The 72,089-nt window shown below is 35.8% G+C and overlaps 3 protein-coding genes and 2 non-coding genes across 7 annotated transcripts; 2 read left to right on the top strand and 3 right to left on the bottom strand.

The window, feature by feature from the left end:
* Positions 1 to 18,521: 18,521 nt before the first annotated feature.
* On the top strand, positions 18,522 to 26,399 carry LOC107939630 (uncharacterized). Of its 3 annotated transcripts, none has more exons than XM_041111824.1 (8): positions 18,537 to 18,678; positions 19,357 to 19,592; positions 19,705 to 19,757; positions 19,853 to 19,931; positions 20,012 to 20,150; positions 20,442 to 20,555; positions 25,727 to 25,917; positions 26,149 to 26,399. In XM_041111824.1, coding segments are annotated over exons 2-8 (741 nt in total). In that variant the 5' UTR covers positions 18,537 to 18,678; positions 19,357 to 19,428; the 3' UTR covers positions 26,150 to 26,399. The 3 variants fall into 3 exon arrangements, with proteins under 3 accessions (XP_040967757.1, XP_040967758.1, XP_016728471.2); XM_016872982.2 differs by lacking the exon at positions 26,149 to 26,399 and adding an exon at positions 19,189 to 19,268 and having other exon boundaries at positions 18,583 to 18,678; positions 25,727 to 26,059; XM_041111823.1 differs by lacking the exon at positions 26,149 to 26,399 and having other exon boundaries at positions 18,522 to 18,678; positions 25,727 to 26,059.
* Positions 26,400 to 32,330: 5,931 nt separating this feature from the next.
* On the top strand, positions 32,331 to 35,274 carry LOC107939629 (WUSCHEL-related homeobox 3). Its single transcript, XM_016872981.2, has 5 exons — positions 32,331 to 32,679; positions 32,790 to 33,113; positions 33,188 to 33,267; positions 33,557 to 34,334; positions 34,917 to 35,274. Exons 1-4 carry the CDS (start codon positions 32,556 to 32,558, stop codon positions 33,902 to 33,904), a joined length of 876 nt encoding a protein of 291 aa, XP_016728470.1. The 5' UTR covers positions 32,331 to 32,555; the 3' UTR covers positions 33,905 to 34,334; positions 34,917 to 35,274.
* A 2,256-nt stretch (positions 35,275 to 37,530) lies between these two features.
* Positions 37,531 to 41,796, bottom strand: LOC107939631 (phytanoyl-CoA dioxygenase). Its single transcript, XM_016872983.2, has 9 exons — positions 41,560 to 41,796; positions 41,314 to 41,438; positions 41,150 to 41,210; positions 40,825 to 40,893; positions 40,584 to 40,702; positions 39,505 to 39,652; positions 39,272 to 39,416; positions 39,092 to 39,178; positions 37,531 to 37,891 (listed from the first exon to the last, which is right to left on the bottom strand). The coding sequence occupies exons 1-9, from the start codon at positions 41,750 to 41,752 to the stop codon at positions 37,840 to 37,842; spliced, it is 999 nt and encodes a 332-aa protein (XP_016728472.2). The 5' UTR covers positions 41,753 to 41,796; the 3' UTR covers positions 37,531 to 37,839.
* A 13,014-nt stretch (positions 41,797 to 54,810) lies between these two features.
* Positions 54,811 to 54,917, bottom strand: LOC121206386 (small nucleolar RNA R71). The gene has a single exon (XR_005901449.1). It is a non-coding gene; the product is annotated as a small nucleolar RNA R71 (small nucleolar RNA).
* A 6,746-nt stretch (positions 54,918 to 61,663) lies between these two features.
* Positions 61,664 to 61,770, bottom strand: LOC121206452 (small nucleolar RNA R71). The gene has a single exon (XR_005901494.1). It is a non-coding gene; the product is annotated as a small nucleolar RNA R71 (small nucleolar RNA).
* Positions 61,771 to 72,089: the final 10,319 nt, after the last annotated feature.

Raw genomic sequence — 72,089 nt, 5'->3', positions numbered from 1 at the left:
CATTAGCAAAACTCAACACAAGGCACACACCATCCTTGCACATTCGGCTCAATAGCCACTCATAGAGCATGATTTTAATTTGCTTAAAACATGATTTAATCACATCGTAATTAAGCTCTCTTACTCAAGAACTTACCTCGGGTGTTGTCGAACGATTCCGCTAACTATTCGACCACTTTTTCCTTCCCTTTATCGGATTTATTTCCCCTTTGCTCTTGAGCTTAATTAAACAAATAAATTGATTTCATCATTTAGGCATCAAAAAGATGAACACAAGGCACTTAGCCCATATTTATACATTAGACATTAAAGTCTCATACATGCAAAAATCATGCATCAACACAACATATTAGCTAATTTCTTTCCCCTTGGCCGAATATGCATGTCTATTTTTGGGGTCGATTTCAACACTTAATACACACATACACACTAGTAAAGCATCCTCCCCCTTTTCATCAATTTAACACATGCATTGCTTATTAACATGCAAAGTTACATTCGGCCTTAGCACACATCTTGCTAGCCGATTCTTCTCCATTTAGCAACCAATGCACATATGTGCTCACACAAAAATGCTAAAAAGGAGGTTCAAGAACCATCAAGCCATCATCACATGCATCATTAACAAGCTTCATATTTTGCATGCAATGGCATTAACACAACCTCCACCTAGGCCGAATCTTAACTCATCCTCATGCCTCATCACCACAACATCAAACATCAACCAAGAATGATGCATCCATGGTCAAGTGCCATTTCCATCACATAGCAAGATTTAGACCATGGCTAGGTAGAACTCAAGCTAACAACTAAAACATGCATGCATCTCATGGAACATCATCAAACATACCTTAGCCTAGCTACATGCATGGCCGAATCTCTTCACCTTTCTTCTTCTTTCCTCCTTAAAATTTTTGGCCAAGGATGAACCAAAGGATGAGAAATTTTTTTCTTTGTTTTTCTTTCTAATTTAGGCTAAATGAAGGTGAGAAAGGATGAACACAAATTTTTCTCCTTTCTTCTCTTTAGCTCACGGCAATGGAGGGGCAACCACACTTTTTTTTTCTTTTGTTTCCATTTCTTTATTACCCATACTCCTTATTTTATTCTTCCATTAACAAAACATGTTTCATGACATGTTTTGCCCATCATTCCTTGTCATGGCCGGCCACTACTCATTAGGGGGGGAAATTTGACATGCAAGTCCCCCCTTTTGTCCACATGCACTAATAGGTCCTCACACATTGACCTATCACATTTTAAAATTTTCTCACATAAGTCCTATTGACTAAATTCACATGCAATCGACTAAATCGAAGCTTGAAATTTTCACACATTCATAATTACATATTCTAGACAATAAATATCACATTCAACATTTCGGTGACTCGGTTTAGCGGTCCCGAAACCACTTCCCGACTAGGGTCAACTTTGGGCTGTCACAACTCTCCCCCACTTAAGAAATTTTCGTCCCCGAAAATCTTACCGGTAAATAGGTTTGGGTATCGTTCTTTCATCGAGCTCTCGGTCTCCCAAGTAGCTTCCTCGATCCCGTGTTTGAGCCATAACACCTTTACTAGCGGAACTCTTTTGTTTCGCAACTCCTTCACTTCACGAGCTAGGATACGCATCGGTTCTTCTTCATAGCTCATGTCGACTTGAATTTCAACCTCTGATGGGCTAATTATGTGCGATGGATCAGATCGATAGCGTCGAAGCATCGAAACATGAAAGACGTCATGAATCTTTTCAAGCTCCGGGGGCAAAATCAATCTATACGCAACCGGACCAACTCGTTCGGAGATTTCGTACGGCCCAATGAATCTCGGGCTCAACTTGCCCTTACGGCCAAACCTGAGTATCTTTTTCCAAGGTGAAACCTTAAGAAACACTTTGTCTCCCACCTGATACTCGATGTCTTTTCGTTTCAAATCCACGTACGACTTCTGACGATCTGTGGCTACCTTCAGACTTTCACGATTACCTTTACTTTCCGTTCAGCATCTTTAATCAAATCAACTCCGAAAATTTTACTTTCACTGAGCTCGGTCCAAAACAATGGTGTACGACATTTACGACCGTACAAAGCCTCGTAAGGTGCCATCTTAATACTTGATTGAAAACTATTGTTGTAAGCGAATTCAATCAAAGGTAAATACCGTTCCCATGAACCACTGAACTCGAGGATGCAACATCTCAACATATCCTCAAGTATCTGAATTATCCGCTCAGATTGACCATCGGTTTGGGGATGAAAAGCAGTGCTTAAATGCAGCTTGGTACCCAAAGCTTCTTGCAATTTCCTCCAAAATCGCGAGGTGAATCTCGGATCTCTATCCGACATGATAGAAATAGGTACCCCGTGTAATCTCACAATCTGAGAAACATACAATTCGGCTAGTTTATCCAATGAAAAATTCGTACGCACGGGGATAAAGTGAGCCGACTTAGTCAGTCTATCAACAACAACTCAAATCGCATCCTTCTTACTTGTTGACAATGGCAGTCCGGACACAAAGTCCATTGTGACTCGATCCCATTTCCACTCGGGTATCATGATCGGCTGAAGTAATCCTGAAGGCACTTGATGTTCCGCTTTCACTTGTTGACATATTAAACATCTCGAAACAAAGTCGGAGATGTCTCGTTTCATACCATGCCACCAAAATTGACGTTTCAAATCGTTGTACATTTTCGTACTCCCCGGGTGAATTGACATTCAGCTACAATGGGCTTCGTTCAGAATCATCGAAATGAGTTCCGAATTCCTTGGAACACACAAACGATTTCTGAACCTCAAACAATCATCATCATCAATTTGAAACTCCGATTCCTCGTTCGGAAAACACTTAGCCCGTTTTGCAACCAATTCATCATCGACTTTCGGAGCTTCACGAATTTGGTGAGTCAATAATGGTTTAGCTTTTAATTCAGCTACTAACACACTGTCTGGTAGAACAGACAAATGCACGTTCATCGCTCGTAAAGCAAACAATGACTTCCGGCTTAAGGCGTCCGCAACCACGTTAGCCTTTCCCGGGTGGTAATCAATGACAAGCTCGTAATCTTTCAACAACTCAAGCCAACGTCTTTGTCGCAGATTCAAGTCTCGTTGAGTCATCAAATATTTGAGACTTTTGTGATCCGAAAATACATGACACTTCTCACCAAACAGATAATGTCGCCATATTTTTAAAGCAAACACGATGGCAGCTAGTTCGAGATCATGGGTTGGATAATTCCTCTCGTGTGGCTTCAATTGTCTCGACGCATAGGCCACGGCTCGACCTTCTTGCATCAATACGCAACCCAACCCAAGTAGGGATGCGTCACTATAAATGACAAACTCTTTACCTGATTCGGGTTGCACCAAAATTGGAGCTTCAGTCAAATGAGTTTTCAGTTGGTCGAAACTTTTCTGACATTTCTCCGTCCACTCGAACTTAACGTCCTTTTGAAGTAGCTTCGTCATTGGTGTGGCTATCATCGAGAAACCTTTCACAAATCGTCGGTAATAACCGGCGAGCCCCAAAAAGCTCCGAACCTCAGTAATATTTCTCGGAGGTTTCCAGTCAAGTATGGCTGAAATTTTGTTCGGGTCAACTCGAATACCCGACGCGGATACCACATGACCCAAGAAGCTAACCTCTCTTAACCAGAACTCACATTTACTGAACTTAGCATATAACTGCTTCTCCCGCAAAATTTACAGCACTAGCCTCAGATGCTCAGCATGTTCGGTCTCATCTCTTGAATAGACCAAAATGTCATCAATGAACACAACTACGAACCGATCCAAATATGGTCTGAAGATCCGATTCATCAAATCCATAAATACCGCAGGGGCATTAGTGAGCCCAAACGGCATCACTAAGAATTCATAGTGACCATATCTCGTTCTGAAGGCAGTTTTTGGTATGTCCGATTCTCGAATTCGCAACTGATAATAGCCCGATCTCAAATCTATTTTTTAGAACACTGTGGCTCCCTTCAGTTGGTCGAACAAATCATCGATGCGCGGCAACGAATATTTATTCTTTATCGTCACTTTATTCAGCTGACGATAGTCAATACACAACCTCATGGTTCCGTCCTTCTTTTTCACGAACAATACTGGTGCACCCCAAGGTGAGAAGCTTGGTCGCGCAAAACCTCTATCCGTCAATTCTTGCAACTGAGCTTTTAACTCTTTTAACTCGGTTGGTGCCATACGATATGGGGCTATCGAAATCGGCGTAGTCCTAGGTGCAAGCTCAATACCAAACTCTATCTCCCGAACAGGTGGTAAACCCGGCAATTCTTCCGGAAAAACATCCGGGTATTCACAAACCACCGGCACAGATTCGGGTTTCTTTTCTAATTCTTTGTCATCAAGTACATACGCAAGGTATGCTTCGCACCCTCTTCTTACATATTTCTGTGCCAACATTGCTGATATTACAGCTGGCATCCCCTCCAAGTCCGCAGATTCAACTCGGATTACTTCGTTATTTGCGCACCTTAAATCAATAGTCTTGCTCTTGCAGTTCACAACCGCATCATGCGCGGTCAACCAATCCAAACCAAGGATAACATCAAATTCATCAAACGGCAAAAGCATCAAGTTCGCCGGGAAACAGGAACCTCGAATTTCCAGGGGACATTTCTTACACACTTTGTCGACAAGCACGTAACGACCCAAGGGATTTGACACCCGAATTACGAACTCAGTAGACTCAATAGGTAAAGTCTTACTGGAGGCTAAGGTTTCACATATGTAAGAATGAGTAGAACCGGGGTCAATCAAAGCAATTACTTTAGTATCAAAGAGAGTGAATGTACTGGTAATAACATCAGGCGAAGAAGTATCCTCGCGGGCACGTATAGCATAAGCTCTAGCAGGCGCACGAGCTTCGGATCTGGTTATATCATCTCTAGATCCTCTCTGACCACCACCAGCATTGCCCGCATTTCCAGATGGTCTACCCCGAGTAGTGGTAGCACCCGGTCTCCCATTCTGATTTACATTATGTTCCGACAACCTCGGGCAATCTTTAATGAAGTGGTCAACTGATCCGCATTTGTAACAGGAGCGGTCAGGGAATCTACAACTCCCCGAATGCCATTTACCGCAATACCGGCATTTCGTTCTGTCTCGACGTTCATTCCCAACACTGGTGATTGAAGTGCCTCGTGTACCCACAAGGGGTCGATCACGATCTCGTCTAAAAAGGCCCGAAGTGCCTCTAAACTGGCCCGCATCATCTCGAAATCTCTTCGATGCTTATTGAAGAGACCTTCCCGAGGATCTTTTACGAAACTCTCCAGTTCCCTCATCAACTCTTTGCTTTTCTTTTCTAAGCTCTTCGGCTTTACAAGCTCGTTCAACAAGTACCACGAACTCTCGTATTTCAAGAACGCCAATGAACATTTTTATATCTTCATTCAGCCCATCCTCGAAACGTTTACACATAATAGCTTCGGACGAAACACATTCCCGAGCGTATTTGCTAAGTCTAACAAATTTTCGCTCGTAATCAGTAACCGACATGGAGCCTTGCATAAGCTCAAGGAATTCCTTCCGTTTTTGATCAACAAATCTCTGACTGATATACTTTTTCCGAAACTCAGTTTGGAAAAACTCCCAAGTTACTTGCTCTCGGGGCACAACGGAAGTCAGAGTACTCCACCAATAGTAGGTAGAATCACGTAGCAAGGAGATAGCACACTTTAGGCATTCATCGGGTGTACAAGATAGCTCATCGAGTACCCGGATAGCGTTGTCCAGCCAAAGTTCAGCTTGCTCGGCATCATCGCTATCCGTAGCCTTAAATTCAGTAGCCCCATGTTTTCGGATTCTGTCAACTGGGGGCTTATTTGACCTTAATTGGTCAGTTACCGGTGGTATTGTAGGTGCGGGGGTAGTATTTGTCGGGAATGGAGGTTGTGGAACAGCCATATTAGTTCGAATGTATTGGTTGAACCAATCATTCATCACGCTATAGAATGCTTGTCTAGCTTCATCATTCGGATTACTAGCATTAGGTTGAGAGTCCGCCAGCACTGTCCCTTGTGCGGGAGCAGGCGCTACACCCTCAAGATCATCAGCTACCTCTCGGTCACGATCGGGATCCATTACTATAACTAAACACATTTACAATTGTCAGAAATCACCACACTATCAAGTAATCACATAAAATGGCATGTATAGCTAGACCCATCACATTACGGTAGTCCTAGAATCGACTAAACCGTAGCTCTGATACCAATAAAATGTAACACCCCGAACCCGAGACCGACACCGGAGTCGGACACGAGATGTTAACAAACTTTGAAAAATTTTTCCAGACACTGCCCAGTCTGAGTACTAGTCGCTTCAAAAATCATATCTTGAGTTTCACAACTCGAAAATCAGTTTTATGATTTTTCCCTGAAACTAGACTCATGTCCCCATCTATGTATTTTTTTCTAGAATTTTTGGTCGGGCCAATTAGTATAGTTTATTAGTCAAAATCTCCCATGTTACAGGGGTCGACTACACTGACCTTTTCCCATTACGACTTGGATATCTCTCTGCACAGAGCTTCAATACTGATGCCGTTTGTTTCTATGGAAACTAGACTCAGATAGGAATCCATACATATATGGTATGACCCCTAATTATCTCTGGTCAATTTATAGTGAATTTCCAAAGGCGGAACAGGGAATCCAGAAACTGTTCTGGCCCTGTTCCACAAGAACCCGAATATCTCTTACTGTACTATTCCTATGATTGTTTCGTTACTTCCATATGAAAGTAGATTCATCAAGGTTCGATTACATAATTTATTCACTATTTAATTCCACTCCTACGAATTCTTGTGATTTTTCCAATCCACACCACTGCTGCTATCAGCTTCTGTTTTCAAAGTAAACCTTACCTAATTTGGGGTTTCATGGACCAACTAGGGCCTTGTCATACATAAGCCCACTTATGATCATACTTAGCCATTCCAGTGGCTGATCATTTGCTCAACACTTCCATTCCAACTATAGTTACATCATGAAACCATCTATACATTCATAAACACGAATGGTCTAAAGCCATACTCCACTTCTACAAGCCATTTTCGCATGGCTGTACACTTATACATTTCATAAAGTACTCGAAAGACAACAATGGGTAGTCCTATACATGCCATATCAAAATTCAACCAAAATAGTACCCAAAAGAGCCTTTGATAGTGTGGGCGACTTCGACTTCAAGATCCCGAGTCCGATAGCTGGAGAACCAAAAATCTATAAAACAGAGGAGCAATGTAACGAGTAAGCAATTTATGCTTAGTAAGTTTTGAGCAAGGAATTCCAGCATACACAAAGAATAGCACACATTTAGCTAAACGGAATATTTCATAATACGCAATTTACCGATATCAAACTTGCTTCACAACATTAACAACCCTTATGTACATACACAATAAACTAACTTAGCCGAAGGCCGGTAGCTCGTTTATCAACTGAGCGAACATTTATTTGTAAGGGCTCGATTAAATTCAACACATACGTAACATATCCCCATATTGGGATGTTTTTCGAGTATTCGCTGGAATTTTACAGCAAGCTCATTCATTACCAAATCACGTACCTTCGGGATTTAACCGGATATAGCTCCTCGTTCAAATGCCTTCGGGACATAGCCCGGTTTTAGTAACTCACACAATGCCTTCGGGACATAACCCGGATTTAACAACTCGCACGAATGCCTTCGGGACTTAACCCGGATTTAACAACTCGCACGAATGCCTTCGGGACTTAACCCGGATTTAGTATCTCGCACAAAGGCCTTCGGGGCTTAACCCGGAATTTGTATTTCGCACAAATGCCTTCGGGGCTTAACCCGGAATTTGTATCTCGCACAAATGCCTTCGGATCTTAGTCCGGATATATTCACTTAGCACAAAGCCTTCGGGACTTAGCCCGGACAGCATTCAATTAATCATGCACCTCTAACAATAATTCATGGCACATTCGTATTTCTTTTTCATTAGCAAAACTCAACACAAGGCACACACCATCCTTGCACATTCGGCTCAATAGCCACTCATAGAGCATGATTTTAATTTGCTTAAAACATGATTTAATCACATCGTAATTTAAGCTCTCTTACTCAAGAACTTACCTCGGGTGTTGTCGAACGATTCCGCTAACTATTCGACCACTTTTTCCTTCCCTTTATCGGATTTATTTCCCCTTTGCTCTTGAGCTTAATTAAACAAATAAATTGATTTCATCATTTAGGCATCAAAAAGATGAACACAAGGCACTTAGCCCATATTTATACATTAGACATTAAAGTCTCATACATGCAAAAATCATGCATCAACACAACATATTAGCTAATTTCTTTCCCCTTGGCCGAATATGCATGTCTATTTTTGGGGTCGATTTCAACACTTAATACACACATACACACTAGTAAAGCATCCTCCCCCTTTTCATCAATTTAACACATGCATTGCTTATTAACATGCAAAGTTACATTCGGCCTTAGCACACATCTTGCTAGCCGATTTCTTCTCCATTTAGCAACCAATGCACATATGTGCTCACACAAAAATGCTAAAAAGGAGGTTCAAGAACCATCAAGCCATCATCACATGCATCATTAACAAGCTTCATATTTTGCATGCAATGGCATTAACACAACCTCCACCTAGGCCGAATCTTAACTCATCCTCATGCCTCATCACCACAACATCAAACATCAACCAAGAATGATGCATCCATGGTCAAGTGCCATTTCCATCACATAGCAAGATTTAGACCATGGGCTAGGTAGAACTCAAGCTAACAACTAAAACATGCATGCATCTCATGGAACATCATCAAACATACCTTAGCCTAGCTACATGCATGGCCGAATCTCTTCACCTTTCTTCTTCTTTCCTCCTTAAAATTTTTGGCCAAGGATGAACCAAAGGATGAGAAATTTTTTTCTTTGTTTTTCTTTCTAATTTAGGCTAAATGAAGGTGAGAAAGGATGAACACAAATTTTTCTCCTTTCTTCTCTTTAGCTCACGGCAATGGGGGGGCAACCACACATTTTTTTTTCTTTTGTTTCCATTTCTTTATTACCCATACTCCTTATTTTATTCTTCCATTAACAAAACATGTTTCATGACATGTTTTGCCCATCATTCCTTGTCATGGCCGGCCACTACTCATTAGGGGGGGGGGAAATTTGACATGCAAGTCCCCCCCTTTGTCCACATGCACTAATAGGTCCTCACACATTGACCTATCACATTTTAAAATTTTCTCACATAAGTCCTATTGACTAAATTCACATGCAATCGACTAAATCGAAGCTTGAAATTTTCACACATTCATAATTACATATTCTAGACAATAAATATCACATTCAACATTTCGGTGACTCGGTTTAGCGGTCCCGAAACCACTTCCCGACTAGGGTCAACTTTGGGCTGTCACACTTACCTTTTCCGCTGTCCAAAATCGACTCGGTAAAGTCGCACCCTTAATGTAAATAATTTATAGAAAATATATAGTGGGTTCGCACACATAGTGCTTAATAATCAACCGCGCACACTTAGTGCCATGTACTTTAAACTCGCACACTTAGTGCCATGCATTTCAAGTTCGCACACCTAGTGCCAATCTCACAACCGTGAACACTTATTGCCCGCACACTTAGTGCCGAAAACCAGCCACTCTATATGCTTCACTTCCTTTTTACATTCGACAATTTCATCTCTACATACATATACATTTGTATACATTTCATCTCATTAAACACAATTGCATAGGTATTACGATCATTTAAATCAATACCAAAGATATGCTTAATGACTTACCTTGTGTTAGGTAAAATAGTTCCAAGTCGGCTACTCGATGACCTTCGATTTTCCCTTGTTGGACGCCTCTCCTTTAGGATCTTGAGCTTAAACAAATAAATTAACTCATTTAACTGCTTTGCTACATATATTGGTATCCACATTTTAATGATTTTATGACATACGAAACGACATGGTAAAATTTTCATCTTGCTACCTTATGTTCTTAGCTATTCGGCTAATAACCTTATGCAATTACCATACTATCAATAATCTAATCACACATGCATATGCATACTTGGACATTCAGTAATCACCTTTGCTAATTTTAAACTCAACATCACATAAGCTCCCAAGTGATGGCCGAATATGTATATCTATACTATCACCTATAATTCATCTAATCACAAAATTTCATCTCGTGAACACTTGACCCATTTTTTTTACCCCATATGGCCGAATGCTTCATTTGTTACCCAACTAATCATTCAACAACTTCAACCTCATTACCACCCTTTTATGCCTAATTATCTAAGTCAAGATAAAATCATCAACATGCCTAACTATAGCCGAATGTGCAACATTAATCTATCATTTCCATTTCATTTAACACTTAACATTTACCACATATCGATTCACCAAATTCTTCATCTATTCATGCTCTCATATTCGGTCACCCATACCTATACTAACCATATAACTAATTAATCCTAGGGTTAAACACAAGTACAATATTTAAGCACCATGGCCGAACCTTCATGAAGTTGCTAAGACCCATCATTTCTACTCCTCGCACACTCTCACATCCAATCTTTTTATTAAACACTCAAGCTCAATCATCTTCATGCCTCATCACCACAACATCAAAACACCAACCAAGAAAGACAACACACATGGCCGAATATCATCTCCATCAATAGCAAAAATTTAAACCCTGGGCTAGGTAAAACTTAAACTAACAACTAAAAACATGCATGAATTTCAAAAAAAAATAACATCAAACATACCTCAACCTAGGTACAAGCATGGCCGAACTTCTTCACCTTTCTTTCCCTCACTCACGGCAATTGTAACAAGGAAAAGGATAAACACTCCTTCTTCCTCCCTTATTTTATTCATCTTTTTCCTTTTTAATTCCTTTCTTTAATTTATTTTATCTCCAATAACCCAATTTCTTATTATAATATCTAATTCAAACAAATATATTGCCCATCATCAATCTATCTTGGCCGGCCACTATAAGGGAATTGGGCAATTTGACATGCAAGTCCACCCTTGTGTTGACATGCACTAATAAGCCCTTTAAAATTAGCCTATCATATTTCACCATGTCTCATGTTGATCCCTATTTAATAATTCCTCATGCAATTGGCAAAATTAGGGAATGAAACTTCTACATATGCATGTACACACATAATAAGCATAGAATATAACAATTAATTATTTTTATGACTCGGTTTTGTGGTCCCGAAACCACTTTCCGACTAGGGTCACATTAGGGCTGTCACAAATAGTTTCCAAACAAGTTTGAAAATGGCACCTTATGAGGCCTTGTATGGTAGGAAATGTTAAACTCCATTGTACTGGGCAGAACTCAAAGAAAATCAGATTCATGGAGTTGATCTAATTAAGGAAACTGAAGAAAAATTTAAAGTGATACGGGATTGTTTAAAAGCGGTAGCAGATAGGCAAAAGTCTTATGCTGATCTGAAAAGAAAGGAAATTGAGTTTCAAGTTGGGGATAGAGTATTTTTTAAAGTATCTCCATAGAAAAAGGTATTGAGATTTAGTCAAAAAGGTAAACTGAGCCCACGATTTATCGGACCATACGAGATCACTGAAAGGGTTGGATTGTTAGCCTATCGTTTGGTGTTGCCACCCGAACTGAAAAAGATTCATGATGTGTTTCATGTATCCATGTTAAGAAGATATCGATCAGACCCCTCTTATGTAATGTCACTAACTGAGATTTAAATTCGACCGGACATGACCTATGGAGAGGAACTGGTTATGATATTGGCTCGCGAAGTTAAACAGTTGAGAAATAAAGATGTGGCTCTTGTAAAACTTCTATGGCATCGACATGGTGTAGTAGAGGCTACATGGGAGCTGAAAGAAACTATGAGAATTCAATATCCGAATCTGTTTTCTGGCAAGACTTTCGAGGACGAAAGTCCCTAAGGGGGAGAAATGTAACATCCCGAAATAGGGCCTAGTCAGAATACTAATTTTGGGACCACAAATCCGACACCAAAATATTTATTTTATGATTATTATGAGGCCTAGAATATGAGTATATGCATGTGTTAAAGTTTCATGAAGAAATTCTACGCATAAGGTGTCCAATTGGAAATTAGGGACTAAATTAAATAAATTACAAAACTTGGATTCTAGAAGCAATTTGTATGAAATTGCTTTAGATTATGAATTAGTAGGTATTGGATAGTAATTTTCCCAAATTCTAAATTTTTGGACAAAAATGGGCTTGCATGGATGAAATTTTAAGGAAATGGCATAAGGGCATTTTGGTCATTAGGCTTTTTAATGAAATAAAATGGGAAAGATGAACCAAAATCAGCTCATTTTCTCCTTCATCCAGCTTAATTTCAAGGGTCACCATAGCTAGGGTTTTCAAGCTTTTCAAGCTAAATAGTAAGTGCTCCCAAGCCCCGTTTTTCATGTTCTTTGTATTTTTGAAATCCCGGTAGCTTACTCTTCCTATTTCGACCCATATTTCATGCTAGAGTTTATGTTCAAAAATTTACCCATGCATGAGTTATTGGTATTTTGATGGATTATGGAGGAATATGAAAGATTAATGTGTGTTAAACATTTTTTCCAAGTTAGTTTTCATGAAAACCCCTTATAGGGACTATTTTGTAAAAGATGTAAATGTGTGATAAAAATGGGGAAGATAATAAAAAATGTAGGTTGTCATAAGAGAGAAAAATGTTCAGATAGGCTTGGGTAAGATAGAAATTGCATGTGTTTCATTATACGAGCTTAGGGACTAAATCGTAAAAATGTCAAAGGTTAGAGGCAAAACGGTCAATTGGACCGGGGTGGACATTAAACTTGAAATGTATTATGTAGGATATTAATGAGTTAATTTTGCTGTTATAAACCCCGAGGAACAAGTTCCGGAGGTCGATCGTGGTAAACGCAAGGTTTCGGAATAACCGAAACACAATCCCAAAAAGAATACTAGGTAAGTTCGGATAACTTAAAGTAAACCCCTAATATGCATAATTGTATGATTTGTGAATGCATGAAATTTTCATTTATTGGTGGTATGAAGATGCATGAAATGAATCTTTGGTAATGACTTGTTTATAATCATCTCGGTTGAGGTTGATAAAGGGGATTCGATGGATAAACCCTGATTGATATGTGTAACGAGATCCTGCATGTGTTACAGTAAGGATTTAGCCTGGACGGGTAATCCGTTAATCTCAATTATAAAAAGAATCTAGCCCAGACGGGTGTTCCTTGAATGATCGAGCCTCCCGAAGAATATATATGCATTACAGATTTAGCCCGGACGGGTAATTTGATTAGGGTTTGAATTTAGCTTGGACTGGTAATTCAGATCCGAGCTCATTAAGGGTGTTGTCGCTATAAGAGATTTAGCCTGGACTAGTAATCTCGACATCACCTTATGAGTTCATGATATGTGGGATTTAGCCTGGACTGGTAATCCTGTTATATGATGTGAGGTTCGCGGGAGTGCATATATGGAATGATCATTCTTATGAATTGACGGATAATGGGTATTCCATCGAGATTTCTTAGAAACTCAACGAGATTGACATAGGATATACATATATGAATGAAATGTTGAATGATGAGCTCATCTAGTTAGATTATATGATACATGATTATGCGGCTAACTCATTGATTGAGTGCATGTGATAGGAAATCATTTCATAATGGATGATTTCATGAATTAAGTATGGATGTATGCTAATTACTCGGTAAGTTTACTTTCCAGTTATTTGAGCTTACTAAGCATGAAAATGCTTACCCCCTCTCTTTTCCCTGTTTTACAAAGCTCGAGGACTCATAAAGATTGGAAGACGATTGGAGAGTCAACACACTATCAACTAGTCAAGCTTTGGTATAAAGACACTTCTATTTTGTTAATGGCATGTATAGAGCTTTGAGTATTTTGTCATATGAGTCATTTGAATTGCCAAATGAAGGCATGTAAAGATGCATTCATCTTTTTGTACAAGGCCATGGAAATTGGCATATTTGAAAGTAGGCTATGACCTGCCTTTATATGCATGTTTATGCTCCATTATGATGGGTTGCTTCAAGTGGCAAAGAGTTCAAAAACGAGCCAAGTTTTGAATGTGTTACAATAAAATAAGAACCCATAAATACTAGATGGGAAATAACCTTTTTGAATGAAACCAATGATATGAGGTTTTCATACAACTAATTTCATCAAGATCATTTACAAGTGTATAATCATGTTTTACTTTGAATTTGGTATCTTTTAAGAAAAAGAAGTAAAAAGGGGTGATTAAAGGCTTGGTAAATAGCCTATTAAAGTTCACATGGTTAGACGCACGGGCGTGTTTCTATGTCGTGTGTGACACACGGCCTATCCCCATGGGCGTGTGGTATGGCCGTGTGTCCCCTTCACCTAAAACTTTAAGTCAAATTAGTACATGGGTAGGACACACAGGCATGTGTCTGGGCCGTGTTAATTTAATAAAATGTTCAAGTTTTAGACACGGGGTGAGCCCACGGGTGTGTGCCTTGGCCGTGTCTAAAAGTCAGTGTTGCCCACAGGTTAAACGCATGGACGTGCCTTAGACCACACGGGCGTGGGTGATCACACGGTCCCTCATGCACGGGCATGTGACACTTCTAAATAAGAATTTTTTTCTAAAGTTATCGAATATTCCCGGTCCTAACCCGAATCATCTCTATGTATATTTAAGGCCTCGGAGGCCAATTTAAAGGACGAAATGTGAATGCTTGTAAGTTCCAGTTCAGAGCTAAACCTGGTGAGTCGAGTCAGCATGTTTTAAATGAAAAGTTCAGGTAATGTCTCAAACCCTATCCCAGCATCGGATACGGGTGAGGAGTGTTACAATACCAATGCTATCACCTTACCCTTTGGAACCTATCTCTCATATATATCTCTCTCATATATATTCAAACATCTAAAAATTCCCACCCAAGTTGATCCTTCATTGGCAAAACCTCTACGTTTTGGCATTGGAATGCTTCGTCACATTGGCTACAAGAAGGACCCTAGCACAGGCGCATGGTTGAAGGCTACTCAAACCAAACCCCATGATAATGATGATGAGGATGTTGAAGGAGGTGATCCTATTCCACCTCCCGCGCAAGCTCCAGCTTAAGACGCTCAATTTTTGGTCAAGACTTCAGCCATCCTTGAAGCTATTAGCTCATTACGAGATGTTGTTAGTGGCATAGATGCTACGATATCTACAATAGAGGAACACATAGCTAATCTTATGTCTCTATTTCCTCCACTACAACCTCCTCAAGATAGCTAGGACTCATCTTGCATATCATGCATTTTCATGGTTTAATTGGATATTTTACAGTGTTTTCTTTTCCTACTTTTATGCTTGTTGCACTAAATGTTAACTTTGTATTTTGAGATACTTTAGAGTTTTATGTTAGTTTCTTGTTCTTTTTTTTTTCTATTTATCATTGGACTAACAATTTTCTTTATGTTAACTTAGTATTTTGAGATACTTTGGAGTTTTATGTTAGTTTCTTGTTCTTTATTTTTTTTTTCTATTTATCATTGGACTAACAATTTTCTTTATATCTTAAGCTTTATTTGTTTATTTTGCTATAGAAAAAAATGGGAGAAATGTGGTAAATTGGTTGGTATATTAATCTCTATAAGTTTGTGACCATTTTCAAAAACAAAATCGAGCTTTTAATTGAAATTGGGGGAGTACTTTACTCAAAAACAAAATTTATAAAAGTGTTTATATATATATAAAGGGGAGATTGCTAAACTAAGCTTCATTTTATAATTTTTTTGATATAACAAAGATAATGTTTTTGAATAAAATTTGATGAATTTCAAGTGACAATTTATTTCAAAATATTTCTAAGAGATAAAATTTAAATATACTCATCAACCACTTAGAAAATATTTTGAACAAATTCAAATTGAGTAACAAATATGTCAAACATTTTTTTAACAAGTGAAAATTGCTCCCTATCCAAAAGTATCGATACTTATACCAAGTATCGATATCAATTTGAGCTTCAAAGTTCAGGAAAATCGAGCAAAAATCAAAAGTATCGATACTCTTAACAAAGTATTGATACCCTCCCCAAGGTATTGACACCTTATAGCAAGTATCAATGTTTCCTCTATTGTATTGATACTATAAGTTTTAACGATCACTAAATTTAGGCATTAAATGCCCAAACTATCGATACCCCTTTGAAGGTATCGACACATGTTGTTGCAAGACACATTAATGCATTGGTTTTTACGTCTTCAATGACTTTATTCAAATTCCCACCAACCCAAACTGTTGGAAATCTATTAGGAGCTATAAATACAAGTTTCTAAATCTTCTGCAATAAGAAGAGAGATTACAAAATATCAAAAGCTATCAAGAAAGATCAACAATTTTTTATCAACCTTTTGTGCGTCAATTTCTTCATATTTTTCTTACAAACACTTGTGAGCAATTCTTTGTATTTTTAGTGTTTTTATTATGTGAGTGTTTAACTAGCAAACATCCTAATCGTGCAAGGATTGTCTCTTTGTTTTCTCATTTGTTTACTCTTTTGAAAGGGGTTAAGTCTTAAATTTTGAGTAAAAATCTTAAAGGAATTGTAAGGTTAAACCTTATTCTCAAAGCTTGCTCAAATTAATGAATTTGAGAAAATCCTTAGTTGTGGAAAGCTAAGTTAGTGGGGTAGGCAATTAAGGTTGAACAGCTCTAAATTTTTATGTTCATTGTCTCATCTCTTCCTTCTTGGTTCCACAAAACTTTAAAAGGCCAGTTCACCCCCTCTTGTCTATTTCAGTTGATTGATCTAGTTAAGAAAATCATAAGAACCAACTTGAGATAATGTCTCAAGCATAGGAGGGGGCTAAATTATAAGGATAAGCTATCAAAATAATAAGAACCAACGGTCATATTTAAACTAATTATGCCTTTTGTTGTTCCATTAAAAAGAGCCTAGAGGAACTTGAGATAATGTGTCAAGTTCGAGAGGGAAGGCTCAATCAATCAACTGTTGCAATATGATTGTTGAAGGAATTGATCTACCACATGAAAATCGAGGAAGCAACGGTCATATTCTAATGGTCATATTGCAACGGTCACATTCCAACAATTATATTATAACAGTTGGATTCCAATGACTTTATTGTAACAGACAATTTTTTGCATTACCAATAACCTATGTATAATATAAAAGAGTTAATGTTATTTTCGGACTCCAGTTTCATTTTAGAATTGGAATATCAACATAGGCCAGCTAGCTACCCACTTTTTCTGTTTTTGGATATAAAGTCTCTTTCCCTCTCAAAGTTTAGGGACAAGATTTAATAAAAATTTTGATTTTTAAATGTGACTGAGTAAATGAAGTGTTGGAAATTAATATTACTAAATGAGACCCAATGTGAGTAAAAGATAGCCACATAACCAATATTGTCCTGCGGAGGCTTTTTTAATGGAACAACACTAGACATAACCGCAATCTTAAAAGTCAAAATTCATTCTAGGTTTCTCTTTCAAAATTTCCGTAATATAAATATTTTTTTTTAAACATTAAGAATAAGAAAAAAATATTTAATGCCAAGCAGAATTAAAGAATTAACAAGAGTTTTGTAATGGTCAATTTTTTAAAATTATTTATAAAATAAAAAATAAATTATCAATTTATCAAATATTTACTCTAAGAATAAAAATTTTAAAATAACTTATTTTTAAACACTTGGGTTGATTTTATTTACATTAATACAAGTTTTGGAGTACTGAAGGAGACTATTAAGAAATAGGTTTGTACTTTATGTTGCGTTAAATAGTGAGGTTAGGTCAAGTGATGTCAACTACAATTTAATTTAAAAAAAAACATAATTCTAAGCTTGTTTTCGAGTCAAAACAGAGTCAGCTTTACGTGTTTATCCTTTTCATAGTTAAAAATTAATAAAATATTAAAATTATATTTTATATTTTTATTTATATATTTTATAATTAAATTTAAATTTAAAAATATTTTTATTTAAATTAAATTTCATTCGTGCGTAGCCAATTCGAAAAATAAAAATTTTATCCGAATTTAACTCAAGTTGGATTAAGTCTATAGGGTTGAGGGATTGCTCGACAAATCTATTGCATATACTCCACTATTTTAGTTTCAAATAAATTTTACCGAATTCTTTAGTGCATTCATTTTTCTATCTTATTATTGTAATTCGTGATAGTGTAACCATTGATACCTTAAGTAGTTTTAAAAAAGAATATTATAAGCTTTTTCCAAAAACAATGAACTCAAATTCTTTTAATAAGTTAATTTTTATTTTTATTTTTTAGAATGTCTTGAGAAAAAAAATACAATTTGCAGAATAAACGTAAGTAAATCGTATACGAATAGCATAGGTGGCGAGGGTTGATTAGGCAACAGAACTAAAAGCGAATATGCGGACCGTTATATGAAGAAGATTCGTGAGTCATCCGCATCTCCCCTTCCTGATGCTGTTTTAGTCTTTAAAAGTAAACAACTACCCACCCGACTCTCCTGCCTTTCTTTAATTCTCTATAACCGTAATTCACACTACATTAATCTCTCTTTTCCTTTCTTCCTTCCTTCTTTCATTTAAATTCTCACATCTTTCCAGGTATCACTTTCTCTCTTTCTTAAACAAAACTTACAGTATATTTCTGTTTTGTTCTCCATAATCTTCATTTCTTGCTTTCTCTTTTTTTATGTAGAGTTGCCTCTTTCGCTTGTATTTTGAGAACCCATTTTTGTGTTTCCTTCCTTCTTTTTGAATGTCGATGCTTGGGGATATCTGGAAAATTAAGTGAATGATACTATATGATTATTTGATTTTAGAATTTTGGTTGAATGCTTTGGACAAAAACTTCATTTGGGTTATCTCAAGCTTTAAACTTTGAACTCAAATTTCTCCTTTAATGGGATCTTAAAAAATCCGATGAGGCTCTATTGAGTTTGTACATTTTTGGATTAATGAACGATGATATGTTCATTGCCATGACCTTATATATGAGTTTAATCGTATTTAAGTAGGATTAATCTACTATTTTTATGCTTTATTTGTTTAACAAAATATTGAGTGTTGTTTTAGCCAAAGAGAGACATTATCATTCTTTTCTCAATATGAAAGGGAAAAACCTCATGGGGGAAGGTGAACTCGTTGAGCTTAATAGAAGCGTGATACAAACCTCTAGCTGGTCAATCCTTGAAGTTAGTGTTTTTTGTAGAAGCCTTATCTATGCTTTTAATTTATTGAATGTGATTTCAATATATATTTCTGCTTCTTTTAATCGTACAGAGATTGGTCATATAAGTTGCTTCTTGCATTCGTCTTCCCTCTGTTGCCAGCAAGTTCTTGCTGGCAGGTAAAATGTTTTGCACAGCGTTGAGGCCTAGTAAAGCCTTAGACGGTGTAAATGGAGTGCAAGTGGTTCCTCGTTCACCTTTTGCATTGGAGGAGATAAACCAACAAAGGGAATTCCAATCCACTCATGATAAATCATTTTTTACAGCAAATCAACCACTATTGATGCAGTAAGTTATGCATCAAACAATCTGTTTGAATCCGTACTCCGGCAATTTCTTTGTAGATAGTCACATGTACTAGTGACACAGCATAACGTACTTGCTTATACTTACTTTTCAGAGTATGGCAGCAGAGGCCATCTTGTTTAAGGCCAGTAAGATGTTGTATGAAAGGTATGATACTGTTTGTGCTTGTTTTTGTGTGTCTCAGCTCGGCCATTCTGTCATATAAAATTTGTACTTTGCTTACCCTCGAAAGCTTTTGTCAGGGGATCAGAATTTTCAAGAAACAGTGGCTAATGTGTTAACCTCACTTCCTTTTATAGTTCTTGGGATCCAAGCCCCGAGGTAATAGTCTCCTTAATTTGCTTCATGAACAAGATATCATATTACCTTTTCTTATTAATACTTTGTTTACTTGGATACAGGAAAAATTTGAACTCTAAGCTGTATGCTAATTCACTAATCGGAGTTGGAGTTGCCTCTACTTTGTATCATTCTTCCAGAGGAAAGCTGAGAATGTATTTAAGGTGGGCTGACTACACAATGATTGCCACTGCTACTGTGGTAAGTTCAGACTAAATTCATATCTTTTTGAAGATTAAAACTCGGGAAAGATTATAAATGTGAATGAATTTTGGAAATAGTGAATTTGAATAATCCTCATACATGTTGTAGACTGAAGTTATGCTTCTGAATAGTAACATGTTTACTCGTTATCAACTTTATCAATTCCAAACATAAAAATGAATGTTTATTAGGGCATTGTGGGTATGCTGCTTTTTTAGACTTGAATGCTACCTGCTGAAACTTGTGCAGTTCTGTTTTCACATTTCTCATTCCAATCCTTTTTTGCAGTGTCTATCAAGAGCTCTTAGAAATGAGAATCCGAAGTTATTGATGGCAGCTTCTGCTTTACTTCTACCTGTTCAACCTCTGATGGTTTCAGCTGTTCACACTGGAATGATGAAGGTATAACTATCTAGTTTATATCTCACTTGGTTTTTTATTTAATAAAAAACAGTCTGGGATCCTATTATTTTTCCATTACAACAATAAGTTCGATCTCATTATTTTCCAAGTCTTCAACTGCCTAATCTTTGCTCCAACTTAGCATTATAATTTAATGGAGTTACCTTCAAGGCTGAAGCTGTTCCGTGGTACTGAAAACTGTTGGTGCTGTAACTGAAACTAACAGATTCAGTGCAAACTTGTCAAGCAAGTCTCGAGACTTGCTGAGCAAACAAGAGAATTCGAGCAAGACAAAGAAAGAAAAGCTAAGAAAAATGAAGAGAAAAATTGATGAACAAACTGAACTTCATTCATAAATTGCATAATGGCACAATGCCAATACATAAACCAAGCACTAAGCTTGTCAAAAACAGCAAATAATTACCTAAACATCACCTACCTCCACTAATGACATGGAAACTTGAAATTTTGGCTTGTAAACTTATACAAAGTTGTGTTTACAGCTCATACATAAGCTAATTACATCAGTCAACAACCTAACTTAGTTAGAAATGAATTAAGATTACATTTCATTGACTAGGAATTACAAAATAAACAAAATAAGCTTGCATCAGCAGCTCCTGCATGACTTGGTCTTCTTGGCCTGCATGCTGTCGAGTTTGCTGCATGCTGAACCAACTTCATCACTCCTCCTTGGTTTGCATGGAGCAAACACCTAACTTCTTTCTTAGACATTCGAACCTTGTGACACTAAGGGCTTTGGTTAAAATGTCTGCAAGTTGATCCTCTGAATTACAGTGGATCAGCTTTACTTCCTGAGCTTGCTCCATTTCTCGAACAACATGCAGCTTGATGCTGAAATGTTTTGTTCTTCCATGGAACACTAGATTTTTAGCAATTGCTACTGCAGATTGGTTGTCACAGAAAATCTCAGTAGCTTCCTCTTGATGCACATTCAAGTCAGCCAACATTTTCCTTAGCCATATGGCTTGGTTGACAGCACTTGCTGTTGCCACATACTCTGCTTCAGCAGTAGATTGAGCTACAAGACTTTGCTTCTTTGAGCTCCAACAAAACATGGCTGAACCAAGGTTAAAAGCATACCCTGAGGTGCTATTCATCTCATCTATCGAGCCAGCCCATTCACTATTAGTGTAGCCAACCAGCTTCAGATTTCCTTCTTTGCTGTACTTCAAACCATAGTTTAAAGTGCCTTTAACATATCTCAGGACTCTCTTTGCAGCTTGGAAATGCTTCTATTGCAGCAATGCAAGAACCTTGAGAGCAATCCTACAGCAACCAACTAGACTCCTGTAGTATAGCAAGCAACCAACTAGACTCCTGTAGGTTGTTTCACAAACTTTCTTAAAATCACCTTGGCTCGATAGTTTTTCTCCAACAGCAACAGGTGTTTTAGTTGCCTTGCTGTTTTGCATGGAGAACCTGGTCAGAATCTTTGTGGCAAAGCTTCTCTGGCTTAAAAATATCTCATTCTGTACTTGAGACACCTCCATTCCAAGAAAATATGACATCTCCCCAAGATCAGACATTTCAAACACTTCCTGCATCTTGGTCTTAAAGTCAGCCAGTACTACTCGATCTCCTCCTGTCACTAGAAGATCATCAACATACAGGGACACAATGAGTTGTATTTGTGTCCCTTGTTTCTTGACATACAGTGTTGGCTCACTCTTGCTTCGATCGAATCCCAGATCAGTCAAGTAGCCATCGATTCTGCTATACCAAGCCCTTGGAGCCTGTTTTAATCCATATAGGGCCTTCTTCAGTTTGTAGACCATATACTCTCTGCCAGCTATTTCAAACCCTTGTGGTTGTTCAACATAGATGTCTTCATCTAAGAAGCCATTTAGAAAGGCTGATTTCACATCAAGTTGATGGATCTTCCATTCGAGCTGTGCTGCTAAGGCAATCAGCAGTCTGATGGTGTCGAGCCTGGCCACTGGTGCAAAGGTCTCCAGGTAGTCCAAGCCATACCTCTGACTGAACCCCTTGACAACTAGCCTTGCTTTCAGCTTGTTCAAGGTACCATCAGCATTCTGCTTGGCTTTGTACACCCATTTCACCCCAATCACCTTCCTTTTGACTGGCCTTTCAACCAATTCCCAGATCTGGTTCTTCTCAATCATGCTGATTTCCTCAGCCATTGCCTGCTTCCACCCTTGCTGAGCCTCAGCCTCTTCAAAGTTGCTTGGTTCAGCTATGGCTACATGAGCCCTTTCATAAATCTTAGCCAATGACCTTGTTCCTCTGACTGGTTCATCATCAATATCCATTTCAGGGACATTTTGGTCTGGCTCAGCTTGGTCTGCTGCAAGTTCTTCAGAAACTTCTTCAGGTTCATGTCTTTCCCAGTTCCAACATGACCTCTCATCAAATACCACATCCCTGCTTACTGACACTTTGTTTGTTGAAGGATCTAAAATCCTATAGCCCTTCTTAACAGTGCTATACCCCACCAAAACACCAGGTCGAGCCCTTTCAGACAATTTGTCCCTTTTAACAACAGGTGCATGTGCATAACAGATGCATCCAAAGACCTTCAGATGAGCCAGTGATGGATTGAAGCTAAACCAGGCCTCGAATGGGGTCTTTTGATCCAAAGCCTTGGTTGGAAGTCTATTTTGAATGTATGTTGCAGTGTTAACTGCTTCTGCCCATAGTGCTTTAGGCAGATTCTTCTGAATCATCAAGCACCTGGCCATATCCATCAAACTCCTATTCTTCCTTTCACTTACCCCATTCTGCTGAGGTGTATATGTGTTAGTAAGTTGATGTTTGATGCCTGCCTTATCACAGAAGGCTTGGAACTGAGCTGAGGTGTACTCAGTCCCATTATCAGACCTTATGGTCTTCAGCTTGCAGCCTGTTTCAGTCTCAGAAGCAGTCTTGAACTTCCAAAACACAATGGCCACCTCTGATTTCTGTTTTAAGAAGTAAATCCAGCAATATCTCGAGAAATCATCAATGAACAGTATGAAATACCTGTTTCCACTTAATGACTCAGTCTTCATAGGGCCACACACATCAGTATGCACCAGTTGGAGTTTTTCAGAGGCTCTCCAGGCTTGATTCGAGGGAAATGGGAGTCTGGCCTGCTTTCCTAGCTGACATACTTCACATACATCATCATGGTCCACTGAGTTGATGAAATTTTCAGCCAGGTCCTCTCTGACCATTCGGGCCATCGATTTGAAGTTGGCATGTCCCAGTCTTTAATGCCACAACTTAGATTCATCTGAAGTGGCTGTGTAGGCAATGTCTGACTTTTTTGTCCAGTCAACCACAAAGCTCTTATCAGCCATAGGGACTGCCATCAGTTTGGATCCACTTGGATCACTGATTTGGCACTGGTGGTCTTTAAACACAACTGAATAACCTTTTTCCAGCAACTGAGCTATGCTGAGCAGGTTTCTGTCAATTTCAGGCACCAACAGCACATTTGAAATCACTTTGGTACCTGTAAGGGTGTATATCAACACATCACCCTTGCCTTCAGCTTGAATAAAATGACCATTTCCTATCTTGACTTTAGTTCTGCAACTTCTGTCTAAAGACTTGAAGATTGCAGCATCAGGTGTCATATGGTTGGTGCATCCACTGTCTAGGAGCCAACCAGATGAGGACCTTTCCTGAGCAGCTGAGCATGACACAGCAAAGACTTGCTCCTCTTGATCACTGTCCTCCTTAGCTACTCGAGCCTCAGCTTTCATCTGTTGAAACTGATTCTGCCTCGATTTGGTCTTACTCTTGTAGGCTCTCTCAACATGACCCTTCTTCTTACAATGCTGACACACAGCATCTGGATTGAACCAGCATTTTTCTTCTGAATGACCAGCTTTTCTGCAGTGCTTGCAAGTCTGACCTTCTCTCCTTGCAGCATCATTCTTTGGCTTGTCTCTCCAGGCCTTCTTGCCTTTGTAGGCAGTATTTGTTCTTGCCTGAAAGGCACCTTCTTGGTGCTCCTCCAGTCTGCTTGCTCTCCTCTGCTCTTGAGCATATAGAGCATTGATCAACTCTGTCAGGGAGATGGTGGACAGATCCCTTGAGTCCTCGAGAGATGAGATTTTTGCCTCATACCTCTCAGGCAGAGTTGCTATAACCTTCTCCACTATCCTAGCTTCATTGAACTGCTCTCCAAGGAGCCTGATGCTGTTAACCACAGCCATAATCCTGTCAGAATATTGCTTGACAGTTTCTTCTTCCTTCATCTTCAAATTCTCGAAATCTCTCCTCAAGTTTAACAACTGTTGCTGCCTTGTCCTCTCTGTCCCTTGAAACTCTTCCTGCAACTTGTCCCAGGCCTGTTTTGGTGATTCACAGGCCATAATCCTTGTGAAAATCACATCAGACACTGAGTTTTGGATGCAAGACATAGCCTTGTGCCTCTTGGTCCTTTCATCAGCATGTTGCCTGATCTGAGCCACTGTTGGATTAGCTCTAAGTGGCTCTGGTTCAACATCAGAGTTGACCACCTCCCACAGATCGAAAGCCTGCAGGTAGGTCTTCATTTTGACCACCCATATGTGATAGCCTTCTCCATTGAAGACTTGAGGTGCAGCTGGTGAAAAGCTTGATGAAGCCATGGATTTGTGTAACAGATCCCTTAAGAAATAGGCTCTAGATACCAATTGTTGGTGCTGTAACTGAAACTAACAGATTCAGTGCAAACTTGTCAAGCAAGTCTCGAGACTTGCTGAGCAAACAAGAGAATTCGAGCAAGACAAAGAAAGAAAAGCTAAGAAAAATGAAGAGAAAAATTGATGAACAAACTGAACTTCATTCATAAATTGCATAATGGCACAATGCCAATACATAAACCAAGCACTAAGCTTGTCAAAAACAGCAAATAATTACCTAAACATCACCTACCTCCACTAATGACATGGAAACTTGAAATTTTGGCTTGTAAACTTATACAAAGTTGTGTTTACAGCTCATACATAAGCTAATTACATCAGTCAACAACCTAACTTAGTTAGAAATGAACTAAGATTACATTTCATTGACTAGGAATTACAAAATAAACAAAATAAGCTTGCATCAGCAGCTCCTGCATGACTTGGTCTTCTTGGCCTGCATGCTGTCGAGTTTGCTGCATGCTGAACCAACTTCATCAAAAACATGTCCAATGTCGTGTTCCTGCATTTCAGGTGGCATTTACAAAAAGAGCATTGAAATACCCAGAATTAAGGATGGCTCACAATGTTCATAAGATGTCATCACTGTTGGGAGGTGTTCTTTTCATTGCAGACGATGTCTTTCCTAGGACTCCTTTCATTCATGCTGCATGGCATCTTGCAGCAGCTGTCGGTGTTGGCACGTGTAACAAGCTTCTTGAGTAGTATGTTATATATAAATTATAGTAGGACAATCTTTATATCTATAACTATTATTTGTTTATCCCGATTCCTAAGAGCTCTGGAATATCTCTTTACAAAATCTCGTAAAGATTCATCTTCACGTTGCCTGATTGGCATTAAATACGTTGGCAATTGTTGTAGTGTCTTGTTCCCAATAATTTGCTCATGAATAAGTCCGCCAATTGCTTGAAACTAATGATGAAATTTTACAGAAGCTACATATACCAAGCCTGAGCTGAATCTTTCAATGTCACCGAGAATGCCATGCACTCCACCTAATCTGAAGCAACTAAAATGTTCATATGATTCACATAATGCGCCAAATGATCTTGGGGTCAACTCGACCATCATACGATAATTTAGGGAATTTAAGAGTTGGAAGAACATTACGACGTAGTATTTCACTAGCCAAGGGTTCATTTGTATATTTCTTAACTAAACTCAATGACTAATACTTTTGATATTTCCGCATGTGTTTTTTCTAACTGTTCTATCTTTTCTTCTAGTGCGCTTCTACTAAAATTCCAACTTTGACTATCGTTAATAGCCTCGTCAACATCATTATCATCTACATTATCATCAAGATCATCATTACTTTTGTTATCATGTTGATGCTTGTGAGTGGGATGGATAGTCTCCTCTTCTCTATGCAATGGATCTTGCCTTCGAGCAGCTCTAGTCGCTTTTAACTCTTTTATGAGCTTTTCATTCCTTTCATCTACTTGGCTTGTCTTTCATGCAGCCCCTGAATAAATTTTTATTGCTCTTCATATCTTCTTTGTTGTGAAGATATTTGTTGCTCCATCACCTTCATTCTTTCTTGCATGTCAATGTATCGTTGGGATATTGAGTGGGTGTTTTGTGATCCTTGGTCAACTAGAGAAGCACTGGTATAGGTGTGGATAACTGTAACACCATGGTGGTGGATATTGATAATACTGCTAAAATTGGTTAAATTGGTAAGGAGTTTTTTGAGTTTGTGCATTAGGATTGAATCGGGTTTGTTGATGAATGTTTCGATTGACATGCATGGAATCTTGTACTCAATTTGTTTGGTTTTGAGATGGTAAATCCTAGAGTGGTACCTCTTTCAAAGGGTCTTGGGTTTGCTGATTACTAGTGGGATCAAGCTCATTGGTGGGGGATGTTGGTATCAAGCTCACGGTTGTCCACGTTCACTGCACCAACTGTTAACCTGTTGGATTAATAAGGGAAGAAAGTAGTGGTTTTATTGGTGGTTCACTTGGGATGAGGTGGAAAGCCACTAAGAACGGGGTTTTCCCGTGAGAGAGTTAAAGGGAAGAAGAAGGTTTTTTGGTCTGGGAGTGGATCTAACCTCATGAGCTGTTGCATGGGACTTTTATACTAGGAGACAAGGTTGCCTACGTGTTTACAGACTATTGATAGTGAGATCTTATTTGGTTTCCTTACAGTGACAGTGATGCGTCCTAAGATATGATGTATAACGATTAGAAAGTTAGTGGTGTCAGAAAATACGATTTCGAAATTTTATTTTTATAAACCGAATTTGTAAATATTTAATATAAATATTTATGGAGTTATTTAGTAGATGAATCGAACTTTAGATAGGTAATTTTATTGAATTAATGATTAATTAAGGTGCAATGACTAAATTGTAAAAGTGGTAAAAGTTCAATTGCTAAAAAATCCTTAATTAAAACATGAACAAGGGACTTAAGTGTAAATTAAACCACCATGCAAATAATAGTGGACGGTGGTGGCATGATTTCTCTGAATTTTGTATGAAAAATTTAATTAAATTAAAATGAACTAAAACATAAAACGTTGAACAAAACATGAAAGTGGGGAGAAAGAGAAGACATTGTGTTTTTATCTTTTTTGGCCGAATTTAGAGAAAGAGAAGAAGGGGATGTGGGCATTAAGGGTTTTTATATTTTTGAAATCTTGGGACCTTAATTTAGTTGATCCGTGTGTTATTTTTCAAAACTGTTAAAGTTTTGGCAAAATGTTATTGATGAATCTTTAAAGTTTTAGGTACTAAATTGATAGATTTTAAGCTTAGAAGTGAAAAAGAACTAAATTATGAAGTTAATTTATAGTTTTGTACAATAGAGACTAAAATGCATAAATTTCAAAATTTTTGGTAGAAATGAGAAATAGGATGTCCAAATTGGACTGTTGTGAAATTGGGTTGAAATTTTGAGTTCTAGATTGAAAGTTAGGTTAGCCTCAGCTTTAGGGACTAAATTGAAAATATATATAAAATTTGTGTAAATTCGCAATTGAGTAAATTTGAAAATATTGTATACTATAAATTGAAATTTTGATTTGATTGGGATTGATTGTTTGTGATCAGGTCTAAATTGAATAAATTTGAAAATATTGTATATTGTTATGAGTGTGAAATTGAATCAATATGGTGATATGTGAATTGATGATTGGGTGATGAGATTATGATATGGAATTGAGGAATTCACTTATAAATGAAACTGAGAAATGGTTACCTTATAAATTGTTTGAGCAGAGTCGAATATAGTTGGCATGTTATAAGATGGGAAGAGTACAGGGTTATTACAACTACAAGTCAAGGAGTTTTGGGCACACATGTATGTTGGTTATACGACTAGCATTGGGTACAACTTACTATTTTGGATTTATTTGATAGGCACTAGATGCCAAACCGTTGTGATTGGTTGGATTCATATATTCATCTGTATCTGAACCAGGTTAATAAGGAATTAAAAACATAATACAGGATGATGATATGTAAAATGAACTGAAAAGATGATTGATTATGTTCATCGTACTTATAAGGTCAGAAATTTGAACTAGAATGTGACAACCAACGGTTGAGATTTCAAAAGTGATATGATATGAAATGGTTTATGTTTTTATACTAGTGAATTGAATTTGATTGGGATAATGAATATAAGAACTAATATAATTGACATGATAACTTGCATATTAATATTTGATCTTTAACTCATACATTTGAATAACTTACGTAGACGGGTTTGAGTAAAAATGTAGGTCCGAAAAATGGGCTTGAAAAAAAATTGGTCAAGCCTCAGGTAAGACTTTTTTTGCCCAAGCTCGGCCCAAACTGACCCAATTTGCAAAAAGAAAAAAAAAACATGTTTTCTTATTGTTTTCTCATTATTTTTGCTGTTATTTTATTATTATGTTGCTACTATTTTGTTGTTATTGTTTGGATATTGTATACTCCTATTTTATTGTTAATTTCGCTACTATTTTAGAGGCATTTGCTTGTTAAGTTGCACCTATGTTAGTATTATTTAAGTATAATTTTTTAATTTATTTTCAATTTGGTGAGAAACATTTATTTGAGTATTTTTAGCATTTTTAATGTATTATATATTTTTTAAAAATTATATAAAAAAATTAATACGGGTAGGCTGGGCTTGAGCAAAATTTTAGGCCCATTTTTTTGGGTCGAGTTGGGCCCGGGTCTATCAAACTGGCCTAAAATTTTGTCAAGGCCTGGCCCAAACCTGACCTGGTTGGACAAGTCTAGTTATATTATAACGTTCGAATTATGTAAATACCACTGAGTTATACTTAACATACGGTTTTGTTTTTCATGCACATGTTAGGTTTTGATCGTGTTTGTCTATTGATAATAGCATCCAACTATAATCTTGGACAAAGCAAGTTGGTGATGTTTCTCGTTAGTTCAATGAAATTTTCAATGACATGCACCAAAGGAAGTCTTATGTTTATATAATGCTAAATTTGAACGATGAAATGGTATTTTGATGTATTATGTATATATGTTGGCATGATTTTGGTAATGGTATGAACCATGTGTATATATTATGGTGTTTATGATATGTGGATTAAGTAAGTATATTTAATAGCTTGAATGAATGATAAGTGATATGCTATGAATACGATTTGCTATAAGATTAGTTGTGTTGGAATGGTTGGCATACTTGTGTTAATATGAATCTGTTTGAGTTTGATAGATAAGAAATGGTCTTTTTTTTATGGAATTAGTATGAAATGTTAGGTGATTGTAGATTTGGAAGCTTGAAATGCTAAGTAGAATTGCATGTATTGTTAGATTTGAATGAAGTGATTTGGTACCAATTAAGGCTTGATGAATTAGTTGAATTTTGTAGAGTAAAAGAGAATGATTTGGTATGAAATTTGACTAATTTTTTCAAAAACATGTTTGACTTAGGCATGAAATAAGAAATTGAAAGTTGGGATTGCATTGACTACTATTTGGTACATTTTTGCCAAAATAGTAGGTGACATCATTCGAACGTCGTCACGACGAGAAAACCATGTTGAGACACCAATCATGAGTTGTCAAGACGAGCTTGAGCCCATGTCATGGCGCGGCGAGAATTTACGTTGTTGCGACAAAATCAAACAGTGAGTCACGTCGTAACGAGGAACTCCCTCATGTCGCGACGTCAATCCTGAAATTTTGGGACTTTTTATTTTAGTCCTTCTTTGGTTTTAAATTTGCTTTAGAGCTTATGTAATTTCATACAAAGCTTGGGAATGATTGTATTTCACACTGTATGTATAATTGTTTGACTCGTTTCAATAAATTACATAATTTAAATATAAATTTATCGTAGTTGCTCTAGCAATGAATAGGACATCCCTTAGCTTAGACTTGACGATCGGGTCGAATAATGGATGTAACATGATGTCTTAAGAAAACTGGGTAATCAATTATTCTATATCTCCACGTGCATCCCATATATGCTCAATGGAGATATGATGCAACATGAAGCCCGCTAGACTCAAGTTGATCCATGATAAAGGGTGGAAGGACAAATGTCGCTAAAGGACATGTGTTTTGGGTATGTGGTGTAGGTATAAGAGTATCATAATCTTGATTTTGGTAATTTACTTGTTTAAGGCGTTAAATTTACCATTTTGAAAATTCTTTAAAATTCTTAAATTTTACACTTTTATATAATTTTTGTAAAAAAAGGGAGAATTTTTTATAAATATTTTGAAAAGTTGAAGGTTATTTTGATTTTTTTATATTTTATTGTTAATGGACATTTTTTTATTTTCAAAATTGACAAGGATCTAATAGGTATTTGAACTAATTTTTTATTCAAGTTGTAAAATTCAACTCAATTCGAACTTGAAAAATCGAATTATTTATTCGAGTTAGTTCAGAAAACCGAATAACTCAAATAATTTAACTCAATTAACTCAATTTTTTTTAACTTCTTGAAATTAAATCAAGTTTTACTTAATTTCAACCTCTAGCATTCTTAATCACATCCCAATTCAACGTTACTTTTCTGTTTCAAAGTTGTCCTTCATAGTTTGTCGCGCCATCCTCCTTATATATACTACTCCCCTCAATTACTTGCCAATCACTCCATCCATCGAAACCTCAAACTAACTCCAAAGTCTTACAACGACACTACCCCTACTCTTCCAAAGAGAGACTCAATATTGTGATGAATTAAAATAACAAGGCCATGCCACTCTCCACGTTGCATATTGTTTTTTTAGTTGTATATATTTAGTGTATATAAAAGATTGATTGTATACATATCACATATCACTTAAGTTTAAATTTAATTATAAAAAGCTCATTGTTTTTATTAAGCAATAAGTATTATTTTAAGAATAATTTTATTTTTTATATAAAATTTAAAAAAATTACTTATATATGATGAAACTTTATTTATTGTATATATTTCATCCCACGGTAAAATGTAATATAATCTAATATATATATCTATATTTAGATGTATCTGTAACATATCAACTACACACACCTCGTGATTTTTAAGTGATTCTTACTTAATTTCTTACGTAACTATAAAATAGTAAGTAAATAAGATTACATTTTTAAAATTTATTTTAATGTGATGGGAAAATCAAAATGATTAACCTAATTAATTAATTTTTAAAACTATATAATCTAAATTCAAAATAATTTTAAATCTTTAATCAAGAAATTTAAGAGATGTTCGGATATAAATATATTTTAAATAATTTATTGAGAGATAATAAACAATATTTTTTAAATCGAAGTAATAGTCGAATCGATTAACTCACTAATTTTTAGTTCAACCAATCCATTTAACTCAAAATAAATAAATCATTTAAAAATTTAAAAATTAATTTAATCAAAATTTAATCCAATTAAATCAATTCATACCAATTTACAAATCATTTAAATGTTTTATTTTCATTAAATCTATAATTCAAATAATTCTCAATTTTACCGATTGATTTGATTGGTTTGGATAGTTTGATAATAAACTCTTAATTACACTCCAACCTGCATCCTTTTAGCGTGTAAAAATAATAAAAATGTTTTAAACCCTAGGTGTCCCTTCTAAAAGTAGAAACAATGTTTACTTTTTATTTACTTTTCTTTTTCTTTTTCTATTTTCACATTGTCTTCTGATGCGAGTACGAGCGCTAGGGAGAGACAAAGCGATATTATTACTGAGAAGTAGCATCCCCTTCTTAAACCCAATGCTTACTCTCTTTTTTCCTTTTTTTCTTTCTTTTTTCTCTCACTTTTTAGCAACCTTAATTTGAGTCTCAATCTTATCACCTTTAATATTTTTTTCTTTACGAACTTCACAGCACAGCTCAATAACCTGTTGCTTCTTCAAAAATGGGATATCCCCATATCACTGACCTCAACTTGTCTCATTCATTCAACATTGCGAAGCCTTCACCCTTGGATCCTAACCCTACTAACACCACCAACCTTTTAGCTTTGAATCATGGTGATTTGGGTAAATCCTATTTCTTTTTTTTAAACTTGTCATTCATTTTTCTCCATTGTTCTTTTAAATGATCTCTTGTTAAAACAGAATATATTGATAATTTCTTGTTGTTGGTATAGCAAGTAATGCAAATGAGGTTAGTCATACGACAGAATTGAACAGTCAGCAGCAGCAGCCATTAGGGAGTTCACGTTGGAATCCAACGCCGGAGCAGTTACTGACCCTTGAGGAACTCTACCGACTTGGAACACGGACTCCGTCGGCAGCACAAATCCAACAAATTGCGACGCGGCTTCGGAGGTTCGGGAAGATCGAAGGGAAGAATGTTTTCTACTGGTTCCAAAACCATAAAGCAAGAGAACGTCAAAAACGCCGCCGTCAACTCAAGACTGAAGAAGAACAACAACAATGTGATACCGAAAGCTTGGAAAAGAAGGAATCCGGTAACCTATATACATAGAATTTAAACATGAATGTTTTGAAAGAGAAGTGACGAGATTTCTTTTTGTTTTACTAGTATTTTCGTTGCCAGTAGGATGCTGCGAAATTAAACCGACAAACAAGGGTTCTCCTTCAAACGTTAGAAAATTTTCAGAGGTTTGTTTCATGCCATATTATTGCTTACTGCAAGGCATAATTATAGAAGCTAATTATTATTAGATCAAAAGGTCAAAGGTTTTCAAAATAAAGTCAAGGGAAAAAAAAAAGATGAAAAAGCATTTGTTAGTATGTTGGGAAAAGAGAGGTCTAAAAGCTGCATTTCTTACTTTCTGTTGGGGCTGTTGTTTATGAAATGACTGAATTTTTTGGATTTATTGTGAGCTCAGCATGTTTATGATCAGCTTTAATTACTTTCTTTTTGTCTTTTTTTTTTTCTATTGCGTAGGAATTCATTTGGACGCATGGATTTCCAAAAAGTGAAGGAAATGAGTGGATGGAAATTGAGGAGAAGGAATTACGCATGGAGTTGTGTTGTACACCAATTGACCTCACCAACACCACCACAACAGCTTCATTGGACACTCAGAAAAATTTATGTTCATTCAAACCCCACCAAGAAAAAATTACCACTCTTGAAGATGCAAACAGAGAAGATCAGACCCTCGAGCTGTTTCCCCTTGGAAGCAACGATGGAAACGGCATTAATATCAGCAACAAAGACACCCAAGGTCCCATCAGAACCATAAGTACAACCCCAAACCAGTATTTCGAGTTTCTTCCTCTGAAGAACTGAAGAAGAAGAGTAGCTTAGCATGTGGCTACAAGTGCAGCAATTAAATACTAGTTTTCCATTTAAGTAAAGATGGTTAAGGCTGTATTAGTTTTGTTTTGTTGTGGGGAACTAGGGACTGTTTCATCTGTGTCTGTCACGCATGGTGCAATTGTGAGATAAGGACATGTAGTTATTTTTGGGCTTTGCCTTAAAACGCATTCTGGACCATGTTGGCTAAACCAAGGAAGAGCCTCCTTCATTTTCCTTTAAACGATGCAAAAAATTACAGAATTTCTCTTTGTTTTTGTCTATTTCATACAACTCATTGAGCAACACAAAAATGAAAGAGAGATGAGAAGGCCATGGGGAGACAGATAACAGGAGAAAGATGTGAAAGAGTTTGATGTAAAGTGACCTAAAATTTGGACTGCACATATCTGGGGGTTTTCAGGTATATGTCAGTAATATTTTTGTTTTTATCATGTATGTTCAATTCCATATATTCCTAGGGAATTAAATTCGTACTGAACTAACAGTAAACTAGTCCAAATGCAATATTGAATATCTCCTTTCCTTTGGAGACTAATCAAACCCATCAAAGTGCTACACATTAGAGTAATGTCACAAGGAACATGGACATTAATGTCAATGGTTGTTCAACTGTTTGAATATTATTTGAGATTGCAGAGTAGTATATGAGAAAATAGTCTCAATTAATCCATATATTGGTGTTATAATTTTCTTGCATTATGTATCTATCTGATCTGTAGAATTAGGTTATTACTGTTGTTTTACCGACAAAAGGTCAAAAACAGAAGCAAGGGTTGACCTTGATGACACCTGTTAGACGTTTTGTCCTTTCACCTCTTGAAAAACCCAGACATATTCATTCATTCACCAGCAAAATAAGATTAAAAAAGACCCCCCCCCCAAATGACAATGTTAAATTATGAGATAATGAGGGAGGTGGCCTGGAAAAGCTCTGGAGAGATAAAGAAGATGCCTAATGAAGTTGTCACTGAAACTTTTGCAGCTGAAAGTCTGCAGGGTATGCATAATGAAAGAAGCAGTGTTCAAAGAAAAAAAAGATAGAGAAAGAAAGAGTAGGACAAATACAAGAAAGAAAGCGCGTATTGCCGAGAAAGACCGACCATGATCTAGTGAAAAAATCCAATCAAGTCCGGAAGCAGCCAGCATTAATTGGAATTGGCCAAAAATAGGGAAGCTAAGGGGATTGTCCTTGTTTTTCTTTTACTCTGATTTCCCAGCACTGCCTCGTCAATCAGGACAAACACAATCTCACGCCATGAACTTCAAAAAAAAAAAAAAAACCTAAGTGGAACAGTTGGGGTAATGGTTTGAGATTCCTTGAAAATCTGTTTGCAGAAGTAGACTAGCAGTAGTAGACGACCCATCCTTCAATAATGAAGAAAGCTCCAATGTTTTCAGAAATTTATAGACCCCTTTACCCCATAGCTCTGATCACAACCTAGCCTTTTTGTTTTTCTTTTTACACCATACTCTCTCTTTTACAATTATTAGCGTTACGTGTTTAATACATGCAACCAAATATCTTCAAACATGATTAATATGATACACATTCCATACGCGTATCAGAAAAAGTGAAATAAATAAGCATCTAAAAGTTTGAGGTACGTTATTATAAAATATGGTGCTTTCTTTTTTTCTTTTCTCTCAACAGGGTAAATGTTAATAGCTATGTTCGAGTCATGTGAGGATGGAGTACGAAAAAGATAACTCATTAAATCTATATACCTATATGTTAGAAGAGAAAGGTTTATATAAATCAACAGCATCATATCATTTTGTATTTTTTTTCATTTATTTAATGATATTTTAATAATTTTTTTATGTTATTGATATATAATTTTGGTAATTTTTTAAACTCAATCCCTAAACTTTAAATTTTCAATATTGCTTTTATTGCATTTTTTCAAAATGTCACTAGATTATTTAATAGAAAACTTTTAATATGAAAACTAGAGGTATTAAATTTCTAAATATAAATGTAAGGAAACTAAATTCAAAGTATACGAAATGTATAGGGACTTAGAGTATGTTTTAATCTTCAAATTTTTACTCTATCATTTGACATAAACAAATAATCAACTCAACGCCAAGCGTGGGCGAAGAACAAGACTAGTTAACTTGAATTAAATGACTATAAGAGTAGTTATTTATACTACTTATAAAATTTTTAATTTAGTATCACAAATTAACTAGATACTAATTTAATTGAGAAAAAAATATTATTTATGTCTTTCAATAATTTATATTTTTTTCTTAAAAATAAATAACTTAAGATTACGATTTTAAAATCAATGGATAAATAGTTAAGAGATCTAAAATACTTTTAGTGTGAATTTGACCTTATGTGTTGATTTTCTTTTTTATAGATAAATGTATATAAATTTTTTTATACAACATTAGGGATGGGAGGGAGGTGGTCAGATTTAAATTAGTGACAAATAGGAGTGAAATTAAGAAAATTTTTTAGGGGCCGAAATTAAATTATAATTTTTATGATACAAAAAATTTAATTTTATCATTTTAATACTTTATATCTTTATAATTTTTAAAAGATTAAATCAAATTTTTATATTTTTAGAAAGGGTCAAAGTGTAATTTTATCTTTACTAATTTAAAATTTTAAAAACTTTAAGGAGTCTAAAGGGGGTCCGGGGTCCTTGCCAGCCTCCCTAGGTTCGCCCATGAAACCAAACTAGTGCCTAATAAGAGTTTTAACAATCGCTTCCTAGAAGTCATTGACCCATATAATAAATATGACATAAAAGTAATTATGTCATTTTATATTTTTATAAAAAACATTCTTTAAACAATTTATATACTCCAATAACCACTCTTATTTACAGTAACTTAAATTTTAATATATATACATTTTTTTGAAATATAATATATATACAAGCTAGTATCTATTATCCAAATATTAATTTTTCATATTTTTTGGGTATGCATCCTAAAATAAACTGGTACTTATTAAAATACATTATTTCAAAGATTTTAACAATATACAGTTCAATAATTATAAATATTAGATTGATATTTTAATTAAAAAAACTTTTTATATAGTGTATATATATGTATGAAAGGATATTTTATGAAAATTTAAATATATTTTAATAAAATTAAATATTTAAACTTGAAAGGTTATATCATGAAATAGTATAGATAGATGATGAACATATATTTCTTTTGTATATTGCTATTTCAATCTCCTCTAAATCTTTTTCCTTTCTACAAATACAAAGTTGTTTTAAACCTATATTATTTCTTTTGTATGCTGCTATTTCAATCTCCTCTAATCTTTTTCCTTTCGACAAATACAAAATTCTTTTTAACCTATCTTCTAAAAATATACTTTTATTTACATATTTTTAATATAAATTTTGTGCGACTTAATCCAATAACCATTAATAGGAATGCCAATGGACCGGAAGGACAGATTTTGCATATCATTTTTATATCCTTCATCCAATAAATGTTGAGTCAAATGTCAACCAATAATCTAACATCTTCTAAGCTCCAATAAATTATAATTAGACCCCTACACCATGCAATTAACACTTTGTTGAGGGGTCAATAAACAATGTGTTATAAGCGAAGGATCATCAAAATGACCAGCCATTTTGGTTATTAGTACATGGTGAACCAAGTTGCTCTGACTTTCAAGTGTTCGTGTCGAACATCTTTATTAGACTCCTATTATGGCATGGGAATGGCATTACAAATCTTCAAAATACATAGAAACTTAGAAAGAAATGAAAACACCCATCTGGGTCACATATAACTATCCCACACTTGCATCTGAGTTAACATAAACGATGATCATCATCCTGTAATCTTACTTTCAACAAGAGGGAATAATTTTTCTTAGACACGTACATGAAAGCTCCATGCAACTACCTGACAAACTCTCAAGTCTGTCCAGAAGAGTAAAGGGGCTCAGGTTCAACTTTTCTTCGGATCCTGAAAGAGGAAAAGATCAAGCGGAAAATGATCAATCATGACAACTACAAAGAGAAGTGGAAGCATAGAATATAGTCAATCAAACAACAAATCTAATGCTGATATCTATAACAGATTTCTATATTCGATTACTATAATCAATTCATTTGTATGCCTCTTCGATAACTGAAGTATACTAATTAGTTCTTTTCTTTGATTATGTGAAAGAATAAACGAAAAGCATTTCTCTTTTTGCATCTATGGCATCATATTAATTTTGAATATAATGAAAAAAGAGTACAACTTTGATGATTACAACATACTATAATTTAGTATGATCATCAGACCGAGGAATATCGAATGAATTAGATCTTTTCTCAATCCCTCCAATGCTGAATGGCAACGGATGTATTTCTCTAGACATCTTTGGATAGCAAACCCACAGGTTTACTACCAGGAGGTAACTACATCAATTACCATTTTTTAATCGGAATATTGTTTTCTCAGTGAGAATAAAAACTATAGGAATATAGGTAAAGGTCTTTAGAGGTTGCCCTAGCATAGCTATACAATGACGAAATACTATGAGACGGTTGAATTGCTTGTCGATTATTCATCATCCAGATAAAATGAGATTCATAAGATACAAAGAAAAGGCTTGATGATATCTTTGCCCCTCAATCTTTACATTTTGTCATTTTCTTTTCTGGGGACTAAATTTGGCGCTGAACCTATAATTTTATTTTTCTTTTATGTTCTTAATTCTCTTTATTTTTATTTTTGTATGTTTCATTTCTTAGGGAATTTTTAGGTTTGTTAATTTGATTTAATGTTTTATTTTTAAATATTATTTTTAATTCCATGTCATTTTTATGTTCTAATTTATTTTCCAGATGTAAGCATTTTACTGGGCCATTTAAGTTTGAACTGCCACGTCAATTAAATTATGACCACGCATGCTTGCCACATTAGGACCGTTATTAACTGCCAAATTAGCAAATCAGTTAAAAACACACCAGTTACAAAAAGATACAAGATGAGGGTCCAATTTAGCCAAAAAAAAAAAGGACCAAAATGACATAAAAGGTGAAGGTTGAGGGCCAACGTTGTCATTAAACCAAAAGAAAATTATGCTTATCCTATGAAGCATGAAAGAATGGAATTGTGGAAAATAAAAAAGATGAACCATCAAAAGACAGACAGAAATGCTCAAGTACTCACCAATTATCTTCTGCCCACTTGCAGCCATCAGTATCTACCGCATGCAAGCTGTATGCATGCCGTGAATTTGAAGATTGATTTTCAAAACTGTAGTATCAGCATAAACAGAAGACACAAATGGTTAGTAGCTATTAGGCCATTAAGCTATAATGAGCTCTAAATATAATTCTTTAAACTAACCTTTGATGAATAAGGTCACCATGAATTACAACCAAAGACCCAGCTTTTACTTCAATAGGCACAAAATCTTTCTGGTCATATGATAGGGACGGCCTATCAAAGTAAACTCCATCATCACCCCTAATGAACCTTCTAACAAGACCATCTGGAAACAAAAAATAAAAAGAGAGAAGATCAAAATAAGTTATCTTCTATATACTTTAAAAAGTTGTACATGAGGAAAAAACCCCTACTTTTTTGAGATTCAGGAATGGCCCAAAGGCAGCCGTTTACAACTGTTGCATCTTCTAGAGCTAGCCACAGACCGGTGCAAGTTTTAGGTTCAGTATAAAGAAACGAGTTGTCCTGGTGAGGAGTTACCTCACCTCCTATACCTGGTTGCTGTCAGGTCACAGTTAAGTATGACTGGAAATTCAGTATTCAACAAAATTCAATTCACAGGATACAAGTTTCGAACTTCATCACAAACTATATAGTATTCAAATATTCATCTATTAACAAGATTAGTAGCGTCTTTTTCTGCTTTGGAGGAGATACAGAAGTTTGGATTTCCATTTTGGAGAAAGTAATTAAAAGCATCAAAACAATCTGCCATCACATCAGAATGAAATATTTACATCTTTTAAATGAAAAATATTAAAATTATTCGATTAACCATGGTTAACATCTTTTTTTTTTTTATGATACACTGTGGGAGCAGACAGCACCAGCAAAAACAACATAGCCAGCAAATAGAACCTCACTGACATAGAAATTCCTAATTTTTACAGAAAACTTCATGCCACTGCATGTCAATAGAAGTGCAGCAATAGCAAGGTCCCGTAGGATCTGCACAGACTACCACTAGAGAAGGAAAAAAACAGAATAATCAAGCATGAAATTAGTATGTAACTAGAAATAAATAGAGGCCAGAGAAAAAAAAAATAACTCCAGGATTATGAAAAAGATGTCATTCCATCAGAATTCAGCTCAATCTTAAAGCTTTATGCAAATATTAATTTCAACACCTTTAAAGAGCCAATTAGTTGTAAGGAGTGATATGAGCTAACATTATAAGTCAAATAAAGTTCCCTTAAAAGGAAACATCAATGAAAAATGGACACAGGTTTTATTGACTGGAAATAAATAAAAGAAGAATCAACCTATATTAGCAAATACACTATTTGCCTCTAAAGTTAAAACTATTATATTCAAGTCACTAAAATCAGAACCTCTCAATAACTTGGGAGTTGAATTTCTCAGGTTACTAGCAAAGGGTGTTATCACTAGATAAACACTGCCTTTGTGGTCAAGTTAAAATCAAGCTAAATACCTTAAAGATATACATTGATTGAATGATCACGGGCTTCTTATAACCTAAGGAGAAAAGCAAACTCGAAACCTTCTCAGAGCAAGAGAATTCTTTGAAAACTGGATCAATCTCATGTAACGCTGCACAAACAAATAAAACTGAAGGATTAGCTACAATAAACATACCTATAATCTATTTACATGAGCATGTAGCCAAAATAAGAGCATAACAAAACAAATATAAGGCCTTTGAAATCGCATACCATGCCCGACTTTATTAATAGAAAGTTCCTTCGGTTGCTTTAAATTTCCATTATCATCAATTGCTTTTTCTGCCAAAACAACAAAAAGAACAAAAAAAAGTGTAAAAGTAAAAAGGAATCAAACTTTACCACGTAAAGTTGGCAATCTTAACTTATTTAAAACTTCAGTAAAGAGTTCACAACATCCAAACCTTTCACTTTCAATCTCACAGCAAGTTCATATATCCCAAAAGTATATTTCTCAAAATTAATTTGATTTTTTCCAAAGTAAAGTTAAGAAAAGAAGAGAAAAAGCTTGAATGTTTAAGTAATAATAAAAACCTACCTTCAAAGAAAAAGGAAATGTTTTCAGCACTTTCATAGAAGTATTCACTGGTCAATTTTACCTACAAAAAACTCATATCGAGAAACTATCAAAACTTAAAGTTAAATTAAATAAAGTCAAATTATAATACATTTGCTCCAAGAAAGGAGGGAAAGAAAACAAACCTGATTTTTGGTGGAGAAAATAGAAGCGGTGGTGGTAGGGTCAAAGGCCTGAAGCATTCCGTCCATTCTCTTCCTCATAGCTTCAATTTCTGCAGGGCTCGCAAATGATTCAATCACAAGAAAACCTGCAAAAAACACAAGTGATTCAATCGCAAATTGATGGAGTAAAGAAAAGAGTAAAAGAAAACAGCAGCTGTACAGAGTATGAAAAGAAATGACTTTGCTGAAAGCCGCGGTGGAGCTGACCTTGAGAGTCGAAAGATTGGCGCTGCTGTGGAGAGAGATTTCCAACGATTCCCATGGCGGTAGCTTTTGGCTGAGACACGGAGGATTGTCGAAAGGATTCTATAATTTGTGTAGCAAATATATTTTTTCTATTTCGATGAAAATGAATCGAGTTCCCACTATGAAGGAAATGAAGGAACACCCAAAATGTCATTTACTTGGATCCGGACCCGGAAGCCCTGTAATTATAAAAATTGAGAAATAACCCTTTATAAATTATAATAGCTCCATTTATCTATTAAAATTTTGAAAGGTTATCATACACCCCTAAAACAATATTCGAGGCATATATAATAGTATTTGAGATTTATGTAATATTTGATTTTATAATTTTTTTAAACTAAAAGATTATAATAAATTAATAATATTAATTAGTGGCATTTATGTTTCATCTTTAATAAAATTTACAAATATATTTTTTTTATTAAAAATTATTTTTATTTTATAAAATATAGTTAGTATTTTTTACATAAAATTTCAACGAAATAATATATTAACTAAAATTTATTATGTTTATTTTACTTAGTAATAGAGTTAATTTTATAAAAAATTAACATAATAGGTTGTTATAAAAATCTAACTTAATCACTTTTTACTTGTTATTCCTGCTATAAATAAAAATAAAAATTACTATAAAAGGTAAAAATAAAATATAAAAAAATTGATTCTACAAAAAATGTACTATTATAAATAAATGTTGCTATAGAGTATGGTTGTCATAAATAGAGTTGACTTTATTACTATAAGGTTAATTATTTATTACTATTATAACTAAATGTTGATAAAGAAGCTTGTAACACCCTTTACCCAACTTGAATCACTTAATCTGGATATCGGATGTTACAACACAAATACTTTGCAAAACTTTTACAACCGGCATATAACCATTTTAACACATTTTTTTATTTCTTATTTACTTTTCTTAACACCAAAAGTTTATAATAGAAAATGTTTTAAAATTTACATCAAACTTCAAAAACAGCATATAATGTTACAACTTTAAAATTTGTTAAAGACAGTCTCTTCATGGCGTAGTGTACTAAGCGCCATACTACTATGATACCTTTTGTATTCATGATGACGCAACTCGAACTGCTCCTTGATGTAATCTTAGCTTGGTACCTCCTGGCATACCCACTCTTAAAGCAAAACCTGAAACATAAACAAATATTTGTAAGTTTAAAAGAATTTAGTGAGTTTTAACCTAGATTACCTTGAAGTATTTGTTGTTTGATTCCTCATCTTGAAGATTTTGGATTTCATTTCTGTCTTTGGAGGATACTTTCTTAATATTGATCGTATACATATACGTCAACTTCCATACTTAACCATCCTACACACAATTTACTCATTGAACAGATTCTAGACTTCACCACTCAATACAGATCTCATTCCTTTTCGAGAAACGAATACATTTCTCAAAAGGATGTCCATACAGAACCTACCTTCAACGGATTCTCACTCAGTCAGATGTTAAACACCTCCCCTAGAATGGGGTACTCACAGATACTATTATTTGTAGATACTTATACTAACTGATCTTTTAAGATGAGCTTCACATAGATCCTACATTCGAAGGATTCTCATACTGAATTGATAGTTATCAGATTACCAGTCAAATCATGTCTTAAATCAACAGTCAAATCATGTCTTAAATCAACCCATATCACAACTTATTCTGATGGATGAAATCTTTTAAGTCATCCTGGGAATCCCAGACAACCATGTTACATATCATGAGAACGCTTTGATTTGATAGACAACTCATACTTCAGATACCCTTTTTATATACAGTGTGAAACACTCATATTTGGTGGATACTAGATAATTCAGATCACTTTCTTATATACCGTAAAAAATTCAAATCTGGCAAACTCTTAGACTATTTATAGTTACGAATATGCCAAATTTCCTGTACTGATAGACTATTATGGTAGATTCACCTTTCAGGAACACTACTGGGAGCTCTTTCAGGAAATGCCTTAGGTCATATTCAATTTTTTCCACAGGACTAACCAAACAAAGATATCTTCAAACTTACCAGATCCTTATCATATCATCCGTTAATGGACGAGTCTTAAAGCTTTCCCAGATCACACCACGTAGATAGATAACCAGATTTTGGCACAATGGCGTTACAAAATATGTTACAGAAGCATCATAGAATACACCATAAAGGCTTTACAAAATATGCCAGACAGGCTTTACAGAATACGCCACAAAGGCTTTACAGAATAAGCCACAAAAGCTTTATAAAACATTACGTCTTCACTGTCCCAGCAGACTATCTTAGAGAGTGCCATGAGTTTCTCCCACATGATCTTGTACATATTTTCATGTTGTGCTCTGCTAGTTTGGTTTACATCTTACTGGAGGCAACACTATAAGCATTCTCATTGTCATATAATGTCTTGGGTCTCTACCACATAGTCTTACACATATTTTCATATCATCATATTCCTGTCCGGTTAGCAACCTCTCTATCTTACCGGAGGCATCACAAATGGTTGTGTTACTCATTTAACATATAACACACTTACCTGGATTAATTCACACGCTCCTGACAAATTCATACTCTCCCATATTTGATTTCACATGCGTATATACCACATATCATTTTACTTATGAAACAACTTATATACCTCATTTGTTATCATGTAGTAAGCTTACAATACTTCATACACAAATACACTCATTAGCTATCAAAATAGACATCAACAATTGATCTACCATTATAAACGTAACCTTACAATACTTCATGCACAAATACACTCATTAGCTATCAAAATAGACATCAACAATTGATCTACCATTATAAACTAACGTGCATGAGTCAAGATAAAGGCTCACCTAAAACTCACTTTTACTATAACTCAGAGTTTCAAATTCGATCGTTCTTCTCAAACTAGCAGCAACAACAGGAGGTTGAAACATCCACTGATTAACCCCCAAAATCATAACTTCTAGGTTAGCGAAGTAGAAAAGAATGTTTAGGTTTAAGAAGAAGAACTAGAGGGTGGAACAAAAAGAAGAAAAGCCATCCTCTATGTTCCCTTCTTACCATATATATATATACTCTCAGCTTCTCTTAGTGGATTTTGACAAGTGAGAATATTTACTGAAATTATCCTTTGTTTTCCTAACTGAAAATTCGAGGCAAGTAAAGGAAAATGTAACACCCCTCACCTGTATTCAATGCCGGAATAGGGTTATAGAGTATTACCAGACTAATAACACAAATAAACATACATTTCTCATACACTTTTCTATTTCAAAGATAAATCATTCAACATCATTCACATTGTCCATAATACGAGCTTACAAGGCCCTAAACATGCATTCGAGGTAGTTTGGGACTAAACTGATAACTCAGAAAATTTTTGGAACACTTAGAAAATTTTGAAAAATACAAGGGGCCAAACCCGTATGGCCCGGCCGTATGGACATTCGAAATGGGATCACATGGCCGTGTCTAGGGGCGAAGCCAGAAAAATTTTTTAGGGGAGGCCGAATGAAATTTTAATTTTTTATAGTTTATATCTTTATAATTTGTAAAGGATTAAATCAAATTTTTATAATTTTAGGGGGCCAAAGTACAATTTTACCTTTACTAATTTAATTTTTTTAAAAAAATTAAGGGCCTAATAAATAATTTTACATTTTAGGGGGGCCGGGGCCCATGCCAGCCCCCCTGGCTTTGCCCCTAGCCTTGTCTCAGTCCGTGTCCTACTCTGTGTAACTCTCTGACTTGGGTCAAACTGCCAACCACACGCCCGTGTAACCAACCCGTGTGCCAGGCCATGCCAAACCTGTAGGGCATATTGACTTATACCACACGGCCAAGTCACACGCCCGTGTGCTGGGCCGTGTGGAGCATATTGACTTGATTTCTAATTCAACACTAGGGGACACACAACCATATAATCTGACCGTGTGTCACACAAGGCTGATACACATACCCGTGTCTCTGCCCGTGTGGACAAAAATAGGCTATTTACCAAGCCATCTTGCCACCCAAATTTGCATACAACTACACCAAACCAAATGGCACCAAACATGACATAAATAGGCATTCATCCAATCTCAAATAAGCTTAATTCATGCCATTTCAATACCAACATATACAAGGCACATAAATACCACTATATGCCATTCAATTTCATACCAAACCTCACTTTCACAAATAATCAATGTGGACACTTCCAATTATGCACCATTTTGTCTAAACTCATAAGCATACAAATTCTCAAATATCAACCATTACCACAATCATTTGCATAGAAATTATCAACACAAGACAAAGGCCATTTGCATATATATACACAACCAAATCAACCAAAATAAGCCAATTCTCATGGCTATATACAAAACCAAACATTAAACATTTACAAGCCAATCCAAATGGCTATATTCATTACCAAACTATATACCAAAATGACTAAAGCTCCTATACATGCCATATAACCAACATACATAGATTTAAAAGTACCAAAGTGATAGCTTGATAGTGTGATGAGTCTCCGACGATTCCCAAATTCAAGCCAGCTTTGATTTCACTACAAAACATGGAGAAATAAACAATGTAAGCTACAAAGCTTAGTAAGCTCATATAAAATAATAAGCAAAGCTCACCAATTAATTACCATTCAAGAATATGTACAGAACATGCTATAAAACATTTAATCACAATGTTAACATCTATTTAATCACACAATTAACCATGAACTCACAACTTCCATAAATTCAATGCTTATATAGTTTCCGTGTAACACCCCTAACCTGTATCCGTCACCGGAATAAGGTTAAGAGACATTACTGGATAACGCACCTCATTTACATACATTTATATATTCATACTCAAAATCCATTCAAAACATTCACAATGTCCCTTATAAGGCTCTACGAAACCTTAAAACATGCTTAGAAGTGGTACAGGACTAAACCGATAATATTTGCCAACTTTGAGAAACTTAAAAAATTTTCAAACATATAAGGGTCACACGCCTGTGTGAACAGGCCGTGTGCCTCACACGGTTACCAGACATGCTCGTGTCACAGGCTGTGTGAAAATAGGGCATACATGCTGGCTTGTACCACACGGCCGAGGACATGCCCGTGTGCCATGGCCATGGAAAACTGGAGGGGTTACTCATGTAACACCCCTTACCCATATCCGATGCCTGGACAGGGTTCGAGACGTTACCGAACTTAAACGTACACCATTTTTTAAAACCGGACCATAAAATTTCATAAAAATTAAAAATTTTCAAACACATGAATAATGTCCCTTGAACGGGCCTATGAAGCCTATAACATACATCAGAAAAGGGTCGTGACTAAATCAGAAACTTTAAAGAGGTTTGGGAAAATCTCCCAAATACAGAGTCACACGCCCATGTGCTTTTGACACGCCCATGTCATTAGGCCGTGTAACTCTCTAACTATGACGTCATCATCAAAGTAAGGTCACACGACCTTACTACATGCCCGCATGGCCAGACCGTGTCCCTCACACAGCTGAGACACACGGTCGTGTCTCTGCCCATGTGGCCAACACTTAGGCTATTTTCAAGCTTTTTTGTTGCCTTAATCTCTCACAAACTTAACCACTTTAAAGACATATTACAGTATCAATTAATGATTTGGCATGTCTCACTAAGGCACGTTTTTAACAACCAACCATAATATATTACCCAATAATTAATCTCTACTTATTCTTCAAATATCCACATTCAATCATTAACAACTTAATGCCAATTTACGCGTTTATTCCATAGTCATGACCACCCCGAATGGTCCTAAGGCATTCATCATGTACATGTGCCATACACTACCCATTCATAGTAATTAGCATAATCACATCACAAGGTATTAACACATAGCATGGATAAATAGGCTTACAAGCCAAAACCATTATAAGCCACATCTCATGGCTATATATAATGAATCAATATAAGCCAATATATTTGGCTAATCATAACAACATCTAACATAAAAACCAAATCCCTATACATGCCACTCACTTGCGTATGCTTAACTTATACATGCTAACACTCCGAAGGTGGTATCTTGATAGTGTGATGCTGCCTCTAACGATCTCCAACCCCGAGTTAACTTGACAACACTAAAAGAAATGGAAAGGAGGGGGTAAGCTTTACGCTTAGTAAGCTCGCATGAAAAATAATAAGTAATATGCCAACATGCTTCTCAAAGTAATACAACTATAATTACAATTTTGCTTATATTTTGGTCATGCTATTTTCTCAAGTCATAGTTACCAATTTATTTATATCTGGAGTTACGGAACTCCAAATTTAGATCCACTATTTTTCTCCGAAACTAGACTCACATATATTCTTACCATAAAATTTTCAAAATTTTTGGTCCAGCCAATAAGTACAGTTTATTCTTTAAAGTCTCCCCTGTTTCACTGTTCAACAGTTCCTACCTCTCATCACTAAAACAATTAATTATCTCATAGTACAGAACTCGGATGAAGTTCCCATCTATTTATCTTGAAAATAGACTCATTAAGGATTTTAAGAATATAAATTATAACCCATAATTAGTTTTGTACAATTTCTAGTGATTTTCTTAAGTCAAAACAAGGGATTCCAAACTCATTCTGACTCTGGCTCACAAAATTTCAAATATCTCATAATATGAGATTCCTTTGCTTATACTGTTTCCTTTATCTGAAACTAGACTCAATAAACTTTAATTCCATTTTTTATTCAACCTTTAATTCGACTTCCATGATTTTTGGTGGATTTTCAAATTCGGACTACTGCTGCTATCCAAACTGTTTCAGTGCAATATAATGGTAATTATACTTATAATGCTTTTTACAAACCATTTCACCTTCATAGTACAAATGCATATTTGTTCATCATAATCATAGACCCAAACTCACAAGGTCATCACCATTTCATTCTCATATACATAACTTACTTATTTGTGTCCTTTCTAGAGGTGCATTAATCATTTTCATGATCGTAATAACACTTAAGCTTCAAATACATACTTGTACCGTTCTAACCAGCTCATACACTTACTTTTTCGTTTCCGTCACAAGCTTTGAACTACCAGTTAAACCACTTGGAACACTAATAGATGTTCGGGAAATCTCGCCACACATGATAGGGTGCCAATACCATGTCCCTAACATGGTCTTACATAGGTCCTCACACTGATGCCGATGCCATATCCTAGATATGGTCTTGCACTAGCACACATCACAATGGTGTTTCGATACCCATATCTTAAGTATTTCCAAAGGTCCATTCGAGGTTTTCATCAACTCGTAAGGTATTATCAGTAACATAACCAAGCCTAACAACTCATACATACACAAATATACATTTTATACCATGTCAAAACATTAATTTCATAATAATATAATAATGAATTATTTACATACAAACTTACTCGTTTTAATGGAATCTCTTGTTCCATCAATTTTACCATGTCCAATAAACACAAAATAACATGAATAACATGCTTATTAAATGATACGAACTTATCTCGGCACCAAAATAGCAAAAAAGAACTTAACAATCTATTTTCCATTTTTCACTAGATCTAGGTCCAATCCTCGTTTTCCTTGATCTATAATATCACATTTAGTCTAATTATTAGTCACATTATTTAATGTGATCCAAAAATCATATTTTGGAAAAATTATGTTTTTTCCCCTAAACTTTGTTAAAATTACACTTTTGCCCCTAAGATCATAAAGTGATTTTTATTCAATTTCCTTGCATTTTAAGCCTAGACGAATCATTTTTATAACTATAGCAGCCCCTAATTTCCACTAAATCACCCTTTTATGATCAATTTTGTAACTTTTATAAAATGGTCATTTCGGACGTTTTCATCGACAATCACTTAGTAAAAGTTGTTCCTGTAACCATAAACATGCGTAATCTACCATTAAACCTCAAAATACCAGTATACCACTCATGGGTAAATTTTTAAACATGAACCCTAGCTCAAAATAATGGTAAAAATAGGTAAACCGAGTTATCGAGACTTCAAAAATGTAAAGAACATTAAAAACGGGGCTCAGGATCACTAACAAATGAGCTTGGAAGCTTAAACCAAACCCTAGCCATGGCTTCCATGGTAGATTCGGTTGGATGGGGAAGAAGATGAGCAATTTTGGCCTATTTTCCCTTTTTAATTCTTTTAATTATTAGATTTCCAAAATGCCCCTAACTTAAAAATATTCTATTTCACCTATTTCATGTCTATTTTTATCCAAAAATTAACCAATGGTCTAATTACTATTAAAGGACCTCCAATTTAAAATTTCATAACAATTTGACACCTTTAACCTCAACTTTTGCACTTTTTACAATTTCATTATCTTGACCAAATTGAGTGCCTAAACGTCGAAATTTTCGATCGAAATTGTCACGAAATCATCCCGTAAAATGTAGACCATAAAAAATATATTAAAAATAAACTTTCTTACGTTAGATTTGTGGTCCTGAAACCATTGTTCCGACTAGCCCTAATTCAAGATGTTACAATTCTCCCCCTTTAGGGATTTTTGTCCTCGAAAATCTTACCAGAAGAGTGGTTTAGTTTCTCATAACTTCTACTATCTCATAATCATTGCTGAAGAACTTCTACTTTAGCCTTCATTAAGATCCAGGGTCTTACTTAGCTTTCCTAATAACTCATGATATAGAATCTGGATCTCAATCCAATTAATCAGGACTAGCTTTCCAAGAAATCCGACAATCTCAGTGATACATGATTCCATTGATCCGTTAAGCGAGAATTCAACACATGCCGAATTGATTTGTAGATTTCATCAAACATTTAACAACAAGCCATAAAACATCTTTCTCTTCAAAGACAAGAAAAATCCTGATAACAATTCATGTATCCAAACACAAGGATCAGAAATGTCGAGTTCCAAACTCGAGTACCAATACATCACTCTTGTGAGTTTTCTTACAAACTAACTGTATAAACTCTGGATATTCTACCTAAGCACTTGTAACTACATTTTTCTTTTATCAAATATCATACAATAACTAATTCAAGTCATCTACGCTATCATAATTTAGATCTGTCTTTAACATCGAATACTTTATGCTATCATATTGCCTTATAGTCTCATAATACATCACTGAAGGTCGAGGAGTCTTTGCCCAATGCAGACTAGACCAGTTTAAAGGCTTCGGTTAACAATATTCTCATCTGACCAAACCTTTCTAACAAGTAATAGACTTTTCAACTTCCGTAAGACAGAAATTTCTATCGTTCAAAGCAGCCTTAAATTATATCAAAGCTTTCTAAGAACTATATACTTTTCATTCAAACTGTTCTTCCTTTACTCGTAAGGAAATGAAATCTTATTCTCGAACATAAATATCTCATTTAATCCTCCAAACAATAACCGATTACGAATTGAACAACCAAGCCAGTCTTAATCATCAATAAATGACATTTCAAGAAATCTTCTCTTCCAATCAATAGAACGACTCAACAGGTAATCATTCAAAATTCACTTATCTTGCTAATCAAAAGACCACTTCAAATACATTAACTTAGAATAACAAGAATATCCTGACTGAAGGCATTAACTTTAATTAACTTACTTGGGAGAAGAAATCTAGATACTGAAATCATTTGCTATAATCAAATCGGAAACATAGTCGTAATTGACATAGTCATCTTAAGCCAAAGAATACACTTTAGGTACGAACCATGATTAATAATTTACGGAATAAATATGGCAAGAAAAATCTATATAAAGGAGTCCAAAAGAATACATCCTTCCAACCCACTGGAAGTAAATGCAACAAGAATGATATACCTTCCCATATATATACATATCGAATAGAATATCATTTAGAAGAAACAGAGTTATATCATTATGTGTACATTTTTATAAAGTTTCAATAGATGAAACACAATAGAATGTCAGAGGGAAATGAGGCAATACCGATTATATATACTAGTTAGACTATCAATACTTTCGTCTATACATCATGATTGGAAAACATTTCCATAAAAAAAGGTTTTATCAAAAGAGTAAAGGCTATAGGAACAATCTCAAGAACAATTACACGTATAGAATACCTCAAAAGAGACTGCCAAAATCTATTTAGCCATAACTGTCACACTCAATGTCTTACCTTTCAAATATTATTACTTCAACTATTTTTATCATCACTAACCCGTATTATTCCTTTCACTGAAGAAAGTAAGTTCAGGAGGAATTCTGATTACTACATTCTTCCGACATCGTGTCTGAATCAGTCGGTTTACCAAAGTTAATTTCTTCTGTAATTGCGATATTTTGTAAACCGAATAATCTTTAAATCAACCTGATACCTTTCTAGTTTTGTCTTTACTTATCAACTCATTCTCAAACTCTGACCATAGTAACAATCATTCTACCGCTGAACTCTTTTAGTCTCATACTCTTGAGCTTATTTCAGCACAAATATCATAAAATCCTTTACAAAACATCACTCTGGTATGGGGGTGGGGTCGTAAGATCCCTAATTTGTCTATCATACACATGTTCATACATATAACTTTTATCCTTATAGTCATATTATCATTATCATATCATTCAATCAAGCATGCCATGTACATGATTTCATATGAGGGCCAAACAAAACATGGATAAATATGTCATAATCTAAACTTTTCTTTTACATATCATCATATACATACCATCACAACCATATTACTCAATTCAGTCAATTTAGCATATTTACTTAAGCTATACAAGTTTACTCATTTTAATTTTCCAAACAAGCATACATGGACATTCATTCCATCAATACTTTCAATAAGTTACCTATCGCATGCTGTCGTTCATGCAATTCAATCTTATACATCGTGGAATCATCGATTAAATATAGGTAAGCTCATTACGGAATCATCGATTAAATATAGGTAAGCTCATTACATCATAATCTTTTATCTCATTTCACTTTTCTACGTTTCAAGGATGCCTCTCGTTGGAACATTGCAATTTCGATGGATTCCCAGGTAGTATACTCAGGGTATATACATTAAGTAGTACCTTTTGGGTACACTTTCTCGAGTCACAATTTATACAATAGAGTTGCCAGTCCAGGCTAATTTCTCATTATACCATGTACCATAAGGCTTTGTCGGATTGCTAGTCTAGGCTAAATCTAGTCAATTAGGATTACTTGTCTAGGCTAAATCCTTTTGATAAACCGTAATTTATACATATTTTTACCCCATGCTTAACGCATTTTATGGATGATTTTTCCTTAGAATTGGTGAATTCGATGCTCCTAATGCCTTAATTTCATATTTTATACTTAGGTGAGCATAAGAGAGCAAAAGGAATGAGAAACAAGCCAAAAATGGAGAAAATAGGCCAAAGTACGAAATCAACACGGCCTGGACTTCCTCACACGGGCGGACCACACGGTTGTGTCAATTTGGCAGAATCGAAGCATGACTCGCACAGGTAGACCACACGCCCGTGCCTATTTAACAGACTTGACCACAGCCTGAAGTAATTGCACACGAGCGTGTCCTTGCCGAGCCCAAGTTGAGTCCAATTTAGAAAACGCTAATTTTGAAGGCTTTTGGGCATTTTAAAGCCTATAAATACGCTCTAAGGGAAGAGGAAAAGAGACACCATTAAGACTGAAGATCTCCCCTCAATTTCCCTTCAGGAGTTTTGGGTTTTCTTTATGTTTTGTATTCATTATTCTTCTGAGATGTTTTCCTTTTTAGTTATGAACTAAATCCCCTAAATACCTAAGGGGAATGAAACCTAAGACGAATCTTATTATTATTTTCTGAATTGTATGATAAATATTTAACTTGTTCTTAATTATGTGTTCTTAATTCTTGTTTTGATATCTCAGGATACTAATTCAAGATAAACTCTTATTCAGAGGAGGAATAGACCCTGTCTAAGAGTACATTTGTCATAATTAAGCGGAGTTGATTACACGCCTAGACATAGGGTGATAAGATTTTTCCAGATTAGGGTGAAACCTAATAAGGGGATCCATAGATCGAGTAAATGCAACCCTAGGGTGTTAATTAGAGAAAAGTCTCAATTATTCAATCTAGGGATTAGACGTTATTAGTCTTGAATAGGGATAATAACATAACTTAGGGATCTCTACGGGACAAGTTAAATGAATAAATTGTTCAATTCGGAGTCAGAATAACAAGTGAAGTCTAGGTGGATTCTTCCTTAGGTATTGTCTTAATTCAATCATTTTCCAAAAGTAATCCCCAAATTCTAGTTTCTGTGAATTCTTAGTTTAGATAATTAGTTAGTTAAAAAAAACCCCTTATTCGTAGGCTAGATAATAAAAAGACAGTCATTACTAGTACTTTTAGTTCCTTTGGGTTTGACAATCCGGTCTTGCTAAAACGATACTACTGTTCGATAGGTACACTTGCCTACATCATGATAATAGTTAGTTTCAAGAACGATTCTTTATAAATATTTGAAACCTGTCACATGAAAATCGCGATCAAATTTTTGGCGCCATTGCAGGAGAGCTAAGATATTAGGAACGCTCAATTTTTATTACTTTAGCCATTTATTTTTCTTGCAAGTTAATTCTATTTTATTTTTATTTATTAATTTCCTTTTTTCTTTCTCTTGGTAGGTTTCTATAGTTTATGACTAGAAGAAACCCGTTAGGACTACTACTTTTTAACAAAGAAATCGATCACATAGTTCGCAGAAACCAAAGAGAAATAAGGCGAAGCTTAAGATACACAGAGAACGAGCAAGAGGATGATATTCAAACCCCAACCGAGGAGATGACTGAAAACCAAGAAAATCTGCTACCTCCCGCGATTGCTGTTAATCAGAATCCTGCTCCGCTTACTATGTATGATTATGCTAATCAGTCAAGTATAGTTAGACCTGCTGTTACTGCAAATAATTTTGAACTGAAACCTAACACAATTCAAATGATACAACAATTTGTTCAGTTTGATGGTTTGCAGGATGAGGATCCAAACACTCACTTGGCAAATTTCCTAGAATTCTGTGATACATTTAAAATTAATGGCATTTCTGACGATGCCATTCGTCTTCGGTTATTCCCTTTTTCATTGAGGAACAAAGCTAAACAGTGGTTGAACTTGTTACCACGAGGGTCAATCACTACTTGGGAACAAATGACTGAAAAATTTCTATTAAAATATTTTCCACCGGCTAAAACGGTCAAATTACGTAATGATATCTCTTCGTTTGTGCAGATGGACTTAGAAACTCTTTACGATGCATGGGAGAGATACAATGACTTACTGAGAAGGTGCCCTCACCATGGGTTATCGCTTTAACTGCAGGTTCAAACATTCCTTAATGGCCTGAATCCGTCGACTAGGCAAATGATTGATGCCGCAGCTGGGGGAACCATCAACAACAAAACACCTGAAGAGGCTTACGAATTTATTGAAGAGATGTCACTGAATAACTATCAGTGGCAAGTCTTGAGGACTAAGTCAACTAAAACAGCAGGTGTTTATAACGTCGATTCGGTTATTATATTGTCAAACCAAGTAGAACTTTTAAATAAAAAGATTAATGGTTTACTTGGTTCTACTCAGGTACATCTAGTAATGATATGCAAGACGAATGGAGGAAGAGCATGTACAGAGTATCAACCCTTCAACCCTAGCATCGAGGAGGAACAAGTCCAATATATTGGTAACAATAACTCTAGATCCCAAAATAACCCATATAGTAACACATATAAGCAGGTTGGAGGAACCATCCCAATTTCTCGTGGGGCGGTCAAGGAAATCAAAGACCGCAACATCCTTTGGGTTTTCAACAACCACCCCATCAACAGGAAAAGAAACCGAATCTTGAAGAGATGCTGTCTAAATTTATCTCAGTGTCAGAAACCTATTTCCAGAACACCGAGACAGCACTTAAAAATCAACAAGCGTCGATCCAAGGGCTCGAAACTCAGATAGGCCAGCTGTCCAAACTAATTTCAGAAAGACCACTAGGAAGTTTACCTAGTAACACCAAATCAAAAGAGCATGTAAAGACAGTTACACTAAGGAGTGGGAAAGTGTTAAAGGAACCTGAAAAGAAGCTAACACAAGAAGTCGTGATAAGCGAAAGGTGGGAAGCAAAACACAAAAATAGTGACAAACCACTGCCGAAGGAATATAAACCACTAGTTCCATACCCAGCAAAATTAAAAAGAGACAGCATTGATGCACAATTCGGTAAGTTTCTTGAACTTTTTAAGCAATTATATATCAACTTATCTTTTGTTGAAGCCATCTCGCAGATGCCTACATACGCAAAATTTTTGAAGGAGCTTCTAACAAATAAAAGGAAGTTCGAGGACTTATCTATAGTAGAACTCAACGAGGAGTGCTCAGCCATCCTCCAAAACAAACTGCCAATCAAACTAAAAGATCTAGGAAGTTTTACTATCCCTTGCGTAATTGGTAGTCTGAATGTTGAGAAAGCACTAGCTGATTTAGGCGCTAGCATTAATTTGATTTCATATAAAATGTTCAAACAACTTGGTCTTGGGGAACCTAAACCCATTAGGATGAGTATTCAATTAGCCGATAGATCTATTAAATATCCTAGGGGTATTATATAAGACGTACTTGTGAAAGTAGATAAATTCATATTTCCTGTTGACTTTGTTGTGCTTGACATGGACGAAGATGTGGAAGTGCCCTTAATTTTAGGGCACCCATTTTTAGCCACTGGTAGGGCTATAATCGGTGTGGGTGATGGTAAATTGGTACTTAGAGTAGGTGACGAGGAGATTATCTTTAAAATTTACGATGTTATAAGGTTTTCTAGGGAATAGGATGATACAACTCAAGACTCTTTTCAAGAAATTATATAGAAGGACACGACGAAATTGTATCTAGCTCAAGAAGAGGAGACAAATGATGAACCTAATGAGCATTCTTCAAGACAAGTAGAATATGAGGGCATTAAGATAAACGATGAACTTAAGCAAAAACCCTCTATTGAAGAGCCTCCCAAACTGGAACTTAAACAATTACCAAACCACTTGGAATACGCATTCCTTGAAAATAATTTTACATTACCAGTTATTATTACTTCTAACTTGCAATCCAAGGAGAAAGAGGAATTAATCCAAGTATTAAAAGAACATAAAAAGGCCATAGCTTGGAAAATTTCGGACATTAAAGGAATCAGCCCTTCTTTTTGCACTCAACAAATTTTGATGGAAGATGAATACAAATTGTGTGTGCAAGCTCAAAGACGACTGAATCCCAACATGAAGGAAGTTGTTAAAGCTGAGGTAATTAAACTTCTAGATGCTGGAATTATTTATCCTATTTCTGATAGTTCTTGGGTAAGTCCAGAGCAAGTTGTCCCTAAGAAAGGAGGCATGGCGGTTGTGACCAACTAGAAGAATGAATTAATCCCAACAAGGACAGTCACAGGATGGAGAGTTTGCATCGACTACAGGAAACTTAATGATGCCTTTAGAAAAGATCACTTCCCCTTGCCATTCATTGACCAAATGTTGGAAAGATTATCCGGGCACATGTACTACTGCTTTTTAGACGGACTCTCTGGCTACTTCCAAATACCAATAGCTCCGAAGATCAAGAAAAGACGACATTCACATGCCCATATGGTACCTTTGCTTATCGTAGAATGCCTTTTGGATTATGTAATACTTCTGCCACTTTTCAGTGCTGTATGATCGCCTTCTTTGATAAACTCGTGGAAGATATCATGGAAGTATTTATGGATGATTTCTCGGTATTCAGTAACTCTTTCCATCTCTGCCTTAAAAATTTAAAACAAGTTTTAATAAGATGTGAGGAAACGAACCTTGTGCTTAACTGGGAGAAATGTCACTTCATGGTTCAAGAAGGTATTATATTAGGGCATAAAATGTCTAGTAAAGGGATTGAAGTAGACAAATCTAAAATAGAAACAATAGAAAAACTACCCCCTCCTAGTTCGGTTAAGGCTATTAGAAGCTTTTTAAGACATGCTGGTTTTTATAGAAGATTTATTAAGGATTTTTCTAAAATAGCTAAGCCTTTGACTAAATTGCTAGAAAAAGATATACCTTTTAATTTCAATCAGGAGTGTTTAGCAGCATTTAATACTTTAAAGGATAAATTAATTAATGCTCCAATCATAATTGCACCTGATTGGAACTTACCATTTGAATAAATGTGTGATGCGAGTGACTTTGCAGTAGGTGCTGTACAGCGAAGAGACAAGCATTTTCAACCTATCTATTATGCTAGCAAAACTTTGACAGCTGCACAAGAGAATTATACTACTACGAAAAAAGAATTGCTAGCTGTGGTTTTTGCATTTGATAAATTTCGATCATATATCATATTGTCTAAAGTTGTTTTTTACACTGACCATTCCGCCCTTCGCTACCTTTTAACTAAAACTGATGCAAAACCTCGACTCATTCGATGGATTCTCCTATTGCAGGAATTTGACTAGGAAATTCAGGATAAGAAATGAGCTGAAAATCTCACAGCTGATCATCTATCCAGGCTTGAGAACTCCAATACCAAAGGACTAGATGAAGTTGAAATAACTGATTCGTTTCCTGAAGAACAATTTTTTACTATATCTGACTCCGAGGTACCTTGGTTTGCAGACATCACGAATTTTTTAGCTGCTAACATTATCCCCAAAAGGGTTAACACACCAGCAAAAGAAGCGATTCTTTAATGATGTAAAAAACTACTTTTGGGACGATCTATTTTTGTTTCGCAGATGTGCAGATCAAGCCATCAGAAGATGCGTTACAAGATCAGAAATATCAAAAATATTGGAATACTGCCACTCAGGGCCAACCGGAGGACACTATGGTGGAACAAAGACCGCACACAAAATACTTGAATCAGGTTTTTATTGGCCTTCGTTATTCAAAGACGCCAGCTGGTATGTTACTTTATGTGACAAATGCTAACGGACAGGTAACATATCTAAACATGATGAAATGCCTCAAAACTATATGCTTTCTTGTGAAATATTTGACGTGTGGGGTATCGATTTCATGGGCCCATTCCCTAGTTCATTTGGAAATAAATATATCTTAGTAGTAGTTGACTACATGTCCAAATGGGTAGAAGCTCAAGCTCTACCTACTAATGATGCTAGAGTGGTAGTACGTTTCCTTAAGAAACTCTTCTCAAGATTCGGAACACCTAGAGCAATTATCAGTGACAGGGGCACTCATTTTTGTAATACCCAATTTGAAAAAACTCTTAAGAAATACGGATTTCATCATAGCATAGCCACCCCATACCATCTTCAAACTAATGGACAAGTTGAAGTGGAAAACTGAGAAATCAAACGGATTCTTGAAAAAATAGTAGAATCAAACAGAAAAGATTGGGTAATGAAAGTAGATGATGCCTTATAGGCTTACAGAACTACTTTTAAGACCCCCATAGGGATATCACCTTACAAACTTGTTTATGGAAAAAGTTATCATCTACCATTCGAACTAGAGCATAAAGCTTTTTGGGCTATTAAATTTCTAAACCTTGATCCCGAACTTGCAGGAAAAAATAAGTTGATGCAGCTGAATGAACTTGATGAATAGCGAGCCAATGCATACGAAAACTTACACTTATACAAGGAAGCAACAAAGCGGCACCATGACACTCGTTTAAAGTAATGAAAACAATTTGAAGTTGGAGATATTGTCCTCCTATACAACTCAAGACTCAAATTGTTTCCTGGGAAACTTAAATCACGATGGTCAGGACCTTTTGTAATTCAATATGTTCTTCCATATGGCACAATAGAGGTAAGTCACCTATCACACGGTACTTTCAAAGTAAATGGACATTGTCTCAAACTTTATAATGGTGAGAATTTTAAAGACGATGGAGAGGAGCTACGACTCCACAAACCACCCTGAATAAACCAATAAGCTAACAGTCGAGCTTAGACTATAAACAAGCGCTTCTCGGGAGGCAACCTGAACATCTAGGTCACTAATAGAGTCTTTGAGCACAGATAAACTGTAAATTGTACATATTTTTACCCCATGTTTAATGCATTTTATGGATGATTTCTCATTAGAATTAGTGAATTCGATGCTCCTACTGCTTTAATTTCATATTTTGTACTTAGGAGAGCATAGAAGAGCGAAAGGAACGAGAACGGGCCAAAAAGGGAGAAAATGGGCCAAAGTACGAAATCAACACGGCCTGGACCTCCTCACACGGGTAGACCACACGGCCGTGTCAATTTGGCAGGCTCGAACACAGCCTGAAGTAATCGAACACGGGCATGTCACACGGGCGTGTCCCTACTGAGCCCAAGTTGAGTCCAATTCAGAAAAGGCCAATTTTGAGGGTTTTTAGGCATTCCAAAGCTTATAAATACGCACTAGAGGAGGAGAAAAGGGGAGACGGAGAAGAAGGGTAAGGAATTACCCTAAGGAAGCCGATTGATCCATCTCAGAAGCCGGATTCATCATCAAGACTGAAGATCTCTCCTCAATTTCCCTTTAGGAGTTTTGGTTTTCTTTATGTTTTGTATTCTTTATTCTTTTGAGATGTTTTCTTATTTAGTTATGAACTAAATCCCCTAAATACCTAAGGGGAATGAAACCTAAGACGAATCTTGTTATTATTTTCTGAATCGTATGATAAATATTTAACTTGTTCTTAATTATGTGTTCTTAATTCTTGTTTTGATATCCCAGGATACTAATTCAAGACACGCTCTTATTCAGAGGAGGAATAGACGCTGCCTAAGAGTACATCTTCCATAATTAAGCGGAGTTGATTGCGCGCTTAGAAATAGGGTGACAAGATTTTACCGGATTAGGGTGAAACCTAATAAGGGGATCCATAGATCGAGTTAATGCAACCCTAGAGTGCTAATTAGAAAAAAGTCTCAGTTATTCAATCTAGGGATTAGACGTTATTAGTCTTGAATAGGGATAATAACATAACTTAGAGATCTCTACGGAACAAGTTGAATGAATAAATCGTCCGATTCGGAACCAGAATAACAAGTAAAGTCTAGGTGGATTTTTTCTTAGGTATTGTCTCAAGTCAATCGGTTTTCCCAAAAGCAATTCCCCAATTCTTTTCTCTGTACATTCTTAGTTTAAATAATTAGTTAATTAAAACAAATCCCTTTTATTCTTGGGCTAGATAATAAAAAGATAGTTATTACTAGTACTTTTGGTTCCCTTGGGTACGATATCCCGGTCTTGCCGTTACTATGCTATTATTCGATAGGTGCACTTGCCTTTTCGTCGTGATAATAGTTAGTCTAGGTCTGATCTTCGTTATAAATATTTATTACTTATTACGAATCACTGCGATCAAGTTTTTGGCGCCGTTGCCGGGGAACTGAAATATTAGGAACACTAAATTTTTATTACTTTAGCCATTTATTTTTCTTACAATTTAATTTAATTTAATTATTATTATTATTTAGTAATTTACTTTTTCTTTCTCTTGACAGGTTTTTATAGTTTATGACTAGAAGAAACCCGTCAGGACCCTTACTTTTTGATGAAGAAATCGATCGAACAGTTCGTAGAAATCAAAGAGAAATAAGGCGTAGTTTACGATACACAGAAAACGAACAAGAAGAAAATACTCAACCTCCAACCAACGAGATGGTTGAAAACCAAGACAATCATCTGCCTCTTGCAATTGCAACTAATCCAAATCTGCTCCATGTACTATGTATGACTATGCTAAACTTTCTTTAACAGGAACTGAATCAAGTATAGTTAGACCTGCTATTGCTGCGAATAATTTTGAATTAAAACCTAACACTATTCGGATGATACAGCAATTTGTTCATTTTGATGGTTTGCAGGATGAAGATCCCAACACTCACTTAGCAAATTTCTTGGAATTTTGCAATACATTCAAAATCAATGGCGTTTCTGATGATGCCATCCGTCTTCGATTATTTCCCTTCTCACTGAGAAACAAAGCTAAACAGTGGTTAAACTCGTTACCATGAGGGTCTATCACTACTTGGGAGCAAATGACTGAGAAATTTTTACTAAAATATTTTTCGCAGGCTAAAATGGCTAAATTATGTAATGATATCTCTTCTTTTATGCAGATGGACTTAGAAACACTTTACGATGCATGAGAGAGATACAAGGATCTATTGAGAAGGTGCCCTCACCATGGGTTACCTCTATGGCTGCAAGTTCAAATGTTCTACAATGGTGTGAATCCCTCGACAAGACAAATGATTGACGCAGTTGCTGGCGGAACCATCAACAATAAAACACTGGAAGATGCCTACGAATTCATAGAGGAGATGTCACTGAACAACTATCAGTGGCAAGTCATGAGGACTAAGCCAACAAAAACAACCGGCGTTTATAACATCAATTCAGTCACCATGCTCTCTAATCAGGTAGAACTTCTCAATAAAAAGATTGATAGTTTTCTTGGTTCTACGTAGGTACATCCAGTAATGAGGTGTGACTCAAGCGGAGGAGGTGTGCATACAGAATACCAATCCTTCAATCCTACAACTGAAGAAGAACAAGTCAACTATATGGGTAACAATAACTTTCGATCTCAAAATAGCCCATACAGTAATACCTATAATGCAGGTTGGAGGAACCACCCAAATTTTTCCTAGGGAGGTCAAGGGAATCAAAAGCCACAAAATCCTCAGGGTTTTTAACAGCCACCTTATAAATAAGAGAAGAAACCAAACCTTGAGGAGATGGTCTCAAAATTTATATCAATGTTAGAAACCCGTTTCCAAAATACCGAGACAGCACTTAAGAATCAACAAGCATCGATCCAAGGACTAGAAACTCAGATAAGCCAGCTTTCTAAACTAATCTCGGAAAGACCACCAGAAAAATTATTTAGTAATACCAAATCAAGAGAGCATGTCAAAGCGGTTACACTAAGGAGTGGGAAAGTGTTAGTGAAATCTGAAAAGAAGTTAGCACAAGAAGCCGTGGAAAGTGAAAGGAGGGAAGAAAAACCCGAAAATAGTGACAAACCAATGCCGGAGGAATATACACCACCGGTTCCATATCCAGTAAAATTAAAAAAAGACCGTATTGACGCACAATTCGGTAAGTTTCTTGAACTTTTTAAGCAATTACATATCAACTTACCTTTTGTTGAAGCTATCTCGTAGATGCCTACATACGCAAAATTTTTGAAGGAGCTTTTAACAAATAAAAGGAAGTTCGAGGAATTATCTACGGTAGAACTCAACGAGGAGTGCTCTGCTATACTCCAAAATAAGCTGCCAACCAAACTAAAAGATCCAAGAAGATTTACTATCCCTTGCTTAATTGGTAATCTGAATATTGAAAAAGCACTAGCTGATTTAGGCGCTAATATTAATTTGATACCCTATAAAATGTTCAAACAGCTTGGTCTTGGGGAACCTAAACCCATTAGGATGAGTATTCAATTAGCCGATAGATCTGTTAAATATCCCAGGTGTATTATAGAAGACGTACTCGTAAAAGTAGATAAATTTATATTCCCTGTTGATTTTGTTGTGCTTGACATGGATGAAGATGTGGAAGTACCCTTAATTTTAGGGCGTCCATTCCTAGCCACTGCTAGATCCGTGATTGACGTGGGTGATGGTAAATTGGTACTTAGAGTAGGTGACGAGGAAATGATCTTTAAAATTTATGATGCTATGAGATTCTTTAGAGAACAAGATGATTCATGTTATTTCATTGACTCTATTGATCATATTACTCAAGACTCTTTTCAAGAAATTGTACAAGAGGAGACGACAGAACCGTGTCCAGCTCAAGACGAGGAGATAGCTGAGAAACCTAATAACCATCAGTCAAAACAAGCAGAATATGAGGGTATTAAGATCAACGATGAACTTAGGCAAAAACCCTCGATTGAGGAGCCTCCCAAACTAGAACTTAAACAATTACCAAATCATTTAGAATATGCATTCCTTGGAAATAATTTTGCATTACCAGTTATTATTGCTTCTAATTTGCAACCCAAGGAGAAAGAGGAATTAATCCAAGTATTAAAAGAACATAAGGACATAGCATGGAAAATTTATGACATTAAAGGAATCAGTCCTTCTTTTTGCACCCACAAAATTTTAATGGAAGATGAATACAAACCATGTGTGCAAGCTTAAAGATGTCTAAACCCCAACATGAAGGAAGTTGTAAAAGTCGAGGTAATTAAGCTTCTAGATGTTGGAATTATTTATCCTATTTCTGACAGTTCTTGGGTAAGTCCAGTGCAAGTTGTCCCCAAGAAAGGAGGCATGACGGTTGTGACCAAAAATGAGTTAATCCTAACAAGAACGGTTACAGAATAGAGAGTTTGCATAGGCTACAGGAAACTGAATGACGCCACAAGAAAAGATCACTTCCCCTTGCCATTCATTGACCAAATGTTAGAAAGATTATCTGGGCACATGTATTACTGCTTCCTAGATGGACTATCTGGCTACTTCCAAATCCCAATAGCTCCTGAAGATCAAGAAAAGACGACATTCACATGCCCATATGGAACGTTCACTTATCGTAGAATCCCTTTTGGATTATGTAATGCCCTTGCTACTTTTCAGCGCTGTATAATAGCTATATTCGACGAACTCATGGAAGATATCATAGAAGTCTTCATGGATGATTTTTTAGTATTCGGTAACTCTTTCCAACTCTGCCTTAAAATGTAACACCCCGTACCCGAGGCCGTTGCTGGAGTCGAACACGAGGTGCTAACAGACATAATACATTTATTTTCACAGTCCATTTGAAAATTTTTCCAGACAAGCTAGTTACTGCATCACTGTCGCCTTAAAAATCATATCTTGAGTTTCACAACTCGAAAACCAGTTTCGTAAATTTTTCCTGAAACTAGACTCATATGTTCATCTACAAATTTCTTTCTAGAATTTTTGGTCGAGCCAATTAGTACAGTTTATTAGTTAAAGTCCCCCTGTTTCAGGGTTCGACTACACTGACCTTTGCGCATTACGACTTGGATATCTCCCTGTACAGGGCTTCAATACTGATTTCGTTTGTTTCTAATGAAACTAGACTCAACAAGGAATCTATAAATATAAGGCATGACTTCTAATTATCTCTAGTTAATTTATAATTAATTTCCAAAGTCAGAAAAGGGAATCTAGAAACCGTTCTGGCCCTGTTTCACGAAAACTTTAACATCTCATAATATACTGTTCATATGACCGTTCCGTTACTTTCATATGAAAATAGATTCATCAAGGTTTGATTACATAATTTATTCACTATTTAATTCCATTCTTACTATTTTTAGTGATTTTTCACATCCACATCACTGCTGCTACCAGCATCAGCCTTTAGGGTAAACTTTACCTATTACATAGTTTCCATGATTCAAATAGCCCTTTAGCATATATAGCACAAAATATGATCATGATTAACCATTCCAATGGCTAATCGTTCCCAAACATTTCCATACCACTTAATGAACATCATACAAGACGATTATAATATTAAGCTCAAAGTGTATATAAGCCATTTTCGCATGGCTATCCAAATTTATACAAAACCAAAGGGTCCATGACCAACAACAAAAGGGGTAGTCCTATACATGCCATTTCAAAGTTCAACCAAAAGTGTACCAAAAGGGGCTTTGATAGTGTGGGAGACTTTGACTTCAATAATCCCGAGTCCGATACCTGACGAACCAAAATCTATAAAACAGAAATTCATAGAACGGAGTAAGCATTTAATGCTTAGTAAGTTTTGAGCAATGAAATTAAGCACAATTGAAGTATGGCATTCATATAACTAAATGGATAATTCCAAATATACATATTCTCAAATCATTCCTACTTCACATTCCAACCCCTATATTCATACATAAGGGATCATCTTAGTCAAAGTCCGGAAGCTCATTACTCGACTGAGCGAATAATATTCGAAAGAAATCAACTATTCCAATGCACATACGAAACATACCTCATTGTTGGGATTTTACGAGCGTATTAATTGAAATTATTACAGCAAGATCGCTCATTCCCAAATCACGTACCTTTGGAATTTAACCGAATATAGCTACTCGCTCAAATGCCTTCTGGACATAGCCCGGTTATAGTAACTCGCACCAATGCCTTCGGGACTTAGCCCGAATTTGGTAACTCGCACAAATGCCTTCGGGACTTAGCCCGGAATTAGTAACTCACACAAATGCCTTCCGAATATCCATACACATATCAATAAATCATGACACATCTATATTTCATTTTCCTAACTAGGATTCAATCACAAGTCGCTTATCGAGCATAATCATTTTCGGCTCAATAGCCACATACAAAGAGCATGATTTCGATTTGCTTAAAACATGATCTAATCAAATCATAATCTAAGTTCCATTACTCGAAAACTTACCTCGGATGTGGTCGAACGTTTTCGGCGGCTATTCGATAACTTTTCCTTTCCCTTATCCAACTGTGGTCCTCTAAGCTCTTGAGCTAATTCAAACAAATTTAACTTATTAAAGTCTCATTATGCTAGCTTATGGCCGAATATGACAAGGAGCTTGATAGGTCATATGGCCACCTTTTAGCTCAAATACACAATGGTCATGCGCATTTTTAATCACATTAAGCAATTTAACACAATTCATTTGAACATCAAAAGAGAACCTCAAGGTACTTAGCCCATATATACATTAGGCATTAAAGTCACATATATATATGGAAATCATGAATCAAACTCAACATTTTAGCCCACACTCTCTTTTAGCCGATTATCTAAGCCAAGATAAAAGCATCAATATGCTTGCCTCTAACCGAACACATGCAACACCAACCTATCTCATGTGGCCGAATATACATGTCTAGGTTGAGGCCGAGTATATGCTTAATACTTCCTACAAATATGGTTACTTGTATTGACTACATACCATTTTGTTTCAAATTCAAAACTCGGCTAATACACATATACACACTAGTAAATCAAACACTAACATTTGCACTTCACCTTACTACCATTTCTCATCTAAATAACGTGAACAACAACCACATTTCTCTTCTACTTCCTACTATGGCCGAATGCATCACAACACCATACCATTTCAATTTTGGTCATGGTTAAACAAAGAACTTAATGTCTCACTCAAAAATGCTAAAAAAGAAGATTCAAGAGTCATCAATCCACCATCACATGCATCATTACAAAGCTTCACTTTTAGCATGAAAATGACATCAACACCAATCCACCTTAGCCGAATATCATCTCCATGACATAGCAAAGATTTGAACCATGGGCTAGTTAAAACTCAAGCTAACAACTAAAAACATGCATGAGTCTCATGGCACAACATCAAACATACCTTATCCTAGATACAAGTATGGTCGAACCTCCTCCTAATCCTCTTCCAAGCCAAACATGAAGCAAGAGCTCCTTCCTTCTTCATTAGAGCTTTCGGCCAAAAGAAATGAAAAAGGATGGACACTTTTTTTTTCTTTGTTTTCATCATATTCCCTTTCATTATTTTATTACCATGCTCCTTATTTTATTTTTCCTAACATACATCATTAACATAACATGTTTGTGACATGTTTCCACCCATAGCATGGTCGGCCACTATGCTTTAATTTGGCTAATTTGACATGCAAGGACAAGCACTTTCCCACATATATTAATAGGCCACTTTAACACTTGCCTAGCATATTTCTAAATTGTCTCACATAAGTCCCTACTAATAAATTTCATATACACTGACCAAATTAAAGTATGGAACTATCACACAAGCATTTACGCACATCATAAACACAGAATATAACCTTTAATTATTTATAAGACTCGGTTTCGTGGTCCCGAAACCACTTTCAGACTAGGGTCAATTTAGGGCTGTCACATAAAAATTTAAAACGAGTTTTAATAAGATGTTAAGAAACAAACCTTGTGCTTAATTGGGAGAAATGTCACTTTATGGTTAAAGAAGGTATTGTACTAGGGCATAAAATTTCTAGTAAAGGGATTGAGGTGGATAAATCTAAAGTAGAAACAATCGAGAAATTACCACCTTCTAGTTCAGTTAAGGCTATTAGAAGCTTTTTAGGACATGCTGGTTTTTACAGAAGATTCATTAAGGATTTTTCTAAAATAGCTAAACCTTTAACTAAATTGCTAGAAAAAGATATACCTTTTAACTTCAATCAGGAATGTTTAGAAGCATTTAATACTTTAAAGGATAAATTAATTAATGCTCCAATTATAATTGCACCTAATTGGAACTTGCCATTTGAACTAATATGTGATGTGAGTGATTTTGCAGTAGGTGCAGTATTGGGACAGCGAAGAGACAAGCATTTTCAACCTATTTATTACGTCAGCAAAACTTTAATGGCTGCACAAGAAAACTATACTACTACGGAAAAAGAGTTGCTAGCTGTGGTTTTTGCTTTTGATAAATTTCGATCATATCTCATATTGTCTAAAGTTGTTGTTTACACTGACCATTCCGCCTTTCGCTATCTTTTAACTAAAGCCGATGCAAAACCTCGACTCATCAGATGGATTCTCCTTTTACAGGAATTTGACTTGGAAATTCAGGATAAGAAAGGAGCTGAAAATCTAGCAGCTGATCATCTGTCCAGGCTCGAGAAAACTAATACCAGAGAACTAGATGACGTGGAAATTAATGATTCATTCCCTGAAGAGCAATTTTTCGCTATATCTAACTCCGAGGTACCTTGGTTTGCAGACATCGCGAATTTTTTAGCTGCTAACATTATCCCCAAAAGGGTTAACACACCAGCAAAAGAAGCGATTCTTTAATGATGTAAAAAACTACTTTTGGGACGATCTATTTTTGTTTCGTAGATGTGTAGATCAAGCCATCAGAAGATGCGTTACAGGATCAGAAATATCAAAAATATTGGAATACTGCCACTCAGGGCCAACCGGAGGACACTATGGTGGAACAAAGACCGCACACAAAATACTTGAATCGGGTTTTTATTGGCTTTCGTTATTCAAAGACGCCAGCTGGTATGTTACTTTATGTGACAAATGCCAACGGACAGGTAACATATCTAAACGTGATGAAATGCCTCAAAACTATATGCTTTCTTGTGAAATATTTGACGTGTGGGGTATCTATTTCATGGGCCCATTCCCTAGTTCATTTGGAAATAAATATATCTTAGTAGTAGTTGACTACATGTCCAAATGGGTAGAAGCTCAAGCTCTACCTACTAATGATGCTAGAGTGGTAGTACGTTTCCTTAAAAAACTCTTTTCGAGATTCGAAACACCTAGAGCAATTATCAGCGATAGGGGCACTCATTTTTGTAATACCTAATTTGAAAAAACCCTTAAGAAATACGGAGTTCATAATAGAACGGCCACCCCATACCATCCTCAAACTAATGGACAAGCTGAAGTAGCAAACCAAGAACTCAAACGGATCCTTGAAAAAACGGTAGAATCAAACAGGAAAGACTGGACAACAAAAATAGACGATGCCTTATGGGCTTACAAAACCGCTTTTAAGACTCCTATAGGGACATCACCTTACAGACTGGTTTATGGAAAAAGTTGTCATCTCCTATTCGAACTAGAGCACAAAGCTTTTTGGGCTATTAAATTTCTAAACCTTGATCTCGAACTTGCAGGAAAAAACAGGATGATGCAGCTGAACGAGCTAGATGAATGGCGAGCCAATGCAAACGAAAATTCACGCCTATACAAGGAAGCAACAAAGCGGCACCATGACGTTCGTTTAAAGCAACGAAAACAATTTGAAGTTGGAGATCTTGTCTTACTATAAAACTTCGGACTCAAATTGTTTCTCGGGAATGTGACAGCCCTAAATTGACCCTAGTCGGGAAGTGGTTTCGGGACCGCTAAGCCGAGTCACCGAAGTATTTGGATGTGATAATTATTGTCTAGAATATGTGAATATGAATGTGTGAAAGTTTTAAACTTCGATTTAGTCGATTGCATGTGAACCTAGTTAATAGGACTTATGTGTGACACTTTTGAAATGCGATAGGTTAATTTATAAGGACCTATTTAAGCATGTAGTGAAAATATTGGCTTTGCATGTCAAATACTCCTTTTGTGTGCATAGTGGCCGGCCATGATGGAGCATATATTAGACTATGTGGTAAATTTCCATGAAGTGGTCATTATTTTAAGTAAAAGAAAAGAAATAATAAAAGAAATACTAAGGATACTAAAAGAAAAAAAAAAGAAAGAGGGAGGTTATCACCTTGTTCTTCTTGGCCGATTGTAGAGAGGAAGATAAGAGGGTAGCATTCGGTCACTTGAAGCTTGAGAAGGTTAGTAAAATTTTGTTAGTTTTGAAATTTTAAGCTTAGTTTAAGTCATTTAGCTAGCTCCATATTAGCCCATTTGAAAACTTGGAATTTTTGATGGATGGATGGAGCATTCGGCTATGGTTATTAAAGAAGGAATTTGATTATTTCCTTTAAGTTTTGATGAAGAATGTGTTGAGTAAATTAGGGGTTTGAACACTTAAGGATTCGGCATTGTTCATGATTTTTTTTAGAAGGTGAGTTTGAATGATATGAGTAATGTCATGTATGGGTTTCGGCTTTGATAAGTAAAAATGTAAGGGTAATTGAAATGAATAATTGGAGGCTTAATCATCAAGAGGTTCGGCTATGGACTATAAGTGTTAGCTAATTCGGCACAAGAGTATAAATGTTAATTACTTTATAATTGAAGCCTTGAAGAATAGGTTGTGGATCATTAAAGTGTTGAAGGTTAAATCTTTAAGCTTGGTTAATTTGGACATTCGGCTATTCTCATGACACTAGATACAAGGGTGTGAAAGGTTATCTATATATATATAAGTTTAATTTATTCATGGTAACTTGGCATGTGGATTGGATATATGTTAGTTAGTATATGCATTTGAAGGTGATGTGTTAAATAATTAGGTATACGGGTTGGTTTCATTATTGAGTATAAGGGCTAAGTGTTTTAAATTGCCTTTGATGTATACATGTTTATATTGAAATATTAAGGCTATGTTAGCCAATTGAGGGTTTCGGCCAAGATATTCAAATAGATTGGTGTGAATGTTTGAGTGATGAATTTGACTCTTGTGTCGAGTTGGGATGATATGTGTATTTATATAAAACTAAATGATGCTAAATAAATTCGATTATGCATGGTATTGAGCTAGTATCATGTTCGTTGGTACATGAGTAGAGCATATGTTTGATGTTTAATATCTAGTTAATAACATCTTTTGTACTTAGTTGTATGGTATACATGTATTAAATCGAATCGCTAATTTGATAAGTTATTTAATAAAATCTACTTGTTGAATCAAGCTCAAGAGCCAAGGGGGTCAAAATCTGATAAAGGAAAGGAAAAAGTGATCGAGTAGTCTATCCACAACTATTCAAAGTATCCGAGGTAAGTCTTCGAGGAATGACCCTACTTGAATTATATTGAAATGATTAGTCATACTATGACGGATAGTCGAATGTGCATAGAGACTAAGTTATAAAGCCAATCGAAATCATGCTCTTTGTGAGTGGCTATTGAGCCGAAATTTGAAAGGTTTAATAAATGATTTGTGTTTGAGCCTTAGTAACGAAAATAAGATATGGATGTGTTAAGATTATAGATATATGTGTGCATGAGCATTTGATATATCCGGGCTAAGACCCGAAGGCATTTGTGCGAGTTGATATATCCGGGCTAAGACCCGAAGGCATTTGTGCGAGTTGATAAATCCGGGCTAAGACCCGAAGGCATTTGTGCGAGTTGATATATCCGGGCTAAGACCCGAAGGCATTTGTGCGAGTTGATAAATCCGGGCTAAGACCCGAAGGCATTTGTGCGAGTTGATATATCCGGGCTAAAACCCGAAGGCATTTGTGCGAGTTGATATATCCGGGCTAAGACCCGAAGGCAATTATGCAAGTTGATATATCCGGGCTAAGACCCGAAGGCAATTATGCAAGTTGATATATCCGGGCTAAGACCCGAAGGCATTCGTGCGAGTTGCTATACCCGGGTTAAGACCCGAAGGCAATTGTGCTTGCGGTTATATCCGGCTAAATTTCGAAGAGACTTGGGTTTGAATGTGAGCGTTTTGTGCTGTAACTAATTCAATTAATACGCTCGACTAACCCGAACGATAAGGTATGTTTGCATGTGCTTCGGAAAAGTCGATTCGTTTTAAATAGTATTCGTGCAATCGGCTAACGAACTTTCGGCTTTTAGATAGGTTGATACCTTGTGTGTATATATGTTGATGAAGTGTGAAGTAAGTATGATTATGAGAATGTGTATCAATAAAGTGATTCAGTTAGCTATGTGAATGTAATACTTTAGTCAAAGCCGATTTCATTACTTGAAACTTACTAAGCTTAAATTGCTTACCCGGTTGCTTTGGCTCTCTGTTTTATAGATTTTGTTCGTTAGCTATCGGATTCGGGATCAACGAAGTCGAAGTCATCCACACTATCAAAGCTCTTTTGGTACTCTTTTTGTTGAACT

The sequence above is a fragment of the Gossypium hirsutum genome, chromosome A01 (assembly GCF_007990345.1).
Source record: "Gossypium hirsutum isolate 1008001.06 chromosome A01, Gossypium_hirsutum_v2.1, whole genome shotgun sequence".
In the NCBI taxonomy this organism is placed as follows: Eukaryota; Viridiplantae; Streptophyta; class Magnoliopsida; order Malvales; family Malvaceae; genus Gossypium; species Gossypium hirsutum.
Note: the sequence above shows the minus strand (reverse complement) of the source record. Positions and strands in the feature narration are given on the sequence as shown.

Excerpts from the sequence above, each read along its gene's own strand:
- LOC107939630 (XM_041111824.1), top strand. The coding sequence starts at position 19,429 with ATGTTTTGCACAGCGTTGAGGCCTAGTAAAGCCTTAGACGGTGTAAAT. Across the intron at positions 19,758-19,852 it reads AGTAAGATGTTGTATGAAAG|GGGATCAGAATTTTCAAGAA; the intron begins GTATGATACTGT and ends AGCTTTTGTCAG. Across the intron at positions 20,556-25,726 it reads TTCACACTGGAATGATGAAG|GTGGCATTTACAAAAAGAGC; the intron begins GTATAACTATCT and ends CCTGCATTTCAG.
- LOC107939629 (XM_016872981.2), top strand. The coding sequence starts at position 32,556 with ATGGGATATCCCCATATCACTGACCTCAACTTGTCTCATTCATTCAAC. Across the intron at positions 32,680-32,789 it reads TTTGAATCATGGTGATTTGG|CAAGTAATGCAAATGAGGTT; the intron begins GTAAATCCTATT and ends TTGTTGGTATAG. Across the intron at positions 33,114-33,187 it reads CTTGGAAAAGAAGGAATCCG|TATTTTCGTTGCCAGTAGGA; the intron begins GTAACCTATATA and ends TTGTTTTACTAG.
- LOC107939631 (XM_016872983.2), bottom strand. The coding sequence starts at position 41,752 with ATGACATTTTGGGTGTTCCTTCATTTCCTTCATAGTGGGAACTCGATT. Across the intron at positions 40,703-40,824 it reads TATTAATAAAGTCGGGCATG|CGTTACATGAGATTGATCCA; the intron begins GTATGCGATTTC and ends TTGTTTGTGCAG. Across the intron at positions 37,892-39,091 it reads AAGTGGGCAGAAGATAATTG|GATCCGAAGAAAAGTTGAAC; the intron begins GTGAGTACTTGA and ends TTCCTCTTTCAG.